Genomic DNA, 72,089 nt, shown 5'->3' on the forward strand with positions numbered 1-72,089 from the left:
AAAATAACTCCAAGAAAGGAAACTTTTATTGTTCGTAGAGGATGACATGCGGGACCCATGAGCCAACAGCTTAATCAACATTTCAAAGGCAGCATGAGATCGAAAGAAAAAGGCAAGTGACAAAATATCAGGAGCCAAAGATAATCCAAGAAAAGAAACTTTATTGAACATAGAGGATGACATGTGGCACCGACCTGCCAGCTGCGTCGTCATCGTTTCAAAGGGGGCAGGGGATCAAAAGAAAAGGCAAATAGCCAGAAATTAGGGGTAAAAAATAAATCCAACAAAGGAAACTTTTATTGTTCATAGAGGATGACATGCGGGAGCCATGATCCAGCAGCTTCCTCAACGTTTCAAAGTCGGCATGAGATCGAAAGAAAAAGGCAAGTGACCAAATATCAGGAGCCAAAAAATAATCCAAGAAAAGAAACTTTATTGTACATAGAGGATGACATGCGGGTCCTATTTTGCAGCAGCGGTCTCAACGTTTCCAAGGCGGCACAGGACAAAAGAAAAATGAAGTAGCCGTAAATCAGGGGGTGAAAAAAATCCAAGAAAAGAAAGATTTCAATTGGGCTGCATCTGTACATCTGGGCCTTCGAACTATCCTGCTGGGCCTTTTGACTCGTACAATTTCAGCCCACTCCAAAACAGGAAAGTTCGGATTTTTCTCAAAAAAAAAAAACAGGAAAGTCATATGCTTCGCAAAAACAAAAAACAAGGAGATTCAACATATAAGTTTATTGATGAAAAATAAAGATTTAATTTATTCGTTTGTAATAGCTCAGAGCGAAGTACACTGTTTATTATCTGTAAAATAATCAAGATATCACATGTTTCTTGTACGGGGAGGCTGACATCAGGGACCCATGAGCTAGCAGCGTCGTCAACGTTTCAAAGGCGGTAGGGGATCGAAAATAAAATAAAAACAAAAATCAGTTGGTAAAAAAATACAAGAAAAGAAAACATTTATCGTTCTGAGAGGATGACATGCGGGACCCATGAGGCAGCAACATCCTCAACGTTTATTGTTTATAGAGGCTGACATGTGGGACCCGTGAGCCAGCAGTGTCGACAACGTTTTAAAGGCGGCAGGAGATCGAAAGAAAAAATAAGCCAAAAATCAGTTGGTAAACAAAATCCAAGAAAAGAAATATTTACCGTTCTGAGAGGATGACATGCGGGACCCATGAGGCAGCAGCATCCTCAACGATTCCAAGGCGGCAGGGGATCAAAAGAAAAAAAAAGGAAATAGCCGGAAATTAATTAGGGGTAAAAAATAAATCCATCAAAGGAAATTTTTATTGTTCATAGAGGATGACATGTGGGACCGACCTGCCAACAGCGTCCTCATCATTTCAAAGAAGGCAGGAGATCAAAAGAAAAAGGCAAATAGCCAGAAATTAGGGGTCAAAAATAACTCCAAGAAAGGAAACTTTTATTGTTCGTAGAGGATGACATGCGGGACCCATGAGCCAGCAGCTTACTCAACGTTTCAAAGGCGGCATGAATAAATATCAGGAGCCAAAGATAATCCAAGAAAAGAAACTTTATTGTACATAGAGGATGACATGCGGGTCCCATTTAGCAGCAGCGGTCTCAACGTTTCAAATGCGGCTTGAGATCAAAAGAAAAAGAAAGTTGATTGTACATAGAGGATGACATGCGGGTCCCATGAGTCAGTAGCTTACTCAACGTTTCCATGGCTGTAGGGTATCAAAAGAAAAAGGCAAGTGACCAAAAATCAGAGGGTGAAAAATAATCCAAGAAAAGAAACTTTTATTGTACATGGAGGATGACATGCGGGTCTCATTTTGCAGCAGCGGTCCCAACGTTTCAAATACGGCTTGAGATCAAAAGAAAAAGAAAGTAGCCAGAAATTAGGGGTCAAAAAAAACTCCAAGATAGGAAAGCTTTATCGTTCATACAGGCTGACTTGTGGGACCTTTGAGCCAGAAGCTTACTCAACGTTTCAAAGGCGGCAGGGGATCAAAAGAAAAAGGCAATAGCCAAAAATCAGAGGGTAAAAAAAATCCAAGAAAATGAACTTTTATAGTACATAGAGGATGACATGCGGGTCCCATGAGCCAGCAGGTTCCTCAACGTTTCGTACGTGGCATGAGATCGAAAGAAAAAAGCAAGTGACCAAATATCAGGAGCCAAAAATAATTCAAGAAAAGAAACTTGATCATACATAGAGGATGACATGCGGGTCCCATTTAGCAGCAGCGGTATCACCGTTTGAGAGGCGGCACGAGATCGAAAGAAAAATGCAAGTGACCAAATATGATATGCCAAAAAAACTCCAAGAAAAGAAAGTTGATTGCACATAGAGGATGACATGCGGGTCCCATTTAGCAGATGCGGTATTACCGTTTGAGAGGCGGCACATGACCAAAAGAAAAAGGCAAGTGACCAAATATGAGGTGCCAAAAAAAACTCCAAGAAAAGAAAGTTGATTGCACATAGAGGATGACATGCGGGTCCCATTTAGCAGCAGCGGTCTCAACGTTTCCAAGGCGGCACGGGATCAAAAGAAAAAGGAAGTAGCCAGAAATCAGGGTGTCAAAAAAATCCAAGAATAGAAAGAATTTTGGTTCATAGAGGATGACATGCGGGACCCATGATCCTGCATCGTAAACGGCTCGATCGGAGAGCGTTGAACGAGATGGCGCGATCGAGAAAAAAACAATGCTAGAGAGGCTGCCATCTCGGCCCTACATCCCTGGGCGGTGCGGATTTGTGTTGACTCGGCTGGCGAACCCAAGAATTCGTGATGCACCACGTCCCGGGCCACCTTACGCGACGTTTTGGACGTTTTCGTCGGGCTAGGTGGCCTCAAAAACGAGAAAAAAAAAGTTTTGAAATGCACCACGGAGAGACCAAAAATCGTCGGCCATGGTGCACCAGCAACCACGGCGCGACTTCAACTTCGTCGGCCATGGCAACTTTTCTTGTAGTGTCTAGGTAGCCGTTTTTTTACATCCGGACAATGTTATTCGGTCCAGCCACGTCTCCGGCTCCTTATTTTCCCCCGGATTAGGCATTTCATCCATCCGGAGAGCCCAGGCCATCCCCGGCCTCCTGGGGTGCGCTCGGGGACTCCGGACGAGAGAAAAGCGGGGACGAGGCCGCTCTATCGGCGAGAGAACACACGAACCCCGCCACTTTGTCGACGCAAATCCACCCTCCCCTCCTGCTGCTCTGTCGCCGCCGGCACCACCCCTGGCCGGTTGTCTCAACTCCACCGTTCCTCCACCCAGCAGCCTATATTCCACCGCCCGTCGTGCCCTCTGCCTATTTTCCACCGTCGGGCAGCTCCCTCACGTCGCTCCTCGTTGACACGCCCGGCAGGTGTTCGTCCAATTGCCTGGCCGGACATGGAGTCCGACGAGGAGGAGGAGCAGATGTTCGCCGAGCTTTTTGAAGAAGAAATGGCAGCCGCCGCCCAGGACGAGGAGCACATGCTGATCCTAGCTTGCCTGTCCGGCTAGTACGCCGAGTCGGCCATTGGTCGCCGTGGTGGGTCGGCACCAGGTCGCCGGAACTGCAAGCCGAGGCAGCGAATGGAGAGCTACTGCATGCTCTACGCCAACGATCCATTGCACGGTGAGGCTGTTTTTAGGCGTTATTTCGGGATGAGCCGGAAGCTCTTCCTAAAAATTTTGTTTGCCCTTCGAGAGTACGACTCCTATTTCAGATGCAAGTTGGATTGCACCGACATGGCAAGGTTTTCCGCCCTCCAAAAGTGCATGGTGGCTATGCGGATGCTGGCATATGGAGCTCCTGGTGATTCTACCGATGACTATCTTCGGATGGCGGAGTCCACCGCCCTTGATTGTTTCTACCGGTTCTGTAGGGCGGTGATAGCAGTGTCTGTCAAAGACACTGCTAAGATCATCGCTGTCAATGAAGCTCGAGGATTTCCAGGGATGCTTGGAAGCATTGACTGCATGCATTGGAAATGGAAGAACTGTCTGTTTGCCTGGCAGGGAATGTACAAGGGTCACAAAAAAGGCTGCACTGTGATACTTCAGGCAGTGGCTACCCATGATCTCTGGATTTGGCACTCCTTCTTTGGTATGCCGGGATCCAACAACGACATCAACGTCTTGCAGTGCTCGCCGATCTTCTCCAAGCTTGTTGAGGGTCATGCTCCCCCGGTTAACTTTGTGATCAATGGCCGGTAGTACAACAAGGGATACTATCTTGCAGACGGTATCTATCCAAAGTGGACAATATTTGTGAAGACTATCTCAGGCGCCGTCCTCCCGAAGGAGGTGGAGTTTGTCAAGGAACAAAAAGGTTGCCAAAAGGACGTCGAGCATGCATTTGGTGTCCTCCAGCAGAGATTTGCTGTAGCCCGGTTCACCGCTTTGACTTGGTCCAAAGATCAGATGTGGGAGGTGATGAACTGTTGTGTGTGCTTACACAACATGATTATCGAGAATGAGCGGAAGTATCCGGTTCCTCTGAGCGAACAAGCTGCACCATATGACAGAGAGGGTCCTCTTTCACAGCCTAACCACCAGGTGCCGGCATCGTGGACTGCGTTCATCGCTATGCGTCAGAAGATTCGAGACTCCATAATGCATCAACAACTGCAAGATGATCTGGTGGAGCACATATATGGACGCTTCGAGGCAACACCAACTAGTTTCCATTTGATTTGTTTAAAAACTTGTCTTGTTCTGTTGAACTGTAACGTTTATTTGTAAAAATAAGCCAAATGTTGGCAAAACTAGTCAAATTCGCTGAATTATGCTGGAAATTTGGCATCCAGAGACGGTTTTTTTCTGAAAAACGCCAAACACCGGGTCACCGGGGAGACGGCTGGAACTTCGGCACTCCTCAGGCCAAACTTCCGTCCAATCCGGTGTTAAATAACGCCGGATTTCGGCCTGGGGAGCCCCAACTACTGGACATGCTCTTAGGTTCTGCCTATGAGCATATTTCCAGAAAAATCGTAATCATCATTATAAATTACACACTCCCTCCAATTCATCTTACTTGTTGCTGATATGAATGTATCTAAAACTAAAATGTGTCTAGAGTTTAAGGTTTAGAGTATAGGCTTTAGTAGATACTAGGAAGTTTGCAGCGCGGCGCACGCCGCGCCCGTGGGTTGAAGGATCGGCGTGCCTGTGGGTTGAAGGACCTAGGACCGTGCTGCGTGGCAATGGTGTGCAAAAAGTATTTCGCATAAAAACAGTTAGATTAATTAATTAATAGCATCAAAATATCCAATTAAGTTTCATAGTAATGTGATAAGTGTACAACAATAACAAAAAAGGATGAAGAGTAAACACGATGAAACAAATGCAATGCATGGGGTATATTCCTTTTTATTTGCATCTAAAATACACTGCCAAACTTGTGTATTATACATGTACACATATACAGGTGTTGGACCTGGGATTATGGCTGACACACCATACTCCGATTATTTCCTGTGGAAGTAGTTCGCCATGGGCAGCAATAACCAGTGTGACAGAAAGATGACGCTCAAGCACAATCATCCTCCCCACAGGGTAGCGCCTCTGTAAACCCAACCGTTCACGTCGTCACGAACCAGTGTTCAGAAATGTCAGCCGATAGCTAGTTTGCGCTCATGCATACACTCCGGCGGAGCCAATTTCTCTATCCAGAACGAAGCTGGATTGAGGTGCTCTGCCATGAGCACTACTGCGCTAGGACAGACCTGCGCGGTCTTGGAAAAGCTCCAGTTTCGTGCCACTCTGCTCTATGCCGCTCCACCATATCTCTCGATATGTTCCCAAAAATACCGCCCCACCAGGCCGGTGAATCAGGTATGACAGCTAGTTCTATATCATGGTTCTTTATAGACTCAGGGAACTTGTCATGCATGTCAGTTGAGCTCATGGTCCCCCAAGAAATTCATGCGGGGTACCAAAGGGTATTGTAACGGATTGGAGGATACAAATGCACTTCAAAGTTCAAACTTCACCGTTGTATTCTCTGGAAAATGAGATTGTCATACAACTTCCAGATATCTGTCAGAATTGCAAAAGTACATATATTGGTACGGTAGTGCATTTCAGTCTGTCCCCATTTATTGCAAATAGAGAATATCTTGAAGAAACATAACTAAAAAATTCCTGAAAACATAATTCAGAGAAGAAATGTAAGTACAAAATTACTGAGCAAAGCTGAGCATATTTCAGGAAACGTAACTACAAAATTACTGAGAAACATAATTTCCTTTGAAGTGTCTTCTGCAATGGAGGGTAAAAGAGGAGGCCGAAAGTCATCTAGCATGCCTTCCACTCTTTGCACTGCAGCAATGTGGATTATCCACTCATTATCCTACGCAAAACAATTCACGTGTTACTGTGCAAAGATATAACATGTTATATGGGATGCCCTAATAAGAAGATTCAATATGTTACAACCTCTCATAGGCTGAAGTGCAGCTTACATATATCACTATTTACATACCTTGTATTTTAGAGTTCGGAGTAGCTAACCAATTAACTTATCTGTTTGGAGTTGGAGACAAAAGAATGTTTCTTTTCTTCGAGAAAACGCAAAAGGATTTGCGTTTCACTTCATTGAAAAGGAAAACAGACTTGAAATGATATAAAATTCAAATATCGAAATGGTAAGACAAAAAAAACTCGCAGAGTAAGTTCTCACCATTAGTTTCCTCTCCAACTCGCTTTGATGTGCGGCGGCACGCCACGCCCCTTGGCTGACTGCGATGCTGGCATGTCATACATGGCATAATTGATTAGGTCGATTATACAGTTCATAGAGTAGCTTGACATAGGAAATATCAGTTTCAGACATTGTGGAACAATGTAGTCAGTATACTGATGGAAAAAAAAAGATAGCAGATGAATAGCACAGCTACCATCACTTGCTACTGAAATTAACCACATATTATTGATAGCACAAAAACAACAATTGCTATAATTTTCTTTATTGAAAAAAAGGACCGCTATTACAAAAGTTTCCAGTACAGGGTACATGACACCTGAACATCTGGAGGAAAAATTAACTACAGGAAAGAAAACTTCAGTATAAGGTATACATAAAACTTCAGCGTAAGGTATACATTACATACGTTTCATTGCACATTCTACAGATAACTCATAGACGAAAAATGGCATGAACCGTCACATGCCCGCGCTCAAATGCACCCTGGAAAGAATGCAGCAAACTACATGAAGATACACATCATATGTATATATTAGAAAACATAAGGACAGAAACAAACGAATGTGCATGTGTAGGATGCAGTAAGTATTTGTACAGATAGGAAAACACTTCCTTGGATATACAATGTACCTTGTAAGTAGTTTCAGACTTTGAGAAAACAACATAGATCTGGCCATGAGAAAAGTGTCAGGTTCCCGATATAAGAAGCTGAAAATCATTAAACATTCTCGTAAAACAATCTGTTATTGCAGGTTCAGGTTCCTCCCTATGTGCCACAAACGGTAGGGTGATTGTTAGGCATAGAACAAAGATCTTTTATTGGCATTGTTCTGCATCTATGGAAATACGGATGAGCTGCTAGTATTTCAGTGTGGGAAAGGGATCTCCCAACTCAGACAGTATATCAAATTACCTCACAGAGTGCCATTTGTTAAAATCATACAGAAGCAATTAATAGTATAGTAGCTTAATCAAATCCACTTGGCATATAATTATATATAGTCATATTACTTTAGCTTTCTGTCATTCGGCAGCTTTATGCTCATATAATATTATATTACATTTACCGTTGTACTAAAAGAACACATTGAACAATTAACTGTCAAAAAGTCTGTTGGTTTGTACTTTTTCTATGCTTCAGGGAGCACGATTGACGATGGGACATCTGGAATGTAAAGACTGATTGATGAACATCTGGAATGGAAAGATCGAACCTTTCTTCATTTGCTCTCTGAATTGATCTATGTGGTTGCTTGCCACATAGGCCTCCACTGTATTTCCCTAGAACATCGACCAAAGCTGAATTTTCAATTTATATAGAAGGCAGCTGACTTTTCTGTCAGTAACTTATACAGCAATAATTTTCTTACAGGTTTCAGAAATTTGAAGCATGTGTCCAACTTAGTATAGTTTTCCTATTCTTATAAAGATCCATTAGTTGTACATGCAAGAATGCGGTATGCTCACTTTGTAAAAGTGCCAATGTTTGGCTTGTTTGTCAAAATGGCTTGTTAAAATGGAATACTGTGTCACAGGAAAAGCCTGAGCACTTGGCTGAGTGTGTTATTTTATTTTGGCGCTATTTTCAGCCTCTGGTTTTTTATGATGATCAGCTCTAAAACTAATTTCTTCAAAAAGAGTGACAGATAAGAGTTTGGTCGCAATTTCTTCAGAACATAATTATGCAATTGTAAAGGGACGTCATGCTGATTATATAAACATATAACGCCATATGTAATACTGGATTATAAGGAATAAGGAAGTCAGGAGGAAGAAGCCATATATTGTTTGCAATATTTGAATTCCCACCGGAGAAACAATGAGTAATTTGAGCTGGTTGTGTATTTATTCATGTATAAAAGTGAGCAAACCAGAGGTCTGCTACCTGACAGTCGATAGAAGAGGCAGCATAATCTGCAAATCTACTGGGAGGACAAAAATCCAAATGAAGACCGAGACAACAATAGCAATAAGAAAGCAATGACATGCAAGTATATCCTCTCTACATTCTCCATCCATAGCCAAAGGCCACAGTGTATGCCGTACCAATGGGAGAGCTCTAAACTGATGAGCTGTGTCAGCCACTACATCCAAAATAACAAAATAAGATGCCAATAGATAGCTAATAATTGAGTGGGATCAGTGGCAGACACAAGATTTTCATCATGCCTGGGCGCACTATAAGCCCGTCCAAATTTTTACGAAAATATTCATCAAAATAGGTTGCGCCGCCGGCCGGAAGCCTGGGCGCATGCCCGGGGCTTTAGGGGCGGTTGATTCCGCCTATGAGTGGGATACTGGTCATTCATTCTCGTTAATTAAATAAATAAACTAAAAGGGATATTGGGCAGTTCATTCTCCCAACACTCCTACCATTAGTGGTTCTTGCATTGTTGGCGCTGCGGAGAATTCACCAATTTGAGATGTGCTTCTGGTACTACATACTGATGCCTTTTTAATTTGTATAGCTATAACTAACAAACCAAGAACCACTAAAAATAAACAACAACCAATCACTGATAGAGCAGTTGTGAAGGATCAATGAAATCAATTTAGAAAGAGGAGCAACAATGGGAAGGAAAGGGAACCATCATTAGCATCAGCGAGCGCCAAGTTGCCAGCCCTGGTGTGGCTGAGGGTGTTCGGGGCTGTAGGAGCTCCAGAGAGCCAACAATGGCCTGAGCAGCAGGCTCAAGGTCAGCGAGGAAGGCTTTGGATCGTTCTACAGCGCCTCCTTCCGCTCAGCCGGCAGCAGCCAGATCGTCGACGGCATCAAGCTCCTCAACCAGCGCAACCTGCAGTTTAAGAATCAATCGCAGATCTATATTTTCAGACAATTCTTGGTTTTTCATTGAAAGAAATCGAGATTCATGAAGAATATCTGTATAACAACATAGAAAATTCACCGGGACTGGGAGATCCGCCCAGCATAAACAGCCACAGAACTAAGACTATAAAATCAGGAAAATCGAGGATAACAGCAAATCGAAGGTAGAACAACACAGATCAATCAAAAATTCTATAATACCAGCTGCAGGATTGGGAACGGCAAAAATGTAATCAAGCATCCCGGCATGCCTGGAGTGAGGCGGTTCCGGAGGCCACCCCGACCCGGACGGCCTTCACCAGCGAAGAGGAATCACGCGAACCCGATCCTGACTGCCTTCACCACTTCCCCCTCCTGCACCACGCCCCCACCACCCCACTCTTCAACCTCGCTACACACTCCAGCAGCACTACCATCGCTGCCGCCGCCGCCGATTCTCGCTTCCTCTCCTGCTCCATGCCCACTTGTCGGCGACGTCCTGCTCGATCGGAAGGTCACGGCGGTGGAGGTGGTGGTGCGGCGGCGTTTTCGAGTCTTCATGTGGGAAGCCTTGGCCTCCCCGGCGGGACGACGGATGCGTCGACACCTGCTACGCCGCTGGTGGGCGTTGTGGAGGTGGATTGGTCGAGAACCCGCAGATGAAGACATGGAGAGACATCCGAGAAAGAAACCGGACAAACCAGAAATATCTTGATTTAATCAAAGCGGTGAGGAGCCGGGTAAGAACCGGAATACCGGAAGTTTATCGAGCCCAGCGATGCACAAAATGGGAAGCAACCGGATACGATAACAGAGGTTACCGGGAGCCTGCCGGTTACCGGGAGCCTGCCGGTTACCTAAGATTTAGCACGCAAAGAAAAAAGGCAAGAAAAGTAAGCTGCCCCAAACTAACTTCCTGTCTACAGTGAAAATTGCAACCGTGTCAAAATTTTGTTGGTTGAAATGCTACCATGAATAGTGCCCAAAACTCTAAAATTTCAGCAGATGAGGTTAACTTTTATATAGGTAATAATAGGCTGCTATCAAAGGTAAGTATCAAAGGTAAGGTAGATTTATTTTAACAAGGTCAAAGCTAGTAGTAGGAGTATATCATATTTATTTCAGCTACGTGCCTACATGTCGTAATATCTCCGCAGCGGTGGATTGCCTAGCCAACTATATTGGCCCTTGAGGCTGACAGCGTCCAGAAGGACCTCCAAAAACTAAAGCCACAAGCTGGTCAACCATGGAGATGGAGAGGCCGCACGGCAACCAAACCACAGATAGCAACACCACAACTGCTCTGCTCCGTGGCTCGCGCTCTCCTCCCAAAATCCTAGCCTCTGCCGTGCCATGGAGCCACCGCCTGCGCCACCGCCGGCGCTGCTGGACGAACTCCTTGAGGAGGTCTTCTTCCGCCTACCACCGGACGAGCCAGCGCACCTTGTCCGCGCCTCCCTCGTCTGCAGGCCATGGCGCCGCATCATCGCCGACCGCGGCTTCCGTCGCAGCTACGGAGAGTTCCACCGAACGCCTCTCCTGTTGGGATTCTTCGCAAACCTTGCAAGGAAACCACAGAGCCAAGCCGTCTTTGTCCCCACCTCCACCTTCTGCCCTGCTGAGGCCAACCGGCCTCAATGGATTGTCATTGACTGCCGCCACGGCCGCGCCCTCTTCGCCCCATATCACTGGAAAACCCGTGGGGCCGCTAGCTTTGACCTCGTCGTCTGGGATCCTATGACGGGCGACTGGCATCCCGTGCCCTTGCCCGAGTCACTGGACTTGAGCGTGGGCTTCAGTGCGGCGGTGCTCTGCACTGCAGGAAGCTGCGACCACCGCGGCTGCCAAGGAGGGCCATTCTGCGTCGCCGTTGCGTTTTCTAGACGGCAGGTGAACAGAGCGTCCGCCTGCCTGTACTCATCGGAGACTGGCGAGTGGAGCGAGCTCACCTCTGTTCATCACGCCAATGCCCTTGTCAAGAATACGCCTAGCATCCTCGTGGGGGATGAGCTCTACTTCAGCTGCACTACAAGACACATATTCAAATACCAGCTAAATCCCCTCTGCTTGTCACTATTAGAACTGCCCATGGCCTCACAGGACAATGGGAGACTCATCACAATGGACCACGGCGGGCTGGGGTACGCTGGCATCGACGGCACGGACTTGATCCTGTTTTCAGGGGAGACCGGCGCCGGAGGAGAAACCGTGGGATGGGCACAACACAGGGTGATCGACCTCAACTCGCTGCTCCCTGACGGTGCCCTCTCGGATCCAGAATTCGCTGGTGGTAGGCTGCTCAACCCACGTGTGAATGGCTTTGCGGAGGGCACCCAAGTGATTTTCATCGGCACTAGTGTTTGTGTCTACATGGTCGAGCTCGACTCTGGGCGAGTGACAAAGGTGCTTGATCACGATGCGGATGTGGTTCCCTACATGAGCTTCTGCATTGGGGTGTGCTCCGGTGTCCCCCCCTGGTGAACGACGTTCAGGTGGGATACCCGTTCGAGACGGTGGGGCCGTATTAGTTGCGTATAATTATACTCCACGTCATTTTCCACATAGATGATCGGATGCCACGTAGATATTGTACGTATCTTAGGTGGAGACGGTTTCCGCCGGCCCCACGTCATTAGAATCGGAGTTGGACCCGAAAATTACGTCGATCAGGTGGAGTTGATGCCGGCGATAGGCGGTGGTTACGGGGAAAATATTTGAATCCTTGCGTGTGCGCCATTGCTGGTTCTCCTTAGGGTTTGAAAGGTTCTATCGGGAGGGAGACGGCAGGGACGACGACGTTGGGAACGGCAAGGCGTAGCTGTTTCGTTCGTGTGCGCCATAGCTCATCCTCGTTAGGGTTTGGAAGGTTCTGTCCATCGGGAGGGAGACGGCAGGGAGGACGACGTTGGGGCGGCAAGGCGTAGCGCACGGCGACGAGGAGTCTGGGCAAGGTCGGACGTGGAGGCGGGAGGCGGATCCGGCGACGAGGAGTCTGGGGCAAGGTCGGACGTGGAGGCGGGAAGCGGATCCTGCGACGAGGAGGCTGTGCAAGGTCGGACGTGGAGGCGGGAGGTGGATCCGGCGACGAGGAGGCTGGGCAAGGATCGCACGCGGGTTGTTCCTGCTGCTACAGTGCGGCGTTAGGGTTTGGCGGATCATTGTTGGTTCGTGGTAGGTAAAGTAATTGCATGTTCATGATTTGGTTGATGTTAGGGTTTGGGTTTCGAGCTCCTTTTTTGAGATGTATTTATTTTGGTTGTTACTTTGAACAGGCGATGGACGTTTCAGATTTGAGTGCAAGTTCAATGGAGTACGAAAGCGGAAATACAGATGAAGAGGAATTCAATATTTCGCTCGCCAACTATAATGCACCTCGTGAAGATGAACAAAGTTTGGGAGACGATGATGTCGACGAAAGTGTGAGTGAAACGGAAGTACTAGTTTTATTTAGTACTTGCATGTAAGTAGTTAAATACTGATTGTGCTTATTTTTGCTAATAGATGGATGCAGATGGTGTTGATGTAGAAGATGATAATGTAGAGCAAGAAGAAGATGTTGACACTGATAATGTGAGTTTGTAGTAATAATTGTGTGATTGCATAAAAATATGGAATGTCTGCTAATGTGAATTGATGTTGACATGGTTTAAAATGAATTAGATTCAGAGTGATGTTCTGGAGGAGGCAAGCGATGACGAGAGATTGGACTGTGGTTTTGTTGATGAGGTATGCATTTTAATTTTATTAGGTGATATGTATGTTTAATTTATATTTAATAACTGAACAATGCATTTTATATAGTCGTGACATGGCCGTTAATATTTCTTGTTTGGTCAGGTCTTAGTTGGCGATAATTCTTCTTACGACTATTACGGTGATTCAGACTTGGAGACTATAGAAGAACCTGTTAGAAGAAGACATGTAAGATTTATGAATTTATTCGTTGTATGACTCGCGGCCATGGCGTTAAAAAAATTGTTTTAAATGTTATCCAATTGTGCATGCAGGTGAAATCAGTTCGTAAGAAAAAGAATGGATCAGAGGATGAAGATGAGAGTGATACAGAAGAAAAGAGAAAGTTTTACTGGGAAGTAATGGAGAAGACCTTTGTGTCTGAGGCAGCTGCTTATACTTTTTATAATGGATATGCTCGACAAGAGGGATTCAGTGTAAGAAAGTTCAAGTTCAAAGAGACTAAGGGTGCTAACAAAATAGTTCGCAGAAGGCGGTTTGTGTGTTCTCGGGAAGGAAAACGTAACAGCAAGTTTCTGACTATGGACAACCGCACTCGTAGGTTGCGACCTTTGTCACGTTGCAATTGTAAAGCGGAGTTGGATGTGAAGCTTGATAGAGGTTCGGGGGTTTGGCGAGTTGCAAAATTTGTTTACAAGCACAGTCATAAGTGTGCAGAACCGAGCGAGAGCCCATTTTTATGGTCACATAGGAGGATAAAAGATTTCCATAAAGCGGAGATATTAGCATTGGCAGCAGCTGGGGTTAGGAAGCATGTGATCATGGATACCTTCCTCGAGCAAGTATGGTCGGTACACCACCTGTTGGGTTTACGAGGAAGGACTTGTACAACATGTGCTGCAGGGAGAAGAGAAAGTTACTTGCAGGTGGTGATGCTAGCTCAGCCATTGCCATGATGGAGAACCGGAGGAAGAAGTTTGCTGATTTTTTTTTTGAGTACGACGTTGATAGTAAAGGTCGTTTGAAAAGCTTGTTCCGGTGTGATGCTCAGTCCCGGCAGGATTACAATGATTTTGGAGACGTACTTGTGTTCGATAGTACATATAAGATGAACCGATATGGTATGCCATTTGTTCCGTTTGTTGGAATTAACAATCACCGGAGGACGACAGTTTTTGCATGTGCCATCTTATCAGATGAGAAGGAAAGCACGTATGTATGGTTACTGAAGACTTTTTTGAAAGCTATGTTGCAGCAGAAACCCAAGTCAATAATCACCGATGCCGATAGTGCGATGATTAGAGCTATTCGAAGTGTGTTTCCGGAGCAGTCGCACCGTATTTGTTCATGGCACATTGAAAAGAACATGGCTCGGCACCTAAGTTTCAAGTCGTTGAGTGAGTTTCGGGCTCTGTTGTATTACACGACCACACCGGATATATTCGAGGAAAGATGGCACGCTTTTATCCGGAAATGGCAGACGGAGAAAACACGGACGTGGCTGAAAAGAATGTACAAGAAGAGGAGATTATGGGCAGCGGCGTACCTATCTGAGGGGTTCTGGCTTGGTATGAAAAGCAATCAGCGAAGTGAAAGTCTTAACTCATGTCTTCACCTACACCTAGACTACGGTATGACACTAGTGGATTTGATTTTGCACTACGAGAATGCTATAGTGCGCATTAGAGAGACGGAGGCAAAAGATGACCGCATCAGTTCACGGACATCACCTGTACCAGTAACCAATTTGAGGAGAATTGAGAGAGCTGCTGCAAAGGTATTCACTCCGGCAAACTTTTATATATTGCAGCAAGAGATATATAAAATAGAAGGCATTGAGGTTATAGATCGAGTATAAGGGAACGGAAGGTGAGATGCAGTTTGTTGTTGCTTGGAAAAAGAGAAAGCATGCAAAGTTTTATGTTGACTATAAACCGGCCAACTCGGATAAATTAGTAGAGTGCAGCTGTCGAAGGATGATCCGGAGGGGACTTCCTTGCAAGCATATTCTGCATGTACTTGATGTGCTGGATTTGGATGAAATACCGGGTTGTTTAGTTCTTCTGCGATTCTCTAAACAAGCTAGGGGGTGGCTTGCCAGCGAGGCGCACGAGCGATCTACATGATTGGGGTTTTCCCGTAGCGGAGGAGCGACAAAGATTTACGGAGTTGAATGTGTTACAAGCTGAAGCATTGCAAGTTGCATACAAAGATCCACCTGTTGTTCGAGCGGACCAAGGCATTTTATGCTGACATTATTTCAAACAAGATGGAGTATGATAATGTACCCAACCGTCCCACAAACTCACTGAATACTAATGTAAATGAATTGGGTGACCCTGCTCAAGTTGCTCCTCGAGGTGCGCCTAAGAAACGAAAGCGTAGAGATGATGGACAAGGACCCGTGACAATGAATGGAAGGCCATTATCGTATGACGAGCGGGGTAGGGGGATTCGATGTACCAGATGCAAAAAGGCTGGACACACCAAACGTAGCTTGAAGTGTGACCTGAATCCTAGGTGAGTATAAATTTTTCGTGGCGATCAAATATTTATGCATCATTTTATACTTTAGTTATTTACTTTATCATCTGTATTGTTAATTGCAGGCATGTTGCGCATATGTTAGGAGGTCAGGATGATGAATGACTTATTTTGAAGGACGAACTTGGCACGACATTATGAAGATTCAGTTGGCATGCCGATATGTTTTATGTAGTCATTGGCTATATGAAGCTGTAGTCATTGCTCATTATGTGTTGTATTTGAATATTTTTGATGATACTGATATTTTGATGGTGCTATTACTACATTATTTGATGCTGATGATATTTCACAATTTTGATGCATACAAAATGTTGGCAGACCATGGGTTTTAAAGGAGATAATTACAAAAACCCACGACAATTGCGGCTAGTGTTTAAAAAAAGCACCGCCTTTCATATTTTGGACAGAAAACCAAAAGTTTGATCTAACAGCGTGACAGATACCCACCAATTCGCGAAATGAGCTCGGTTTAGCGGTTTAAGCATCAAACTGACAGGTGGGGTCCGTAGTCAAGCTGACGTGGCAACGGAGATAGGTCAAAACGACCCGGCCGGCCCGTTCGTTGGGTCATTCTGTTCTTTTCTCCCCTTCTCCCGTCCGCCGCCGTCGCACGTCCGCCGCCGCAGGAACGCCGCCGCCGCCATGCCGTCGTGGAACGACGGTGAGAGCAGCAGCCAAGACAGTCTGCTCTCTGAGTTCGCACATGGAGCCGATCTGAGCCCAACGTCTCGGGTACGTGTTGAGCTAGGGTTAGGGTTTGGTAAAATTTGGGAATTAGTTGATTTACTCTGTTGTATTCGAAATGGTTGCATTTTATCTTGTGATTTAGGTCCCAGAGACCATGTATGACCCGGATTACGCCGGTGTTCATGTTGGGCCGGAGCGCTGCCACCATCACTTGCCGTGCCACAAGTATGTGGCATTCGAGGGGACGAACACGGGCCGGAGGTTCTTGGGCTGTGGATGCAAGGTAGGAACATGTCTTCAATATCTTGTGCATTTACAAATCCTTGTGCATTTAGAAAATGTTGTGACAGTTCTTGTGTTGTGCATGGATGTAGCAATAGAAAACCTTGTGTCATATTTAGCACCATATTTTTGAGCCACATTGTTTCATGAACACTTGTACTAAATTTTGGAATAAAAATAATTTTCAGGAAAATATTTGTGAGACAGTATTTTGGGTGGATCACGAGTGGCCACAATCTCTCAAACATGCATTGCTCCAGTTGTGGCATTCATTTGAGGACGAAAAGGAAACCAGAATCTCTGGTAATGTAGAGTATGCTACGCCAATTACCAGCTAGTGCTTGAGAAGAGGGAGTTGGAAAAGAAAAACCTTGAACTGCATAAACAACTTGGTAACTCCGAGTAGTGATCAAGAAGCAATGGTTCCAAAATCTGCTGCTGAACTTGAGAAGGTTATGAAGGAGAAGGCGAGCTGCAGATTGCCACTCTAAAGGAGGAGAAGAAGAAGCTGGAGTATTACGTTGCAGATCTCTTCAATATTAGAGATAGAAACACGAAGAAGATGAAGGCCATACAAGAGATTTGTGCAAGTTGGGAGTGAAGCATGCCAGGTATGTTGATGTAATAAATGTAGTAGATGTTCTATCTACGATATTTGTGTAACTCGAACCAAGTACTATGTATATGTTGTATCACCTTGTGTGGAGAGATCTACTGTGTGGACCAAGTACTAAGTGTTGTTCTATGAAATAAGCTGTTGTGTTGGTTACTCCTTATGAAATGCATGGTTTAGTAGCTACATTGTTTGCCAATGTGTTATAATGGATTGAATATGTAGCAGCATGTACATTACAATAGCTAGTGTGTCAAAAATATGAAAGATGGTGGTTTTTTGAAACCGTAGCCACAATTTTGGTGGCTTTTTGTACTTGGGCGCAAGGCCAGGCTGAATTACAGATGGTCTGTCCATGCTACTATGGTTGATGCATTGTCATGTAAGTGCTGTTGAAATTTTGGTAACAAAATTTTTTGTGTAACACTAGTAGCTTAATATATAGATCAATCACACTAGTAGATCAATCATAGTAGTAGCTTAATATATAGATGAATACTTAAAATCACACAATCACAGTACTTGCCAACCGTATTTAAATGTCATACATATAGATTCACGAAGCCGAGATTGACACAAGTTGGGAAACCTTCTACGGGACTAAAACCCAACCTATGATCACAGCAGCTTTATCTACTTAGTAAATCTCTTGGAGATCCGGACAACCTTCGATTTCACCGTCTCTAACAGATTTGAAGTTGCTAGAACTATTTGTGCGTTAATGAGGTTCCTTGATCCGTTTATCATCTCCTGCAAACAATAGGCATCGGTTATTCATTTTATGTACCACGGAACAAAGGTGTTTGGTCAGCATGTAGAATATCAGTACTTGTGATATTTCTTTATTCCATTTATCTCCATCCCAATGTTCCATGCATTGAAGAACAAATAAGCCACATGAATTGCTGCACAATTAATTCGGTTCATTGAGTTAGTACATGCAATAGTAGCGTAATAAGAATTTAGTTGTAGTTTGCATGTACTGACCCATCTTTTTGCTGCGGCATATCGTATGATTTTATGTTCCAAGATATCACATCAGGGAAAAATCCATATGTAGATTTGTTGTACTCTTGGATGTCAGCAGAAATTTGTTGTCTCTATACAAATATAGATAATTAGATGTTTGTGTACGCATGCAATTTGAAGACACTATGTAGTAGAAGAAACGATGCAGAGCCACGACGGTGTCTATGGTCACACTTAATGGAAATAATGAGTCAAGAACTTGGAATTCTTGCTTGGGTGTGTGCATGATCACGGTAGTCCGGTGATTGTTCGATATGTTAAGCTGGAAAATATGCCTGTGTCACAGGAAAAATTGTGAGTACATGCAACGTAAATTAGTATTACTACTAAATTTTGTCATATTGATGGAATACTTTACCTTCTCCCGCCTAAAATATTCGTCGATAACTCGTTGAATGGTTCCAGTTCTTACAGCTAGGTGATCATTGTTCTTATTATTTTTTTTTGTTTTGTGGCCCTTGCGATGTGCTTCTAGCAGGAATGATGACCTCCACGCTGCACATAAGTACCGATCATCCCCAACACGACGAGACAAATCTCCAATGTAAGCATCGATAACCTGAAAAACAAAGGTTTGCTCTAGTTAACACACAAACATACATGTGCATAATTCATACATTAAAAGTATGTGCACAGTTGAATCGTCAGCAATATACTTACATCATCTGTACACCATTTATGGTCTAGAACCACTTTAAGCCGTTGTGATGTCAACGTGACGCCAATATCATTTTTGTAGATAATTTTTTTCCCATTTACCTCACTCTTGCAACATAGTTGAACAAAAATCTCTGCTCTTTGCAATGTGTTCCGCTGTTAAGGCAGTAGAGTCTTGCGGAATTTCAACTTCATTGCTTGACGGAGTAGCTGTACACAAAAAATGCATTGTGTTTAGTATCACATTAGTAATCAAAAATTTAAGTACATATATTCCGTTGCGTACCTATTGCGGGAGTTGGCTTTTTTCGAGGTTGTCGTTTCGTTCGATTCTCAATGATATAAGGATATCTGCAGTTTAAGAGGGAGCTTTCGCTTCCTCTTTCCATGTACATCTTCATTCTTGCCGGTTGCCTTGTTGACGCTTTTTGATCCTTCTGAGGCAGCCTCTTTGTGTTCGTCTTCTTTGTTCATATTTTTGAGGGCAGGTTCAAAAATATTTGATGGCACCTCCGATGAAGAGGCCTCCTTAAAATCTTCAGGAAGGTGCCATGGATTGTCTGGCGTGCCATCCCCTAAGAAGTCACACTTGGTCCTTGCAGGTGTTATGTAATCCTCTTCTTTATTGTCCTCTTTCGACACCTACGGAAAGGAAACATACAAGCACGTGAGGCAGGTGAAAGCATGTTAATCTGCATTATTCACAATAGTGGAAGCATGTTAATCTGCATTATTTGTTGTGAAACTAACCTTGTCAACATCTTCTTTAGGTAATGACACACTCCGGGTGTCACTTTTTTTGTCGTAAACAAATTCTTTCCGTTCGGGTACTCCGTTGAGGTAAGATCCGCAGCCTTCGTCATAACATGATGCGATCCGAAAGTGTTTCCGCGGATGGCTTGTACCTAACACCTGATTTGTTTAATAATTTGACAACATCCTGCAACAAGGAAACAAATTTTAGGATGTCAATAATAATTAAATACATGGTGAACTTTGTTGTTCATAATTATTTCGGCCTAATCACCTTCGCGCATCTCTCTCGGTAGTTCTTCCATCATATCCCTCTTAAAATCCTGCATCATCCTCTTCATGGTGGTTTCCATCTTTATTTCCCACGACGGGCCGGGTTTTCTCGAGCTACTAGCCTTCCCAGTGCTCCTTCCATTGCCCTTTCCATTGCTCCTTCCAGTACCCGGTTTTTTAATTTCTGCACCCATGTTTTTGTTTGCATCTGTTTTGTTCCTATATTCCTCTGTGATGTTATCTTCAATCTAAAATTAAGAAATTTAATATGTCAGTACGATAGTTGACAGTACATAGTTATATGCAAAACAACTAGAATAAATGAAATGGCCGGTACATGTATGCTTACCTTAAGGATACCTTTGCCCCGGCCATTTTCTTGATCATAGCTATCTCTCAAGGCTACAGCAGCTTCTGTCCAGTTGATCATAAGTGGGCGTGAAGAGATGCGAGCATATAGTGCTATCTCATCAAGAGGTTGCACTTTCTCCCAATACAAGTACTACATGTAAAAAAAATATAAACAATAGTTAGTATATGTTGCAACAAATACAAAAAAAAACTTTAAAGGACATGTACCTCTAAAATTGCAACATTGCCTTTCGGCCACTGCCTAACATATATTCCTCTCCGGCAAGGGCTGATCTGGTCGATGACATATGCAAGTGTGAATTGGTTCCAATTCAAGTTGTGTAACTTGTACATTGTTTCCACAAATGCATAGAACGGCTTGTAAACCGTAGCTGTCGAAGTAGGAGCTAGAACAAGCCCTATAAGAATTAAGACAGCTCTTCGAAGGAAGTCGTCATTTGTGGCTTTTGATGTAATGATTTCATTAATCATATCTTTCATGACTAAATTGCCAGTTTTTTACTAAGAAATCTAGTAGGTATGTTTGTTTTCCATTCTTCTCCTTCCTCTTCCAAAATATCAGCGAGACGACAAGCCTTCATCCTGTAATCCTAGCAAGCATTCCACATCCTCATTTGTTGCCGATATTTCACCCACCCTAGGTTCAATGATGAACCTACCCTTTTCCTCGTCATAAACTCTGCATCATGTATTTGACCAATAGTGGCCGTATCTTTACGGATGGAATTTGCATCATGCATCGGCCAACGGCACAAGTGCGTAATTTGTCTCGTTGCTCGTCGGTCATTGCTGCAACGACTTTACGCCACCTAATTATGTCACAGAAAATCTCCCCATCCGGGTCTTGCATCCTGGTTTCCAATTGAACAACATGAAATTAATACGAGGTACGAAATAAAATTGAACAACTGCATCACATGAAACTAGGCGATACACTATACCCTCGGGTTTAATTACGTAATAACAGATTTCAACATCATGTGACAGCAGATTCGAACTTCACGTGATAACAGATTTGAACTTCATGTCATATCATATATGAACTTCCTGTGAAAACACATCTGTACTTCGTCTGCTAACATGTATGAACTTCATGTGATAACAATGATGTATTCCGTCTGCTAACATATATGAAGTGCAAGCTAGCAATATGAATCAAGTCGTAAGTACCTGAGGCTGGGTAAATACAAATAAATTAACACCTCAGTTACATAGACAAACATGCATTATTTCGTGGAGATACATGACTATCGGGATCGTTCATTTGTGTTGCATGTGATGAGGACTATCTATACCGCATGTGGTGAGGAAATTAGGGTTGAGGGAGGAGGATGCGACCGTGAGAGAGAGTATGGTCGCGTCACAGATGATGGTGGCCGCGGCATACCTGCGTTTGTCGAGGCAGAGACGGTGGCTGCCCTAGATACGAGGATGCACAGACGACGGTGGCCGCCACAGAGATGTGCGTCCACGGTGGCCGCAGCAGACACCCACGGTGGCCGCGGGAGAGATCTTTATGTCGATGCACAGACGACGGTGGCCGCCACAGAGATGTGCGTCCCAGGGTCGGTGATGTGCGGGGTGCCGGACGGTGGTTCAGCTCGGGGGCGGCGGAGGGTGGTTCAGGTGGGGGGCGGCGGACGTGGGAAGATGGAGGTTGAGAACTAGGTCAACGATTCCACGACCGGCACTATTTCTACCCAATCACCCCGCACTACTCGCACGTCATGTACCAGTCAACGCATTCATGAATCATTAAATGGGCCGAAAGCCCATTAAGTTGTCCCAACTCATAATAATGCAATTAAAGTCCCATATTTGTAATTATTATTTTCAATGAAAAGTTTCAAATTGCATTCTGGTTTTTACTTCCAAATTTTATTTCATGCACATTACATCTATGTCTGTAAACTAAGATCTATCAAATATGAAGAAAGTTACCCCCTCTTTTCGTCCGAAAACCCCTCTCTCGACACATCTACACCATGGGGCCACCATGGTGCCAAGTCCAAAAAATCAAAACCCATAGCAAACAAGGTTTCACATCACAAGGTTCACAAGTGTGCCAAATCTTGCCCCAATCCATGGTGGTTTGCTCAGTTTTTGGCCATTCCCCCTCTTTTCGTCCGAAAACCCCTCTCGACACATCTACACCATGGGGCCACCATGGTGCCAAGTCCAAAAAATCAAAACCCATAGCAAACAAGGTTTCACATCACAAGGTTCACAAGTGTGCCAAATCTTGCCCCAATCCATGGTGGTTTCCTCAGTTTTTGGCCATTCCCCCCTCTTTTCGTCCGAAAACCCCTCTCTCGACACATCTACACCATGGGGCCACCATGGTGCCAAGTCCAAAAAATCAAAACCCATAGCAAACAAGGTTTCAAATCACAAGGTTCACAAGTGTGCCAAATCTTGCCCCAATCCATGGTGGTTTCCTCAGTTTTTGGCCATTTCCCCTCTTTCGTCCGGAAACACCTCCCTCGACACATCTACACCATGGGGCCACCAAGGTGCCAAGTCCAAAAAATCAAAACCCATAGCAAACAAGGTTTCACATCACAAGGTGGTCAAGTGTGCCAAATCTTGCCCCAATCCATGGTGGTTTCCTCAGTTTTTGGCCATTCCCCCCTCTTTTCGTCCGAAAACCCCTGTCTCGACACATCTACACCATGGGGCCACCATGGTGCCAAGTCCAAAAAATCAAAACCCATAGCAAACAAGGTTTCACATCACAAGGTGGTCAAGTGTGCCAAATCTTGCCCCAATCCATGGTGGTTTGCTCAGTTTTTGGCCATTCCCCCCTCTTTTCGTCCGAAAACCCCTCTCTCGACACATCTACACCATGGGGCCACCATGGGGCCACCATGCTGCCAAGTCCAAAAAATCAAAACCCATAGGAAACAAGGTTTCACATCACAAGGTGGTCAAGTGTTCCAAATCTTGCCCCATTCCATGGTGGTTTCCTCAGTTTTTGGCCATTCCCCCTCTTTTCGTCCGAAAACCCCTCTCTCGACACATCTACACCATGGGGCCACCATGGTGCCAAGTCCAAAAAATCAAAACCCATAGCAAACAAGGTTTCACATCACAAGGTGGTCAAGTGTGCCAAATCTTGCCCCAATCCATGGTGGTTTCCTCAGTTTTTGGCCATTCCCCCCTCTTTTCGTCCGAAAACCCCTCTCTCGACACATCTACACCATGGGGCCACCATGGTGCCAAGTCCAAAAAATCAAAACCCATAGCAAACAAGGTTTCAAATCACAAGGTTCATAAGTGTGCCAAATCTTTCCCCAATCCATGGTGGTTTCCTCAGTTTTTGGCCATTCCCCCCTCTTTTCGTCCGAAAACCCCTCTCTCGACACATCTACACCATGGGGCCACCATGGTGCCAAGTCCAAAAAATCAAAACCCATAGCAAACAAGGTTTCAAATCACAAGGTTCACAAGTGTGCCAAATCTTGCCCCAATCCATGGTGGTTTCCTCAGTTTTTGGCCATTCCCCCCTCTTTTCGTCCGAAAACACCTCCCTCGACACATCTACACCATGGGGCCACCATGGTGCCAAGTCCAAAAAATCAAAACCCATAGCAAACAAGGTTTCACATCACAAGGTTCACAAGTGTGCCAAATCTTGCCCCAATCCATGGTGGTTTCCTAAGTTTTTGGCCATTCCCCCCTCTTTTCGTCCGAAAACCCCTGTCTCGACACATCTACACCATGGGGCCACCATGGTGCCAAGTCCAAAAATCAAAACCCATAGCAAACAAGGTTTCACATCACAAGGTTCACAAGTGTGCCAAATCTTGCCCCAATCCATGGTGGTTTCCTCAGTTTTTGGCCATTCCCCCCTCTTTTCGTCCGAAAACCCCTCTCTCGACACATCTACACCATGGGGCCACCATGGTGCCAAGTCCAAAAAATCAAAACCCATAGCAAACAAGGTTTCAAATCACAAGGTTCACAAGTGTGCCAAATATTGCCCCAATCCATGGTGGTTTCCTCAGTTTTTGGCCATTTCCCCCTCTTTTCGTCCGGAAACACCTCCCTCGACACATCTACACCATGGGGCCACCAAGGTGCCAAGTCCAAAAAATCAAAACCCATAGCAAACAAGGTTTCACATCACAAGGTGGTCAAGTGTTCCAAATCTTGCCCCAATCCATGGTGGTTTCCTCGGTTTTGGCCATTCCCCCTCTTTTCGTCCGAAAACCCCTGTCTCGACACATCTACACCATGGGGCCACCATGGTGCCAAGTCCAAAAATCAAAACCCATAGCAAACAAGGTTTCACATCACAAGGTGGTCAAGTGTGCCAAATCTTGCCCCAATCCATGGTGGTTTGCTCAGTTTTTGGCCATTCCCCCCTCTTTTCGTCCGAAAACCCCTCTCTCGACACATCTACACCATGGGGCCACCATGCTGCCAACTCCAAAAAATCAAAACCCATAGGAAACAAGGTTTCACATCACAAGGTGGTCAAGTGTTCCAAATCTTGCCCCATTCCATGGTGGTTTCCTCAGTTTTTGGCCATTCCCCCCTCTTTTCGTCCGAAAACCCCTCTCTCGACACATCTACACCATGGGGCCACCATGGTGCCAAGTCCAAAAAATCAAAACCCATAGCAAACAAGGTTTCACATCACAAGGTGGTCAAGTGTGCCAAATCTTGCCCCAATCCATGGTGGTTTCCTCAGTTTTTGGCCATTCCCCCCTCTTTTCGTCCGAAAACCCCTCTCTCGACACATCTACACCATGGGGCCACCATGGTGCCAAGTCCAAAAATCAAAACCCATAGCAAACAAGGTTTCAAATCACAAGGTGGTCAAGTGTGCCAAATCTTGCCCCAATCCATGGTGGTTTCCTCAGTTTTTGGCCATTCCCCCCTCTTTTCGTCCGAAAACCCCTCTCTCGACACATCTACACCATGGGGCCACCATGGTGCCAAGTCCAAAAATCAAAACCCATAGCAAACAAGGTTTCACATCACAAGGTTCACAAGTGTGCCAAATCTTGCCCCAATCCATGGTGGTTTGCTCAGTTTTTGGCCATTCCCCCCTCTTTTCGTCCGAAAACCCCTGTCTCGACACATCTACACCATGGGGCCACCATGGTGCCAAGTCCAAAAATCAAAACCCATAGCAAACAAGGTTTCAAATCACAAGGTGGTCAAGTGTGCCAAATCTTGCCCCAATCCATGGTGGTTTGCTCAGTTTTGGCCATTCCCCCTCTTTTCGTCCGAAAACCCCTGTCTCGACACATCTACACCATGGGGCCACCATGCTGCCAAGTCCAAAAATCAAAACCCATAGGAAACAAGGTTTCACATCACAAGGTGGTCAAGTGTTCCAAATCTTGGCCCATTCCATGGTGGTTTTGGTCACTTTTTGGTCATTTCCCCCTCTTTTCCACCGAAAACCCCAGCGTTGACACATCCCCACCATGTTAGCAACCACAAAATATCAAACCCCATGCCATGTAAAGTTGTATTCTATTACAAACAATTATATCAATTCTTGTTCTTTCAATAATTATGATAAAAAGATAATTCTACAAATAATAAGTATAAACATACTAGGTTTCGTGTGTACGGCCACTTTCAGGCCCACTCAAGAACATGACATCAAGCCCATGCCGACTACTTTCCTCCTAAATAATCAATGTGTTGCTTCTACTTTCGACTAAGTAAAGTACATTTATTACAAAATTTCCAAATTCAAACCCAAACAACACAAGAACATGGTACATTTAACCAAACCATCTCATCTCAACCAAGATCTCATGCTACTAAGTTTGCACGTGCAATGCTTGTCTCGGCTAATGTGGACACAATAAATTGATAAATTAATAACTATCAAAGTTCTTTTCATACAAACATCATGTAAATTATGATCTCCACCGTCGTAACATAGGCAATGAGCAAGATAAAGACATGAACAAGTTGGATGTTTCCTGTAATTACGACCTACTTTTGAGATGATGGCAACCATCAGCATGCAATGTGCACATACATGCAAACACCATCACTCCAAATCATAGGCAGAACTAACCATCATCACCTAAATAATAATTCATCACAGAACATAGTTTCACACACATTAATTAATTAAGACCATCACTATACTAGATGGTCTGACAACATCACATTAAGTAGTTCATCACAGAAGCAGATGTTCAACACCAAATCAAACATTGTTCAAGACACCTTACAGCACAAGTTCAAACATCATTAACCAAAAGCAAAGGTAGCACATCTTCCATAGCATGCATCATCAGCAGTCCACAGGAACTAGTCAGCATCCTCCATAGCAAGCACCATCAGCAGCCCTTGATGCTCTGCCCTTATCTGCTTCGAGGTGCCAGTATGGGCTAGCTCCTCGCAGTGCTGCCTCAGGTTTCGAAGCATGCCACCCTTAGGCTTCATCTTGTGCCATGGACGAAGTACTTCCCCTCTTCTTGAAAGGGAGGTCCCCGAGCATCCAGCTTCTGCAGTAGCTTCCTCTTGAAGGAACCTATGTTCCTGCTGTCCACAGACTCGGCTGAATCCTGGGAGTCATACTGGAGAACAACAAAGTGTCAAAAAAGTTACAATTACAGATACAAAGCAAACACAATGAAATACATGCAAGGGTAGATTAAAAAGCTGTAAAGCTCACCTCAAGGGAGCCATCTGACTCCTCCAACTCCGCATATGGATCAGGGACAGGTGGAGCAGCCAATCGTCGGAGCGAGGCGAGACTCGGAGCGAGGCACCTCCTGGATTGGAGGAGGGACAGGTACTTCCTCCTGGATTGGAGGAGGGACATGTACTTCCTCCTGTATTGGAGGAGGGACAGGTTCTAGCTCCTCCTGGATTGGAGGAGGCACAGGCTCCTCCTCCTCGCGCTTCCGCTTCCTCGACCCTTCACCAACCTGCAAACAAAATACATAAGTCCTCACTTCCTAGCCTTGACAAATAAGAAAGGAACAACCCCCAACAGTGGTAAAATTTGCTACAGAGTTGCATCACTTTGGCAATCATAACTTTGCAAACATGTATCCTCATACAAGCAAGTTATGTATCACTAATTTTGCTAATTTCAAGCTATTTGTACCAGGCAACATATCAATATCAACCTATAAAATGTAGTTACTCGATATCAACCTTTAAAATGTAGTTGACAAAGCATTGAAGAGATCAATTTAATTTTTCTCGTCTCAATAATTGTCGAGTCTACTAAATTTTAAGTTAATTCTTATGTCACCAAATGTTACTTGTAACCCACATTGCAACTCATAACTAGCATAAATCAGGAAACAAATCAACATTTCTGCTATTTTTCTCACTTACAACCCATATTGCAATTCATATCCAGCATCAATCACGAATCAATACAACGGGCTAGGTTATTTATTGCATTCACAACCCAATATAAACCTACAAAAATCTCTGTTCAAACAAAAATTCGATCATAGGTACCAACTATTTCTTTCTTACACATTAACCAGGCATAGAAAGATATCTCTATTCCTATTCATACTTTTAGCAGCAAAAGAACTACGCCCAAGATCCATCGATGTCCAAGCAATTAAAAAACATACAAAATCATTCGTTCTTCCTAGGTCTTTTTCATCTCCAAGGCACTCCCCCATGCATCTGTGCACCCATTCTAGCCTGGTAGACCCGCTTAATCGAAAGCAAAAAGAAGGGACAGAAGAACTTACCTCCATCTGCATGTCCGCCTGCACCTCACTTACGTCGCCGGCAGCCGGCGCAGCCACCAGATCCGCCACCGTCTTCACCGCCGCCGAGGATGAAGCCTCCTCCACAAGATCCGCCGCCACCTTCACGGCTGCGGCAGCATCACCGCTTGCAGATTCGCCCGCATCCACATCGGCCGTTGCCGCCACCACCGTGCCGACGACCACCGACCCGATGACGGAGGACTCCACGGCGGTGGTCCTCGCAGCGACCGCCGACCCTCCAGCACCGCTTTCCCCTCGAACCGCCTGCGCCGACGGATCAACTTCCACCACGGCCACCGTCTTCACATCGTCCGCGGCAGCTCCCCCTGCTTCCATCGCGTACGGATCTACTGGATCGCAGATAATACCTAAACTACAGGCGGGCGGAGTGAGGGAGAGGGAGGCGGGTTTTTTGGCGGAGTGAGGGAGAGGGAGAAGATGGGGAACGGGGGGAAATGGCAGCGGGCGTGCCAGACGGAACCTTTTATAATCACCGACGATTCCGCTCCCTCGCCACGTCTGACTACACGTCACCGACGCCTCCTCTCCCTTGCCACGTTGCTCGCCACGTCTTTCCCGTATACGTACAGAATACCGTACAAATGAATCCTGCGCGGCCCGCTATACACAACGCCGAAGGGGTATCGGGTAATCTTGACCGTCCTTGTGTTTTTCACCTGAACGTCGTTCGCCAAGGGGGGGGACACCGGAGCACAGGCGTTCTGCATTCCAGTCTTTTCAGGTATCATACTACTATGTTCTTATGACCCTGTACATTTTTTTGGCTATGATCCGCCGATTATACTTGGCACTTCACAATGTAACCATGTACACCTATAAGAAAGCAAGGTGTTATTATGGACTGCAAATCCATCTTTCTTAATGGTTCTGTGCATGTGTGGATTTGGCTGGTGCTGTTTGGCGTGAAAAACGATTAACAGCATAGCTGATTTTATTTTCTGAATTCTTGCAGCCATGGAAGCAGCTTCTTCAAGCCGGCGAAAATTGAGTTGGTATTTCAAGTGTATGCCAAACTCTAGACGCTGAAGGGCTTCTGGACCAACAACGGAGGTGGTGATAGTAGTGTGAGATCGATATGGCACAGATGTGGCTTGAATCTGTGAGTTTACTGCTCATATTAGTCTTGATTTTTATGAAACTTTGCTTACCAGGTTGTATTATTTGTGAGCTTGCTCGCTGGTGTCAGTTCTATAAGTGCTGGCTTGTGTATAACTATGTAGCTCGAATTAACTGGAAATCTGGGAATTAGTTCTTCCTCTTTACTAAATAATTTATGCTCATGAAAATGAGCCCCTAGATTTAAGAGAAACGCACTGGCATAATCTCCTAAGCACTGAGACGGTGCTACCGAATTTAGTTTTCGTGCCTTGAAAAATGGCTGCATTTAACTTCACTTGTCCATTTATCACCATGCCCCTCCAGAGAATTCGTAGCATTTTTGGGAACTTATATAATTAGATTGTTATTCTCCCAAAAAGTATATTTCTAACATCAACATCTGCATAAGCTACTACAAAACAAAAGAAAATTGTACTACTTAACCATGGATCTTCAGAGTTTGTAATCATAGAACCATCTACATAATCGCTACAGATCAGTTACAGATTCAGGGACTTCTAATTCATTAGTTTCACATTCTCTTCTCTTCCTTTTCTAAAATGAATCAATGGTTTTTTCCTTGACCATCGTTACTTCCTACCTACAGAGTGAAACAACAATCTGTAACCAACAATTTCAATATCCTAAAAAATCGATGACCTAGCTATAGTTATCCCCCAATTCTAAGATGCATGAATCAGAACTTAAAAAAGCGAGAAGTAGAATTGGAACCATAGAAGGAAAAGAGAAAATTACCAGCAGGAAAACTAGAAAACAGGGAGAGGGTTGGCCTTGCCGGACGGCCGTCCGGACAAAGGGTAGCTTGCAATATATGGGGGCGGTCGGGCGGAGCCAGTTCGAGCTGCGAGTCCGTGCTGCCAGATGCTTTGAAGGCCCATTAGCCTGTGAGCTTCGAACGCGTTAGATAGATACAAATCCTCTGTCTGTCTGTGACAGCCGACGGCGACTGACCGTGCGACGGTGTCGGCGGGGGCGTGACCGGCCTTCGGTGACGCTGGCTTACGGCAGCGGTCTGCCGGAGATTTTCTCGTCTATTCCTGGCCGTGCGCGTGGAGCAGCTGGTCCCCGTCCCCTAAAGGGATTTGGGCCACCCAAATAAAATTTTATTTCCAGCCGAGTGCGCCCCAAAACCTCCTTTCGTTCAGCGCGGTCCGATAAGATGTCTAGCATCCCGAGTCCATCCCGCTACACAGGGGATGCTCCGAGCACGCCGGACACAACAAAAAGCGAGGCGGAGAGTGGCGAGACTGACGCGTCAGCGGCACATAAAAATTCGCCCCCCTCTCCAGCCAAATCGTGCCTCTCCCACCACATCACGTCTCTCCCGCCTCGCATTTCTGCCCTCCCAACAGGTTTCATCGCCTATCCCGTCGATTCATTTCTTCCTCCTGCCGTCGCTACTCTGTCCCACCCACCGCCGCTACCCTCTCCCCATCCATGGCGCCGCCGATAGGCCCCCAAAAAATGGCCAAGAAAGCGGCCACCAAGCCGCCGGGCAATGAGACGAAAGGGCCGAAGGCACCCTTCACAAAGCCGCGGAAGGCGCCTGCTGTGAAGAACTAGTCGGAAGGCTGGACCGAGGATCAGTGGCAGCAAGACTGCCTGCGCCGCAAGCTATCGACGGCGGAGCGGAAGGGGCGGAGGGCGGCGCAGCTGGAGAAGAAGACAGTGGCGGCGCGCGCGCACCAGCATGCGTTGGCCGCGTGTATCGCGGCCAGCAACGCGAGCCCATGGAGTATGTCGGCGCCAGCGTACATTCCGGGAGTGTTGTCCCCGTCCACATCCAAACTTGTCGTCGCGGTACGAGGATACGCTGCCGCATGGCGGCTTCAACCCCAATGTCGTGTTCGATTCCCCGGCGTACGACCAAGCGCCCCAGCGCGAGACAGGCCCCCGTGCGGACGACGCCCCGTTCACTGGCCACAGGGGCCCGCTCAGATTCGCGAGCGCTGGTGGTGAGGAGGAGGGGGAGGGCGGGGAGGGGGTGGAGGACAACGACGACGAGGACGAAGAGGGCGGCGACGAAGAGGACGACGAGGACGCGGGTGCCGTGGAGGATGCAGATGATCTCGTGGAGGTTGACGCGACCGCTGTCAGGAAGAAGAGGAAGAAGAAGACCTCGGGCACATGAGGCCCCAAGTGGACGGTTCTGGAGGATGAATGTCTCTTGGAGTCGTGGTCGACGGTGAGCCATGACTCCATCATTGGCTCCAACCAAAAGTACGAGAAGTATTGGGCAAGGATCAAGGCGGAGTTCCATAAGCGCAAACTAGTCAACAACGATTACCGCAAAGTGACAATGAAGAGGAGCCAAAAGGCAATGTCGACGTGATGGGCCATCATCCAGACGTCGGTGAACATGTTCCATTGTAGCATAACGAGGCCGAGACCAGAGGCGACATCGGCAACGACATCAGCGGCGTGGTACGCCTCTTTCTACGATAATTATTAGCGCCTAGTTTTTGTTCGACGATCTGATTGCGCTTCCTTCGATTAGTTCGACAAGGCCATGGTGATGTATCGAAAGCACTCGAAAGGGCATAAGTCTTTCGCGCTGATGCATTGCCATAGCAAGCTCAAAACGAACGAAAATGGCGGTTGACGCGCCATTCATTTTCGAAGGGAAAGATGCCATTGATATGGATGCGTCGCTCGCAACATCGGCAAGGCGCCCTATCGGCAACAAGGCTGCCAAGGCCGCTTTGGCCGATGCTGCATCGACCGAGAAGACGCATGCATCGATCACGCCGAAGTCTCCTCGACCCTGCTCTTCCGCGACAAAAAGACCGACGAAAGGTGGGCGGCGCTGCTCAAGAGGCAAGAGGAGAAGATGGAGCTCAAGAAACGCAAGGAGAACATATCCGTGCTGACAGCGCCGACTGCTGGAATGTCTCCCCGGACGCGGGTGGCGCATAACTTATTCAAAGGCCAGATCCTCGATGACATCGAACCCAAAATGGCGGCGGTCGAGGCAGCGGCAGCAACCCCACCCCCGGAGCAAGAGCCGGCACCAGCAGACACGTCTGCTAGTACACCTGCGTCAGCGGCATCGGCGTCTGCCTCGGCGTCGGCGACGGAGCATGCACACCGGGCAGATCTCGAGGAGGTCATCGTGATCGACGGGCCTACGTCGACTCAGGGTGCGCCATCGGCGTCACCCAAACCCTTCTTCTAATTTGCGTCTTATTATTAGCTTGCACCACCGGTCTGTAATATGATCTCGCTCCTAGTACTTTGATCGTGGCTACTCTGACCGCGGCGACTTTGGCGGGAACGTTCTCTTTTGAATGTAAACTATTTGAGTTTATGTTTGGGGGTAGTGTTTGGGAGACGCGGCTGAGGAGCGACGTCCCCTAAATGTAGCACGAAGGAAACATATCCCCCAAACGTTCGATCCGGTGTTGTTTGGGGGACACGGCTCGAGATGCTCTCAGCGGGGCCTATCCATTCTATGATGCACTGTCCGAAATAATTCGTGCGGACAAACCGACTCACCAGGTTCACCGACGTGACCAAAACGAACCGACTCACATAGCTCGATGCATCCATTTATCAAGTTTGGGGAAGGATGGATCGATCGGAAAATGCGCCCGTCCTCCCGTGTCATCCCGTGTGGGCTAAGGGCCTGCATGGCAGCGACTCAACAGATTTTTCTTCTAGCTATCAATGGAACATAATGAGTCGTGTCATTGGGTGCGCTGGCCTGATTTATGTCCAGGACACGACCTAAACGAAAAGAATTGGATCATTTGCATCGTCGCGCTGGAGATATCCTTACGAGCTGGAACACGGGTAGTACATTTCCGCTAGGGGAGTACACAGTACTCCGAACCCACTTCATCTGGGCGTTCTACTACCTCTATTCATTATTAATCAACCCGAGATATGTAGGTGCTTATGCTACTTTCTCTACACAATTCACGTCAATTTAATCCGAACGGAAAGTATATAATAGCTGGTAGCAGTGTTGATATAGCACTATTGGAGGCGCCAGCGCTACATATTTTTTTCTTTATAGAAAGAGTAAACTGTACGGGCGGTCTATATCCTTTTCCCGCACCTTCACTTAAGTCTCTATTCTTTGAAATTGAACATATAAGAGCATCTCCAGTCGCGTCCCTCAAAAAACGTCCGGCACAAATGATTTGGGGCACGTTTAGGACCGCGCCGGACAAAAAGAAATCAAAAATCTGTACAGAAAAGAGACCCTTTCCAGCCGCGTCCCTCAAACAGCGTCCGGATGCATGCATTTTAATAAAAGGGACCACCCCATGTGGGAAAAATAGGTGAGAGAAAGTGTGGGGAAAGAGAATGGCATGTAGGGACTAGGGGCTGCATGCATGCATATGGACTCTCATTTTGTGTCCGGCGTCCCCGGTAGAGACTCTATGTATAGAGTCTCTACCGGGGACGCCGGACACAAAATGAGACGCTATTTAGCTTTGGGGGACACGACTGGGACGCGATTTTCTCCATTTCTTGTCCGCCGTCCCCCAAACGCCGTTTGGGGGACGTGACTGGAGATGCTCTAAGTCCTAAATCCTCCATATGTGATTCATGTAAGGTTCTAAATCAGTCTGACCAATGTTGACCGGTGCCAGATCTACATCAGACTCACGAGGCGTGCATGCTGGACATACAATTTTGCAAAAAGATCCCCCCGAGTCTTCCATGAGCGCTTGGCCCAAATTTGAAGTCCAGAGCGCCCCATGCTCGGCATCGTCGTTCTCCCCGTTGCGGGAGGGTCTCCACCACTGTCATTGAGTTTGTCTTCTTCAATTCCGGTGGATCACTGCATGTCTGCATCGTGTTGATCTCTATGAGCAAGAGCACGCTCCTAGCAAGCGCGGACCCTAGAGGCACGGCGATGACCGCGTGCGCCCCTCCTGCTCCCTGGTCACCCAGCCTAGCCCGCCGCCGCCAAGGGAGGAGGGGCAAGTTCCTCGCACCGGTGGGACCTGCACCAGGGTAGGACGAGTCACTAGCTGGCTGCCGCCGCTAGGGGAGGGGTTCCTGCTTGTTGTCGAGCTGCCTGGTCCAACCGGACCAGTGCCATGGGAGGACGGGCCGCTGGACCATTCCCGGCCTTGGACTCGTTGGCGAGCGGCACCCTCCTTCTTTTATCCTTTAAAAAAAATAGTACATAGGGAATACAACCTATGGGTCCTTTTCGCAGCATGGACAGTTCCCCTTGTGGGCCCTACCGTCGACGTGGCAGTGGTCAAAGTGCCACGTCCACATGTCAAAGTGGTCGGAGCAAAATAGGACCTCACATGAATCACTTGTGAAAGTTTTAGGACTTAGATGTTCAATTTCAAAGAATAGGCACTTAAGTGAAGATGCGGGTAAAGAAAAGGGACCGCCCATGCAGTTCACTCTTATACAACTGTCATTCCACACTGGCGAACCTAATACATACATATAAATTAAATTTTTTATACAAGAATTTAAATAAATTGCATTTGAAGTTGTCCAAGAATTCTTCCACAAATACGCAACTAGATCATTATGAAGTTGAGTATGAACCAGTGCATCTTGAATTTCTTAATGCATGGCGAGGAAAGTAGCAACTGAGCCACTAAGTAATCAAGTTGGGAAGGAGGTCCCTGATGATCAAATGAATGGTCATCATCCAGTGATTCTTCTCACTCACTCTCGATGGTCACACAATTGTTTATCACCTCCCACATCTGAGACTCTAACCAGGTCATACCAAGGTACCGAACAACGGCAAAACACTGCTAGCGCACACCAAAAACCCACTTGACATCTTCTGGCGTGCCTCCTGGCACTGAGAAAAATAAGCTCCCTTCTCTGTAGCGGGGTTGGAGATTATCTTCACAAATATCATATGTGTGGCCATTAATCTCATAGTTGATAGGCCAAACAACAACAGGACATAAGAAACACCGGCATCATCAAAGGTAGTATCGTATTCATTTTAACTACATGTAGGAGTATTGACCTATTCTTGTTCCTTGGTACCGGCATCTATGTTGAAGTATGGTATTTGCTCTGACGCCTCCTTCGCGCATCTGGTGGAATGGATTTAGGCTTGTTTTACAGTACCTTTTACTTCTCCTTAGATGAGAGAGGTATGATTTGAAGCAAACGGTCAGGATTAACCGCGATAGATTAGGCCCAGCAGCCCGACAAGTCTAAATAATTGGGAAAAAAATCACTTTAGCAGTATTGGACCCTGGCCCAGCAATTGGAAGCGACACATACGGCACACCAACGAGCGCCGCCGCCGCCGCCACATCCACAGGCGACTCCGCCGCCACATCCACCGGCGACTCCGCCGCCTCCACGTCGTACAAAGCCTCATCCACTCCGCCTCCATGTTCACCAGCGACCGACGCTGCCGCCACATTGAGCAGGTTAGTGTACAAGGTCACATGATCTGATCTGATAAGAAGGGCAGAGCTGATCGTAAAAAAGCACAACTCAACTCCCTCCTGCCTAATTCTTCTGGCGATGAAACTTCGTGATTCTCGAATCAGGAAGAGCAGCCATAATCGCACAAACATCTTTGAAGATTCCACGAGATAGTAGTTGTCGTTCTGTACAATGGAATCTAACATGTATCTAGTGCAAAGAAACCTGGAAAGTAGTACGAGCTTTAGGTTGAAAGTAATGACACTGAGAGTGCTATACGCAGTTAATAAAGTCATGCATCGTTGTCGCTTCTTCGCTATCAAGTTGGACATATTTGATTTGATTTGATTTATGCTCAGGCCATTACCCTGCCTGCGTTGCATGGTTCTACACTGGTGGAGTACTATGATCACCAGTCAGATTCAGGTTCAAGAGTTGACAGCTATGCAAAGCAGTTCATTCCATCCGACAGTAACCCCAAAAAAGACTAGGATACACTGTGTAGAAGAGGCAGTAAATTACAGGCAGCCACCAGCTAATTGGAATCTATTGGTGTTATTTTCTGAGCAAACAATCTGGCATTTTGTGTGCCGTTAGTGAAATTCTGCATGCTGCCTATTTTCTGTATAAGCTACTGAACCGGCATACATACGCCGCCATATGCAGATGTGGGGTACTGGAAATAAGAATGTGTACTATGGTAATTTTACTAGGCAAGTAGAATTGTTTTGCCAATGAAGAAACAAGGTATTTTACTGATACATTTGTATTGTTTTTTTTTTTGAAACTGGAAAAGCTTTTCCATTACTCAACATGCACAGCAATATCGCTGGCAACAACAACCTGGGAAAATTGTATTGTTGAGTGAAGTAAATTATAAATATTGTTTTTGTAAGACATGATTTACTAGACTAGTACCATGAATCTTATTTTTATGATGGTGGTTTTCAGACATGGATTGTCAAAGTCCTGGTGGAGAGGAGCCTGAAGAGTATCGCTTCGTGGTTAGAAAGACCTTAAGTGAGGACAAAGGATATCAGTTCTATAAAGAGGAGGTCAAAGATTTTAGTGTTAGAAAAGAGGAGGTCAAATATTTGCCAGGCACACGAACTCAGGTTCAGGCTGACTTGCAAGAGTTGTTAAAACCGAATCTAACATGTATCCTACTTTTATGTTGAACTAGTTGTTGAATGTACTTGCAGGAGTGATTCTACTCTTTTTTGCATAATGTACTTGGTACCTCTTTGTTGTCAAACAGTTCAAAATATAATATTTCAGTCTGTTCAACATCATACAATTGCATGAGGTCCAGCCACGTAGAAGTTGAGAGTATATCTTCTATTCATGGTGATGCTACTGTCATGTCGTCAGTTTCGCCCATTTGGCTATTTTTCGGTGGCAAACTAGGGAAAATTGGTTGTGCACATTAAGAATGTGTGAACGTATCTGTTAAGCTCTTGGTGTGGCAGGCTCTTGAGTTTGAATTTCGCAGGAGAGGTATCATCAGGAATGCCACTTTGTTGCAGCACACCATGTATACACCAATCGGCCAATTACAAAAAATTGTGTTCCATCTGAATTTGTTACTTAAAACAATACAACATGTTTAGTACATCGTAATGTTAAATTCGTTTGAAATACTTCGACATTGAGGAATTAGTTTACTCTGCACTTTACCTATTCGCATCTTTGTCATATGAATTTTCCGATTCTTTGTCATGAAATAGTATGAAGCTGTCCAATATGATGGCATCACGACTGTTTAATAGAAATACACCAAGGGCCCTCGAAGGATTACTTCACTTGGCAACGGTTCAATAGTAGGACAAAGAGTATCCAATGTGTTTACTGAATAACCAGATTTCTGTATCAAACAAGATACCTAGCTAAGCTGCCAAATTTCTGAAACAAACCGAATGACAATTAATTCAACAGAAGTAGTACCTAGCTGGATAAAAAACAACTAGTACCAAACATTACAAACTGAATTAAACACCAGAAAGAAGTTGATCATAGCAAACTCCAATCATCCCTGGCCATGAAGACCAGGACATGTGCCATCAATCTTGCCGCGTCAGGTCTTAAGCATGTGCTTGCGGCTCATGTCTTCATTCTCGTCAGGGTAGAAACTTGTAGATATATAAAATAAATTCATTTATGTATAGAAATTCTTAGAAATATGTCAGGCATTAGCGTCAGTTCTGTGCAGCTTGTGAGGAAGATAAACTAAAGAGGGAAACTAAAACCTTTGCAATAATATGAAGCCCTGAGCAGTTAATATAACAATAAGATCATATGGTGTGATCAGTAGGCTGGTTTCAACTAACTCCAGTGGTTTACTCCAACTAGTTAATTACTACATTTAGGTCAGGATGGGATTTGGTTAACCATTTACTTTTTAGATTCGAACCTATTTAACCATTTACCAAAAGTGTTCTTAGGTTAACCACCTGGCCCATTGGGCTATTTTTTAGGGTAGGTTAACCTAACCAATGGTTAAACGGGAACCAAATCCCATTTCTATATTTAGGCCAGTTAAGTATACTATGTTGTTCATAACATCCTCACAAATTCACGAATGCTGTATCAAAACCGATACCAATGTTGTGTATGGACATGTGTGTCTATAGTTTTACACAAGTTATTCTTTAGTCTTGTTCCTAGTGTGAGGTTTAAACTCTCTGTTGAGTACATTCGTAGTTTTACTTGTACCACACCGTAACACATGCACAGAGCGTCATTTAAAAGCATGTAACAAATCAATAAAGCAAAAATACTACTTTGAAACTACAATTCGGTAATAAAAACTGAAGCCCCAACATGTAAAAATATATGAAGCTAATGGTACCAACCCTTGATGCTCTGGTCATAGAGGATGATCACAAATCAAAAGGAGCCTAGATAAAATGGATAGATGCTTAGTTGCTTACAAGGTTGTAGGTTGTGGGCTCGACGTAAGGGGGGACCCCTCCTCCCTGGCGTGCAGCGGCGCGCCGCAGCACATGCACGAGGTGACGCCGCAGGGCCACGACGTGGAGCACCGGGAAAGGCCGATGCCGGAGAAGGCGACACGCCAGCAACGCCTTTGACCACCGAAACAAGTGCCGGCGACGCCTCCCATCGTCTCCTTCAATTTCGCCTCCCAAAGCCACTTCGTCGGCTCCTAGCATCTCATGCTCCACCGCCGAGCTGGAACAGGCCGCGTGTCGCAATGACCGCCAGGCCTCGCTCCCGGAATAGCCTTGGCGAGCGACCTTGAAATGCAGTTATATATGTATCTACTCTTCTATAGTTTTCGTGCATGAAACCATTTTTACTAAATGAAAGAAAAATATAGCCTGAAGTTTTACATAAAGAGGAGAAGGGCGAATCCAGCGGGCAGGCCTCAGACTGAGCTAGCAAGCTCGAGTGTTGCACACTCGTGAATTTTGGTACTTCATTAGAAGGAATTACAAGGATTGTTGTTACTATGACTGGGTTTAACCGACGCAACTGAGAATGCTACAACATCTAACTGATTATTCAATCAACGTTACTCGTTCATCCATGCGTACTTCAGAAGAATAGATTCTCTTGCAAATCAACATACTTTGCCACTCCAGAATTCTCGATCTACTCACCGAAGACGAGTCGTACTGACACGTTACCCAGAAATTCAGATCGAGTCCACTTCGACCCGGATCAGAGCAGAGCACGACGTCACCGATGATCTTGGATCGGCTGAGCTAGCGGCCAAGGGCGCGCAGCCGGGACAGGTAAGTGGTGTGGAAGGGGGCAGCGGAGGGGCGGTAGTGGAGATCTCGCCAAGCATGCTGGCGGTAGGGGCCGCGGCGGATGTGCCGCCGGAATTGCGGAAGCCGACGATCGGCGGCGACACCCTACCAGCGAACTCCAAGAAGAACGAGGGTTAGAACGTTCCGTCCCCTTCCCCCGTACGGCCGTACCTAACGATTGCACATGGTCCGGGGCCTGTCTATTGGGCCAGGGCCTTCTACTGGGCCGAGGCCTTGCTACGGTTTTTTCTTGTTTTGTGCGAAATTGGCACCGGTATGATACATACCGGTCATGTTTTTTGGAGAGGTATGCAAAATTTTAGACCTTTGGATGGACAAAAATGGATGGCTATTATTTACTTGGGGGTACCACAAAAGAACTCTGGATTTATGGCTGTGGGGAAACATTTTTCAGTACACAAAAACAATAACAGAACATAATGTTTCATATGGCAGAAAAATGTTTCCATCAGACGAAGAAACATTTTATTGAACGGGAAAGAATGTCTCCACCGCACTAGAAATGTTCTAGCTTACACAAAATATCTTCAGGCATAAAAAATTGTTCGATCACCAGGAATCAAATGCAAAGTAGTTTACATTTTTTGCTAGTTACAAAATTGTTAGTTCGAAACAAATCGTGTTTGGCACCATTTGTTTTCTAACACATGTTGTATTAGTTTTACAATTTTTCTGCTCAACATGTTTTTTCAAAGTATATTCATTGCTACATGCAAAAATATTCATCGGTAAATATCTTCCAAATTTATCGATGTCGTACACACCCACACAAGCAAACCAGGTTGGCCGACACTTTTGGCGATAATTTTTAGAAATAAGAACAGTGACCATCATACATAGTACCCGAGGTCTTTTTCCACAATCCAAACATAAGGGTCATCAAAGAATGGTTTTACATCAGGTGTTAGGTAAGCCGTGTGCATCTATTGATGCAGAGGCTGGGGCTATGCTCATTTATCTAAAAAAAACATCAGGTGTTAGGTAGAGTACATTTTTTGGGAAAATCGCAATTATGATCTTCATTTCAGCTACACTAGGTTGCACACCCCTTTTCTACTCCATGAGGTACCTTCTATGGTGTATATGTCTAAGATACCATGACACTAACTAATTTGGTTTAACTTTATTTGATGTGCCTTGATAATGGTAGAATTAAACTTGAGACGTGGAGAATCTACAGGCATATATCACAGAGCCAAATCTTGTGAACTTGAAAAACTAGATACCCGACTGAGTAACAAATATACAATAGAGCAATTTGAACTTTTGAAGGTGAGGTTATACTTGCGTCTTCCATTTTCCCCTTTTGTAGAGTGATTCTGTCTGGCTCAATTTGAAGGTGCTCAACGAGGGTGATGTCTTTCTATTTCCAGTCAGACTAATTCGCTTCCAATTCAACCCCAACCCCTAGAAACCAGCATCGATAATTGTTGCACTTAGCAGTCATAACCCTAGGGCTATCACCATTTCTAACGCCGAGTGTGGGTCAAAACCAATGCTCTCAGATGATGTTCTCGACAAGGACTTCTTGGTGGATAAGAATACCGTGGCCTTCCTTCAATCTCAGTTTTGAGCACACAACCACAATTAGTTTAACATTGCATTGACTATGCGGAAAATAGTTTCATATAGTTTGATATTACTCTATCACATATAGCTAGCTAGCAATACTTAAGAGACTAGTAAAGTTGTAGGTGCCACCCACGTATATATCAGCAAATTATTGGACAAGTCAAATATTATCATTACAAAATCAAAAATTTCAAAATATAACAAAATGACCATACTTATATATAAATTTTGCACTTGCATTGCATGTATCGACCAATGAACAAAATTTTATCATAAATATATATTATTCAGTTTCATGTTAATATTGATGTCGACAAATATCACTCTATGCAACAAATGTGCAAACACATATTTCAAGCACATATCCAAACAATGATACAAGACATGAAAAAACCTGGTTGCTATCAACAAAGATCACACATGGTACTGCATAAAGTTTACAATATTATCACACCTCTAAGAAGGCATCATCTTAACAAAATCGTCCAGGGAGGCTTTCCAGGTTTTCTTCGGCATTGGTTCAGTATGAGTTTGTTTCTGAAAAGAATAAATTTCTATTCATCGGGATGTCTTTCCACTGGTTGGCATATCTATTAACAGTTTGTTGTGTGCAAAAAATGCCCTAACTAGTGGTGTTATGTCCTTTCTGTAGTTAAATATGGAGGAGGTATGCTTCTGCTCAAAATGCCTGACAGCTCATTAACCTTGTTCATAGTTCAATGGCAAAACAAGGTTTCGTTTGAGTTGCTCAGTTTTCTTTATGTCCTGTGGATACTAGATAATTTTTGTTTCATTTTCACACATGCATTTCTGTGTCTGTGTCTCTTCATACATACAATTGTCGTTACTTCTGTGGGTAGTTTGTTTCTTAAGAGTATAGCATTTGGATCTATATGCTAGAGAGATGCTTTCTATGTTGGAGCACCACAGTGAGATATCATACTGATTATATCTGAGAGCCGCCAATGTTTTTCTTTCCACATACAGTTCCTCTACTCTTTGCTCCCGTTCGTCCTCTGTTAATTGTAATCCAGGCTAAAGGCTTTATCTTCTTAATGCCTTGTTTTATTAGTGTTATCATATGTTCCCCCATGTTTGAGTTATTCTTACTGTGATGTATATCTCTCTGTCAGGTGCTTAGACTGGTGTCCCAGTGCGGGAATGCTTTTATTGATCATTTAGCTTACAAGGCGCAAATACACTTGTAAGGGGCAAATAACCTTGAAAAATATAAATGGTTTCACCGGTAGCTCAATTCAGGACACTAAGTTAGGTTTCGCACGTGACAAGGTTAGTCATAGCGAAAAACAGCTTTTCCTAAGTGCTAATGTATGTCTCTTTTTGTTAAAGAGAGCATTGGAAGATCTTCATCAGAAGGATTTATTCCCTTGCAACCCAAAGTCTCTCATTAAAAGGTCCGTTCCCGTGATGTACTACTTTCTGTGGTTCAGTATGTGGTAATCATATACTGTAACTTTCCTTGCTAGTTTCATTGTGTATATATTGGATTATTGGCTCACGGATTACATTGTGTTTATGATATGATCTGAAACTTGAATTGGTTGAATCTTACAGATAAGGAAAGATGAGGCGTCAGTTGCACCGAAAGTGGAGTGCTGTAGATATTTTCCAGTTACCTTCTTAACTTGGCATAATTGGTACCGGTTTGGTGGTAATTACCGTTCGTTCACTTTATCTTCATACGGTGCTTTTCTCTGTACGTTGGTTCGATGAAGAACAGAGAAAAATTGACTAAAATAAATATAACATAAAGAATGTCGTAATTAAATACCAAACAAATAAACTCTGTTTAGTAGCAAGGCCCCAACACTTTCCAAGTTTACCTTTGACAAATAATGTCATACAGGAAGCCTTTTCATCTTTTAAAAAAAGTAGCTCTAGCACATCCTGCATTGCATAACGAGTAGACAGAGGTGAAAATTAAGTTACTGCTTAAACGTGCCAGAGGTGCTAGTAACATGTGCCTGCCCTTTTCTGATTACCTCGTAGTGATGGATGGCTAACTGGCCAGCCGTGTGCTAGCTAGGATTAACAGGCTATTAGCTAGTTGTAATTAATTGTTTGGCTTGTTCTTTTGTTGTGGTTCATCTCCTCTCCTCGGGAACAATGGGAACCGGCCAAGAAGACAGTAGCGGCTTCTGCGAGGGCCGTGGGATCTGGGTCACTATTTGGTAAGCCAAGTAACCTTTTTCCATCTATAGATATAGAAGGACTAGGTCCTATTTCCAATAAAGTGCAATTCTCAGCCTCCGGCTTCCCCAAGGAGATACCCTCTTCCGCCTCCAGATCTGCAAATCATGGTGACACTCTCTCCAGATCTGCAAGTCATGGCGACGCTCTCTCCAGATCTGCCGGACGAACTTGTCCATGAGATCCTCTTCCGCCTCCCGCCAGATGAGCCCGCGTGCCTTTTCCGTCTCTCCGGACTCTCCAATCCCTGGCGCAGTCTCCTCTCCGATCCTGATTTCCACCACAACTACCGCAAGTTCAATCGGTCGCCTCCTATGCTCGGCTTCATCTACAACAGTGAGGTGAGCTCTGTCACTCACTTTGTCCCCACCACAGGGCCCTGCCCCCCATGCACTTTTGACCCCCAGCCGGCTGACTCCATTGTGTGCGATTGCCGCCACGGCCGTGTCCTCCTCGACAACGGTGAGGTGTCCATGGAGCTTGTGGTCTGGGACCCCATGACGGGCCGCCGAAAAGACCTGAGCGACCCCTGCAGGTCCTTGTTCTATCTCGGGACCGCGGTGCTATGTGCTGTGTACGACTGCGACCATGCCACTTGCCACGATGGCCCTTTCCATGTTGTTTTTGTCGGTATTGATGCAGAGGCGGGGAGCGCAACCGCCTACAAGTACTCGTCGGAGACGGGTGAGTGGAGCACGCCGACGTCTGAGCTTGCCCTCTTCGACGAGCATGACATTGTCGTGGAGCCTGACCACTTCGACGAGCTTGGCCCCGTTGACGACGGTGCTGCGTTGCACAGTGTGCTCGTTGAAGACTCCCTCCACTTCCTCCTTATGTCTGGGCCACAAGGCTCTCGAATTCTCAAGTACGACGTAGGAAGGCATTTCCTCTCGGTGATCGTCCTGCCGGCGGCTGTTCATTACCGGAGCACCATTCTCATGGCAACAGATGATGGAAGGCTGGGAGTCGCCCACCTGGACAGGCTTATCCTTCACCTGTGGTCAAGGGAGGTGGGTCCTGACGGAGTTGCAGCATGGGCGGAATATAGTGTCATCGGCCTCATGCCGTTTCTCCCCATTGGAGATCCTGCGATCAAAGTGGAGTTGATTGGCTCTGTGGAGGGTGCCAGTATCATCTTCGCCACCACAGCTCTTGGCGTCTATGCTATTGATCTCAAGTTGCTGCGGTCAAGAAAGTTGTGTGAAGAACAAGCAATTCGACCGTTCTTCCCCTTCATGAGCTTCTACTATCCAGGTATTGTTGCTGTAATCCTTGATCTGCAACGTCTAGTTAGACGTTCTTTTGCTACATAATCTAGCATTCTAACTAGTATCCCGTTTTCTCCTTTGATTCATTTTATTATGGTCTAATCTTAGACCAATGCACCAAAACATTGGGAGCCACACTAACAAAACTTGTTCAGTTTCTGCAGAATGGCAAACTGGAACAAGTTTTCTGGCACGAGCATCGGTTGTTGCGCGTCACTGATGATGTGTTGGACAGACCCCTGTGGTGTGTCTCACCAATAAGATCGATAATATCATAGTCAATTAAGGGTTTGTGACGTTGTAATGAACTATTTCAGTACTAGGTGTTTTGGTGGCACTTTGTTGATTTCTCATGCTGTTTGCTTTTGTGAGTAACGTTATTTAATTAAGTTCCATAATTTTGTCAACTGTGTCGGTACGCGGGTGTGTGCCTGTGAACTTGCTATATGCTTTCAGTTAGTTGATGAAGTTGGTGGCTTTGTCTTTTTGGGTTCGTTTTGAGCTATTGTGTTGTTTGGGTTCTTTCCGTTTTGGAAAGTAAAAGACTAAAAGGTATGATATATTCTAATATTCTATCTTATCAGGTATTCATAACGTGTTCTAGTGGCAAATTTCACAGTGATCTATCCATTCACTTGAGTCTTCTGCTGTTGGTATGGTTTGGAGCCTTAAAGTGTTTTTATAAGTTGTGTAAACAGCAACATATCTAATATGTGTTTAGCGTAATGTCTTGTTTGAGAAGATGTTCGTTTCATGCTTGGCGTGGCCAATATGAAGTTGGATGAATGTATACGATAAGTTTAGTCGAGTACAACAAAACCTCAAGAAATGTCGAACGGGTTTGGAGCTGACATGGGCAAGCTATGTGAGCTGCTTGTCTGCGTGAAGGTAATAATTTCAAGTGCTTGCCCTGCAAAATATGTGACCGCGTGCAAGAATTCAGGCTTGTGCCGTATCCTGTACAACTTAACTGGGCTCAAGGTTTTCAACATCCAGCTGCCTAGTCTTTGCACCGCTATCTTCGATGCGGCCAGCAGCTACGCGGTGGGCAATGGTGAGCGGGCTTGTTTCTGACTAGTGGTTAGATGGGACCAAGGTCGCGGAGTTTGTGCCAAATGTGGCTAGGATGCTAGCGAAGAGGTCCATTACTTGCACCGTAAAGGAGAGCCTATCAGGAGTTCAGGACAATGTTTGAGACTGTGGAGTGTGGACCGGACATGGACGAGGAGGCCCTCCCTGGGTGTCCTTGCTGCGGCGAGGAAGGGCACATTGCCTCCCAGTGTGTCAACGACACGTTGTGCGTCCGCTGCTGCGGCTCTCAGCACACCAGCAGCCTGGCATATGCCATTTGTACATGTTTCATCCATGCCATCAACTTCACTGGAGAGAAATATTCTTCAGTTCATTGTTTTCTGACAATAAAAATATTTCCAGTGGCATTTTCAAAGCCATTTGGCAGTTTAATAATTTCAGCCTAACCTCTTCCAACAGTAGAGTACGCCATCTTTGCTTGCATTTCAAGAACAAGTGATGGGTCAGAATTGGTATTGGGGTCAGAAAATCTATGGATTAATATGTGGTTACAGTGGCAAAAATAGGTTATTTGTAAGTGGTGTCATCCAGTTCAACTTATAATGTCAGGAGTCATGCACAATCATATATATGTGGCACCTCATACATATATCGGATGCCATCCGCTCGCCTCACGCTCGCACGCCGTCCACATCAGAATGACACATGCAAGGTATATGGAACCCAAAGTACCAAGATCCTCTTACTGAACCCACCATCGGAAGTCTAAAAAAATCTATGAATGCATGAGATTTGTTACGGTAATTAGCTATAAGCTACCAGACTATGAATGAACTGATGTTAAATACAACATAAACTTGAAACCAGTAAATCCAATGATGCTAGTAAAGATTATAACTACCTAACAACAAATATCAGAATATGTATGTCATTTATCCAAATAGTAGTTCTCAGTTACAAGGAGTCAGCCAAGCACCAAGATATTCTTCCTGAACACACACTACAAAAGTCAAGAAATAAGTACTGTATTTGGTATTTTACCTGCACGCACCTCTCAGAAATAAGCATTAGTATATATTAATTAACCTAAACCAGCAAGCCCTGTTGCAATCTGAGAGAAGACACATGTACTCTAAGCTTGCTTATAAGTAGTGGACATAAGCTAAACTTTTCGAATGTAGATAAGTGGAAAGTATTCAATGCTGATTTAGAGAGCAATGATGTGAACTAAGTATATGAGTAGTCAAATCAAAGCTAGTTGTTTCAATACATACCTTAGTACTGATAAAACTATGCTAGCTGAACAAGCAGGCATACAACATTATCATCTTACATATCGCATAATTTTGAAAACCTCACAAATTCCAATAACTTATGTTCTGAATAATAATACTCCCTCCGACCCGAATTAGTGGACGTGATGTCCTTTTTATAAAACACACCTTCCAATTTTCCCGACAAACAACCGAGGTCGTCTCTATCCCTAACACTCGTCTGGTCGCCCCCCTTTCCCCGCTACTCCACCGCCGGCGGCCACGCCTTGCCCGCGCCGCCTGCTCCGCCCCTCCCTCGCCGGCCGCCTTCCTTCCTCATCGTCTCCCCGCCTTCCTTCCTCTGCCTTCGACCAACCAGAACCCAACGAGGAGGGAGCAAAGATGAAAGTGATCCCTTTTGCCCCCAAGCGTCTAATTTTGCCGGCTCCTGCGGCGGTGCTCGTAGTCGGCGGGGTGAATCCAGCGGATTCCTCGCGTCCTCTTGCGCCGCCACACGCACCGCCTGTCGGATCTCCCCTACAACCTTCTCCACCTGGCGTGGGCGCGCGGCTGCGCGTGCGCGCGTGGCGAGGCGGTGCTGCAGCTTGGTGCGGGAGGCACGGTCGTTCAGATTTCAGAGCATATTTACCTTGGTTGTTGCAGAGGCTGGAGGGGAGTGGATTGGGGTGGCGGGTCAGCAGCTGCACGAGGGCCTGAGCTGATCGATGTGTGCCTGCCCTGGAGGAGTGGATCCGGGCGGCGGGGATGGGCCGGGAGGACCGAAGGCGGCGTCGACCGGGAGGCTTGGTCGGGCGGCTACCGGAGAAGAGGGAGGTGGTGCTGCAGCTTGGTGCGGGAGGCACCTCGGCGGCCAGAGCCTGGGAGGTGCTGCTGCAGCTTGGTGCGGGGGGCTCTGCTTCTGCCCCTGCAGTCACCGGCCAAAGTGAGTTGCCATTAGCTTGTTTAACTGCGAAAATTACTGAGCCTTTGCTTTGTTTCATAAGAAGTAATGTGGCTCTAAATTTAGCTGCAAGAATGTGTGTCATACTCCGTAACTGAATTTTCATGTGGATCAGAGTGAGCTTTCCTTCCTCCAGTTCATCCCAGGCTTTAAATTTAGTTGCAACAATGTGTTTCATAGCTGCTGTTGATGTTGACCGTTGCTTGCGTCGTTAATCTGTTTGAATGACATGGTTGCTTTCTGGTTTGGTTGGAAAACTGAGTTGTTGCTCCATTGCAGTTTAAGGAGATAGCTCAGGTTTTTCGATAGAGTTTGTCGATAGTCTGCTTCCTTGTGTAACCTTGCATATAGTACAGCCTTGTGTTACGTCTCATTGGTTTCTCTCAGTGTATTGTTGTCCTATTGAGTACGGTAATATTCATCTCAGTTTTTATTTCTTTTGACTTATGGCTTGTGGTTTAAACTAGTCTTCTACCCAGCTTGTCCGAAATTCAGCAGACTAAATTTTTAGTTTTAATTTTTCAGACTGCATAAGGTTAATTTTGTTTGAAACATAAAGAGAAAGAATTGTCATGTTGTTGATTTGAAGGCTTTCTTGGAAAGAGTTGCTGCAAAGAAATCAGAACAATATGCAGGTGGTGTTATTCCAAGAACAGGGACAAGCCATCAAGCGTCCGGAAAGTTAACCTCTAATTTGTAAGCTGTCCCACTAGCTTTCCATTCTTGTCTTGATTATTTAGATGTTGCTCCTTTGACATGTTGAACAATTGGTAGTGATCAATGATATTGTGCTTAAACTGTGCATATATTATACAGTTAGAACTGTATGATGCTCCTATAATCAATTATGCATGCTAGTATATTCCATCAATCTATTACTCCTTGTCTCTGTCATTGCAATCTACCAGTATATGCCATCAAGTACATATATGAACAGTAGTAAACACAGTTGTAGAATAATGACTTACAGACAACACAATTATATACAGCCATCTTATCCTTTACATTTTTTGCAATATACCATGCTTCTACTTTACATTTGTTTGCTCCTTGTTCAATATACCCTGCTTCTCCTCAATTCAATTGTACAGTACTCCATGCCAGCTATTTTAGGACTGTTTGTTTGGGTCCTCCTTATACGAGTTTCTCTTGTATTGAAGCTTGGAATTCTCCTATTTTGGTTTCCCGGATGAGGTTAATTTTCTGTGTCTCGACTCGACGCCTTTGACGGACAAGGCTTGATGGGTCATTCAACCATGTGTCATATGTATTTCCTGGGATAATTATGTGATCATCCACAATTACTTGGGGGCCAGTCCTGCGTGCTTTTCTCTTTGATGCTTTGGCTGGTTGTTTTGCCTCGATCTTCTTATCCTGCTTAGGCTTCTCTTCTTCTATTCTTGGCTGTATTGCAGCTTCAAATTTTCCTATTTGTGTTTCCCGGATGAGGTCAAGTTTCTGTAAATAGTAGACATAAAATTCTGTGAGTAAGATGCATCAGTTTAGACCTATCTTAATACAGATAATTACAAGCAATAGGACATTGACATACAGTCTTGACTCGACGCGATGGTCGGATAATGCTTGATGGTTCCTTCAACCATGTGCTATATTCTTTTGCTGCGATAATGGTGTCATCGTCCACAATTAATTGGGATCTTCCTTTTCTCTTTGATGCTTTCTTTGCTTGTGTAGCCTTGATCTGTTTCTCCTCTTCCTCCTTTAGTTGCTTCTCATATTCCTCTATCAACTTTAAGGTTTCTTCATATAGTTCGCTATCAACCTCTAGTGTGTCAGGCAAGTTTCCCTCCTTTATCATTTTGTCCTTGCCCATGTGAATTAGCTTGTATGTATTTCCACCCTGGTTTTTCATAATCTGCACAAGGACAGACTGCAAGGTAACATACACTTTGGCAAGTGTATTCACGTCATATGCATCGTAAGCTTGTTCTACTGATTCTATCAGTTCTTTGAGAGTATTAGGTGCACTCTGGATTGAACTGAAGAAGCAGAGATCCAGAACATTCACATCCGGGGAGTTAGGAGGTTGAAAAGTAAACCTAATATCCAATCCTGAAGCTTTTACGGCGGCTTGAATAATAGGATCATCAGGCGGAACATGTGTTCTTGCATTGTCCTGTTGTATCCATATGGTTCCCACGTCTCCATCGTCGGGCCATACTTCAACAATTGCTGGAATCACCTTCTCACAGAGGTATTCCCGCATCACGTCTCTAGTAACATTGAGATTCTTTAGCATCAAATCGCCTTTTGTCTGATACTTTGAGTTGTACTTGGCCACATCCTCTATGACAAAAGCCCAAATTCCGACCTTTCCGTCAAATGTCATATTACCTTGTGCATCAAATCTTGGTCTTGCAACCAGAGTTAGGAACATCACCTTACTGATATTGTTATGGTTATGGATAGTGCGAACTAGATCCGGTTCTTCTGGAGTTAGGTAATATGTTCGATTACGCTTTGTCATATCAAACCATTTTTCATCCATATGCATTATGTTCCCCATCATTTTGAAGATAACCTTTGCATCTGTTATTGATGGTTCATCTATCATTGAGATGCAATATAGAAGTCTTCTTAGTCTATTTTCCAAAGATAGATATGGCTTCAGACTATTAGTATGGCGCCTTAAATCGCCCCATGCCAACCGTATTTGTAGTGCTTGTAATAGTATGGTTCAGTAGTGATTCTTCTCCATATGAGCTGCTTGTAATAGTTAAGATTGGATAGTATGATTAAATTGTGTGGTGTTTTTATTTAAGTTTTTCTGTATTAGTAATAATATGAGTTTGGCAATTTACTACACTCATGCGCACCTTTTCTCGCTTGTTTCACCAAGATCTGGAAACCAATAAGTTAATGAATAAATCAATTAAAGAGGTCATTTTTTGGGAAGAAATGTGCTTTTTGGAGGCAATAAGTACCTTCCAAACATTAACCAATCAGTTGGGGTGCGAGTGAAAGGTCAAATTCATGAATAGACATTCACAAAACCTTTAACGATCAATGGTACGGTCATCCCCGCATGTACCGGATGACCGCACATATGTTGGTGGATTTGTCTTATCAAATACTTTCACGTCGTTGATACGTGCATTTTGAATCATCATAATAACAATATTTATCACTAGCTTTAATTGTTATTTGCACTGTTCTTACATTATTTTTGCATTATTAGATGATTTATAGGACTTTCCAACAAAGTCTCTTGTTTTGCTATTTAATTTCTAGCAGGAATAAAAGCTCTTTTTTTGTATTTTAATGTTTCAGGGGCCCTCTAGCACTTGGATGACACGATGGGAGCCACGAGGCCTAAAAGAGGCCAGGTGGCGCGGTTAGAAGGTAGGACCATGCCACCTGGGCCATCTCGGCCTCCGAGCATCGCATCGGCCTCCCTTTTTAGTACCTCTCTGCCTCGCGAAAAACCCTATGCCATATTTTCCTAAAAAAATTGGAGGCGGTGGCGGAGGTGGAAATATTCTTCCGCCTTGGGAGAGGCCAGATCATGTTGTCCCGCGGTCGCTGCCAAGTGGAAAACCACCGCCATCGTCGTCACCAAGTCCTCCTTGGCATAGGGGGTCTACATCACCAACACCACCATCAACACCATCTCCATCAATATCAATGTCAACCCCTCGTAATTTGTGATAGATCGAACTGCGGATATTGTTTAAGTGTTGTGTGCATGATTGTGCTTGGCTACTTGTCATTATTTTATGGAGAAGTTATATTTTTAGATTGTGCTGTAATACACATGCCACTGATCATCATCAAGTTGCAACGTTGTGAGTAGTTCCCCATATTCCTGAGTGGATATGATGAATTGGTTATGATTTCTATATGAGTATTTGGTTGATTTTTAATCTTTTATGTGGTTCTGTGATGGTGATATGCGAACATCGGTTGCATATTACTTCACCTTTATGGACTCATAGGGCTGCATTGTGGTGTAATGAGAGAGTAGAGAGGGACTGAGACGACAGAAACTAGCTCCTGAGGCTTTATGAGGGTTCTTGATCAGGGGCCATAGAACTTTATGCAATAGTTGGACATTTGTATCTTAATTAATCCTTTATTTTCGCATGTATGTGGCCTTAGGACCAGTCATTAGGGGTTTAATTGCGCATGTATATGACTGCACCTATTTTAGGCTCTGTCCAACGATAAAACTCAACAAGATGCTTATATATCATACTCTTTTAGAAATCTTTATGCCAAGTTAATCCATTCCGCCCTCAGAAACATTTGTCACATATAAGTACACACTTGATCTTGTACTCTTGCAACTAGACGATTGGGCTTTCTCTCAAAAGAGCATTTACATTCTTATAATTTACAATCTTGTTATTCAAATTACCTGCAATTTACTTTCCTGCAAACTATAAACCAAAAACTCAAAATCATTGCATCTTTCATTATTTTCTTTTTGAATTTGCTAACCCATACCTTCAACTTCTCGTGGGTTTGACAACCTTTTCTATTTCGGAAGGTACTACAGTTGATCTCCTCCACTTGGGAGTCGCCATAGAACAGAAAAATCAGAATTACGTAGCCGCCACTGAACAGAAAAATCCCACCTCCGAAAGGGGTCTGGAGGGGAAACTCACGGAGGGAATCCATCGCCGCCGCTACTTGGATCTTGGAATCATCATCATCATCATCATCGTCGTCGTCGTCGTCATCGTCGTCTTCATCATCGTCGTCATCATCATCATCACCACCACCACCACCACTACCACCACCATCGACATCTGTTTTCATCTCGTTGTAATCCCAAACCGTGTTCAGGCTTTACAAGTGTACTTGTTTGATCCCTTGTACTCCGTTCATATAATCATGATGATGTTGTTTGCCTCCATGTGCCAGTAGTTCCATTTGTTCTTTTTTTTTGAAGCATATACAGTAGGGAAGGCCCCTACTGCTTCATTTTTCATTATATATCAGAAACCAGATATTTACAAATGAGGACAGGGGCTCCTCAAGAAACAAAGAAGAAAAAGAAGAAAAAGTAAAATCAAAAGAAAAGCAAGTCTTTTACAAACTGTCAACCCATTGTTGCATACCCTCCTTCAGACTCGGCTTTGCTCTATGCATAACAAGAGCAAAATATTCTTTGAACATAGCAAAACATGTCTGTTGGCTTCTGTCTTCATTGTCAAAAATAATTCTGTTTCTATGATTCCATAGACTCCAAGCCCCTATGATGAGAATTTCCTTGAAACATATACCACCATGTCTTTGCTTCCCATCTTTGAGCATATCAACAAGGGGTAGGTTAGTATTCCATTCATATCCAAGTCTCCACCGAAGTTCCGACTAAAATCACACGCAAAGAAGAGATGTAGAAGAGATTCATTGGGCTCATCATCACATATCACACAGCAACTGTCTTCTACATAAAAGTGCTTTCTAGTCATAAGGTCTTTGGTGTTTAGTCTGTCCAGAAGTAGCAACCAAAAGAAAAATTTCTGTTTGGATAAGCAACATGATTTCCAGATCCACTTGAAAGGACTAGAGGCCTGAGGGAACTCTGATATACTTTCATAAACCTTTTTGGTGCTGTACTTTCCTCCTCCTCCCCATGAAAGATTCCAAATATCATTGCCTAGATTCATATTTATTGATTCCATTGCAGAAATTAGTTCATGACCTTGATTATGAGCAATAGTGGATAAGGGCAAGTGGAACATATCAAAGAAATCTGATTCAATGTAGCCCTTTGCATGGCTAATAGATAAATCTGTATTTTTGGCAAAAGAGTGTAGCTGTGGGTATTTCAGTTTCGGACATTCATCTAACCACTTGTCCTTCCATAAGAGAGTAGAGTTTCCAGACTTAACTTGTGGTGCAGCAACTGATTTGAACAAATCAATTAATTCTGTGCAATCCCTCCACAAGAAAGAGCCCTTAGTACTTTTTTCTTGTGGTATTCTTCCATCACTGTAATATGCTTCCCACAGCAAATTGACCCAGGGGATATCTTTTTTGTTGAAAAATTTAAACAGAAATTTTATGAGTAGAGCTTGATTCTGCTTTCTTAGATTCAACATTCCAAGTCCTCCACTTTTCTTTGGCCTACAAACAAGATCCCATTTTGCCAGACATTTCCCTCTCTTGTGAATGTCTTTATCATTCCATAGAAAAGTTCTACAGGATTTTTCCACATGATCAATGATAGTATAGTGCAGCTTGATAGTACACATTGCAAAGATGGGCATAGAAGATATAACAGATTTGATAACCTCCAATCTGCTAGCATATGACTGACAATCTTGCAATACCTGCAAGTCTTTTATCCGCTCTTTCAGTTATATATACCATGTTTTCAATCTTAGGTTTTGTAGTTCCCATAGGGAGTCCTAGGTATGTGAATGGCAAGCTTTCTGTCCTGCAACCCAAAATGTCTGCCAATTCTTTACACCTTGCAGCTGTGATATTTATAGGAACAAGAGAGCTTTTATGGTAATTGACTCTAAGTCCAGTTGAGACTGTGAATTTATCCAGAATTTCCTTTATCTTATTTAGCTGAATTGTATCGAGTCTGGGAGAATGAGCAAGTGTATCATCAGCATACTTGTAAAATAGGAAAGCCTTGTCCATATGAATTATTAACTGGTAACTGAATCTCATCACTATTCCAGGCATTATTGATAACAATCGCAATAACTCGAGCGACTAGGACAAACGAGAATAGGTGACGGGGGTCCCCTTGTCTAACTCCTCTCATGCATTTTATTGATTTACCTGGAACCCCATTTAAAATAATAGAAGTAGTTGCTGAGCCAAGGATACTTTCTATCCAAGATATGAACTTGTCCCCAAATCTTAGATATCTGAGCATATGTATGATAGCATTATATTCTACTTTATCAAATGCCTTTTCAAAATCCACTTTGAAGATAACAATTTCTTTATTTGATTTGTGACAGATATCCAAATATTCATATGCCCAGGCAAGACAGTCTTGTATGTTTCTGCTCTTAATAAATCCATACTGATTTCTGTGTATGAGAGGAATAATTACTTTCTGCAACCTATTTGCAAGGAGTTTTGTGAGCACTTTTAGAGCCATACTGACTAAAGAAATTGGCCTGAAATCAGAAACAGTCTCTGGACAATCAATTTTGGGAATGAGAGTTATATATGCAGTATTTATGCTTTGAATATCCAGACTCCCATTGTGAAAAGCCTCACACAGTTTATAGAAATCATCCTTAATAGTATCCCAGCATTTTTTCATAAACAAGCCATTAAACCCATCAGGTCCAGGCGATTTGTCACTTGGCATGTGCTGTATTATATCATCAATTTCTTCATGAGTGAAAGGTCTCTCCAACTCAGTAAGATCAATATTGTGATTACTAGTACCAATCTCAAATTGCATATTAGTCTGAGCCGATAAGCCAAGCCTTTCTTTATAAGATTCCCATAACAAAGCAGCTTTATGTGCATGCTCAGTAATAATTCTTCCATCTTCAGTTGTAATACTAGCAATATAATTATGCCTACAATTCCTTGTTGCTATAGCATGAAAGAACTTTGTATTTTCATCACCTAGCTTTGCCCATTTGATGTTTGCTCTCCTTTTCCAATATTTTCTTTTAGCCTCCAAGAGATTGAGTGTATGCTTCTTGAGGGCCTCCCTGAAATTTCTTTCTATGACAGAAAGAGCTCTTTGATCCTCTAACCCATCAAAAACTGCAACCACATAACAACAATTTTCAATAAGTTTATTTAGCTGAGATAAGCTCTTACTCCACTTCTTTAATCCATGCCTCAAATTCTTGAATTTTGCAGTAATATCTTGTGCAGAATTTTTATATACTCCTTTATTATGCCAGTTTGACACCACAGTATTATTAAAATCCTCAAAATCTGTCCAGAATTCCTCAAATCTGAAAATTCTGGCAACTGGAATATTTGACCCAATCTTAATCTGGATAGGAATGTGATCAGAGGATAGTTTAGCTAGGGGAATAGCCATAGTATCAGGATACTTTGATGTCCATTCTGCTGATGTAAAAATCCAATCAATTCTCTCTAGTAGTGGATTGTCTTGCATATTGCTCCAGGAGAAAGACCTCCCTTTTAAAGGTATTTCTTCTAAATCAAAATGTTGAATGATACTATTAAAAAGAAGCATATGATTATGATCCCCTCCTGGTCTATTTCTATTACTGGGGCTTCTCATTAAATTAAAATCACCAGTAAACATCCACATATTATGCTCATCAGGATCAAGAGAAAGCAACCAGTTAGTAAATAAGATTCTACCTTCAAGATCTTGGTAGGCCCATATACATTGGTTATTGTCCATTCTTCATTGTTCATGTTACATTTGAATTTGACTGTGATTTCAAATTGGTGCTGATGAACCACAGTACCAGAAAAGAGTGAACCAGTCCAAATAATAATAAGCCCTCCTGAACTTCCAATTGAGGGTACAAAAGCAAATTGATTGAATTTTCTAGGACAAAATTTCCTCAGATATGCATGATCAAAGTGCTCTTTTTTTGTTTCCTGGAGACATATGATATTGCAGCTGCTTTCATCAATTTTTTTATTTAAATCATCCCATCTTACTTGACTATTAATCCCTCTCAGATTCCAATTCAAAATGCACCAATTTCTATTCATTAAAACAATAGTGAGCATTATGAGAAGCCTTGTATGAATACAATACACAGGCTTTGATTTTAACAGACTGAATGGAGAGTCTGAAAAGAATAATGAGATCAACTCCTTTATATTTTCCAATCTTTATCTGGCAGTGTGTATTTGTCATTTGAGCAGTGATAGGAATCATCAGGATAAACACAAGATTAGAACAGCAACACCAATACACATAGCAAATCAAAACATCACTAGAAGGGGAAATAGTTCTGCTGAATAACATCACTGGAATTGTACTGCTAAAATGAAAAACAACTCGATAATAACTAGGGATAACTAGACAGTTGGGAGGTGGTCTGTCTACAACCAACAAATCCTCAAATTCAGACACTATCATTGGAACTGTCATACATGAGAGCTCCATCAGAGACCATCTGAGATGGCATCTGGCAAAGACCTGTACCAATAGCTTGCACAGTCTTAAGTGGTAGATGAGGAGGTGGGGGAGCATCATGATCCATTGCAACTGCTTCAAACTTAGGTGCCAGATCCAGGGGAATCAGGGTCTCATCTTCTAGCTCTTCAACTTGTGCTTCATCATGCTCTGACAGAGGAATGAAGCCTGCAGCAGCAGCACTAGCAACATCTCTGTATCCTCCATTCAGTTTGGCAATTCTTTCACTTCTGCGCACAAGACTGACCTCTGTGACAGTTTTCTTCTTCCTCTTACTCTTGGGAAAATCAGCAGGCTTGGTGATCTCCAACACATCATCATCATCAGACAACTCCACAACTTCCCTTGGGTGAGAGGACTGACTGGCTGCAGGGGCAACAGAATTAACTAGAAGGAAGCATTTTTTTATCATGACATTGTTTTCCTCAACATCTACTATCTTGCATGAAGCATTGATAATATTAGTATCACCAAGTTTAGGCAGTAGCTCATTGGCATTGACCACAAGGTTGGCAATCAGACCTTTCAGTGCTGCAATGTTGTTAGATATCAGATTTTGGACATCAACTGGTTCAGGCTGGTTGAGATCAGGAAGATCTGCAGCAACATTTTCGTGGTGCACAAGCTCATCATTGTCCTGCATCTCATGCATCATCTCCTGGTGCACTTGCTGATGCTGGTTCTGCTGCTGCTGATTTTGCTGCTGAGCATTGGCAGCATGACCATGCCCATGTCCTCCCATCCAGATATCATCAAACCCCAAAGGCATAGGATGAGGATTGATATCACCTGGAGGGATTGGATCTTCATCACCTCCAAGAGCACCAAGCATAGTACTAGATATAATGTAAGTAGGGCAAGTCCATGAATCACCATGACCATGATCTGAGCTATTCTGCATCACAACAATACTGAGCGGCAGGGTATCTATGTTGTAGGGTCTAATCTTAACCAAGATTCTAGCTTTGTTTGACATATCCTTATTCCAGACAACAAATCTACCATATGGCACCATGGTTTTGATAATAGTTTCTAACTCCCAGCACTCTTGAGGGTAATTAAGCAGCATCAGCCAACATTCATGGGAGAAGACTGCATCTCTATGATTGTTACCTCTGTTTTGCTCCACGAAGCGAAGAACAACGTCACCAATGAAGTGCGGACTCAGGTTGATAGCTGCATCTCTCTCAACAACACTGACAAACTGAACAAGAGCCGCCCCCTGCCCGCAACGCGAGATGTCACGGATTCTCCATCCTCTTCCTTCCGCGAAGTGCTCGATAGTTGCAGCAGAAGCCTGGAACTCATGCGCATCTGCAACAGGAGCTAGCAGAGCAATGGCCCAATCATCACAGATCACAGGCAACTCACCACCAAGAACAACGTAGCTCCTCTTCACACGATGGGGGCCTGGTGGGAGGATGTCAAAACCAGGAGGAAGGTGGGGGTAGGGGTCCGCGGGGAAGTTCGCCATTGGATCGCTAGGCGAGTTCACGGTGGCGGCGGAAGAGGTGGCAGATGTGGAATACGAGTCGCCGGGGTTACTTTGGTCATTTATGATTGGAACAACGTTGCGATTTTTGACCTTATACGAGAGGATTCTGGGTTTGTTACGCCTAGATAAGCATTGTTTGGAGATATGGCCGTAATTGTAACAAACTTTGCATCTGATCTCATTAGTGCAATCCTTAATCATATGACCAGGTGCCAGGCATTAAAAACAGTGAAAAATACCAGAATTAAACCCCTCATAATTAAGCACATGACGATGCAATGAATTACCTTGAGGTAAAGAACTCATAGCCGGAGCAAACAATGGGCTCCGAGTTGGGCTCCCACGTTGGGCTGCCAAGAGTTGATCAGAAAGAGGCTGATTTGAAATCGGACTGGCTTCATTAACGGACTTCAGTTGATTATGCGATGAACTTCTCCGATCATGCTCAGTGGACTTCCCAAAAGATCCAGATTCCTCAACAAAACTGCATATAGTATTAGAAAGAGGAGATCCAGATGGACTCAGAGATTTATGTCGATCAGCAGATGAAAGATCTACTGCCTGAGAATTTAAACGTCTCCACTGTAAAATAGGTTTATTCTTGATAGGCAATGATCTTTTACGGGAGACAATGTGCCACTCCCGATCTGATTCTTTGATCCAAGCAGATTCCTCACGAACCCAATTAGGACCACCAGCACCCCAGAGATGAAAATAGCATTTGAAATGATCACATTCATAAGAGAATTTCCTCTGAATAAGAAAACCAACAGCTTTTGAACTAACCGAGAAACGAAATACTCTTCCAGATAGATGTGTCACACCAAGCGAATCATAAGCGCCACCCAAGCAGGCCGAGAGGGCAAGACTGACATTGATCGGAGATAAACGAAAGACAGATCTTCCAAAGGAGACCACCAGATGAAAACAAGAATTGGATGATACCGGGTTCACCGGCGTGGAGAATAGTTCACGAACCTTGGCCCGGATGGCATGCCCAGGAGAGAAATCCAGGATGTGAACAATAGAGTGTGGATCTCCATAGGGATCCGATCCATGCACCATCATGATCTTCAAACTTCAGATCTGGAATCGCCATGGTGATCGCCCAAGGGAGCCGTTGGAGGAGGTGGGAGGAGCCATTTTTCAATAAAATACGCATCAATAACCTCTGCGACTCCTTGTCCCACGTGTGTAAAGGTGACAGTGTTCCATTTGTTCTTGGGGAGCTGGAGGAACTATATATATCATGAATGAAATAATAAGGTTGTGATGTCTTCAGTTATAACATGTTGTATTAGTTTTCTTTTATGATGTTGTGCAAATTTGGCCGCACAATAGTTTACCTCTTGGGGACGCTGGAGGAAAGCATCGTTGTAGATAGTTGGTGGTTTGTGGGTGGGATTGAGAGAAACCCATCACATCTCATCAACTACTATTAATGAGGGGATATGGAGATCCTAGAACTAAAAGCATAACGATGGGGAGACTCTTAATCACTGGTGCCTCCGGGAACATGCTATTATAGGGGTGGTGGTGGTTATGAGGGGTACATAGCACAACACGAGTGGTACACCTATATGTGACTCCTCCCATACAAATAGGTTACAAAAACATTATAAATCATAATCATGTTTTACAACTATGCTAGTGGTGAATCCGCAAGTCCATAAGAACTCTTTACCCTTATTGCCGTTTCTAGTACTGAACCATCGTTTGCTTTGCTCGCTCTAATTTTTTTACTTTATTATTACTTTCTTCACATTAGTTATTACTTTGTTCTCACAAACAACCAATAATTTTACACTCTTGCTTTGGACTAAAGATAACATGCAGGTACAAACAAGAAAAGGTAGCAAAAGACATTAAACCGTAACAATTCAGCTCTCCATGGACTAGCTACTTCTATTTTTACCCTAGGAGACATCAGCAGTCCACCTCTAGCCCACGGGCTAGCTCTCGATAGGTCGATGCTCGCATGTCGCCGCCCATTGAAGCTTTCCTAGAGAGCTGGAGCAGGTGAAGAGAAAGTGTCAATAGGAGGAGAAAAAACACGATTATTGCACTCATTTGTGGTTGGGCACACCTCTCGGCGAGATGGGCTTGACCAGTCTCCCGGGACATATGCATTGTAGAAGTCGCTAGGATTCACAACATAGAATTATGTGAATCTATCCATCTACCGTGGAATTAAGTTGTGTCGGGCTTGCTAGCCACCTACTACGGCACCACTAAGTGTTGGTATCGATTCGTCCATGATGTACATCTGTCTGCCAGCCGGCCTTGATAGCCGTGAGAAATGGTGATTCACCGGGCAAAAAACTTTTGCAGGCTACTAAGCCTTTTTCCATCCAAAAATTTCTTGGTATGGGGGATTTTTTTGTACCGATAGGACTAAAATTCACATACATCGATTTTTGTCATCTTTGACAACAATAGCGGTGTTGTGGGTATATGATGACGCGTAAAGCACACGCCCGTTAGGAACCCCAAGTGGAAGGTGTGATGCGTACAGCAGCAAGTTTCCCTCAGTAAGAAACCAAGGTTTATCGAACCAGTAGGAGTCAAGAAGCACGTCGAAGGTTGATGGCGGCGGGATGTAGTGCGGCGCAACACCGGGGATTCCGGCGCCAACGTGGAACCTGCACAACACAACCAAAGTACTTTGCCCCAACGAAACAGATGAGGTTGTCAATCTCACCGGCTTTACGTAACAAAGGATTAGATGTATAGTGTGGATGATGATTGTTTGCGGAAAACAAGTAGAACAAGTATTGCAGTAGATTGTATTCGATGTAAAAGAATGGACCGGGGTCCACAGTTCACTAGAGGTGTCTCTCCCATAAGATAAATAGCATGTTGGGTGAACAAATTACGGTTGGGCAATTGACAAATAGAGAGGGCATGACCATGCACATACATGATATGATGAGTATTATGAGATTTAATTGGGCATTACGACAAAGTACATAGACCGCTATCCGAGCATGCATCTATGCCTAAAAAGTCCACCTTCGAGGTTATCATCCGAACCCCTTCCAGTATTAAGTTGCAAACAACAGACAATTGCATTAAGTATGGTGCGTAATGTAATCAATAACTACATCCTCGGACATAGCATCAATGTTTTATCCTAGTGGCAACAGCACATCCACAACCTTAGAACTTTCTGTCATTGTCCCAAATTTAATGGAGGCATGAACCCACTATCGAGCATAAATACTCCCTCTTGGAGTTAAGAGTAAAAACTTGGCCAGAGCCTCTACTAATAACGGAGAGCATGCAAGATCATAAACAACACATAGGTAATAGATTGATAATCAACATAACATAGTATTCTCTATCCATCGGATCCCAACAAACACAACATATAGCATTACGTGATAGATGATCTTGATCATGTTAGGCAGCTCACAAGATCCGACAATGAAGCACATAAGGAGAAGACGACCATCTAGCTACTGCTATGGACCCATAGTCTAGGGGTGAACTACTCACTCATCACTCCGGAGGTGACCATGGCGGTGAAGAGTCCGCCGGGAGATGATTCCCCTCTCCGGCAGGGTGCCGGAGGCGATCTCCTGAATCCCCCGAGATGGGATTGGCGGCGGCGGCGGCTCCGGGAAGGTTTTCCGTATCGTGGCTCTCGGTGCTCGGGGGTTTCGCGACGAAGACTATATGTAGGCGGAATGGCAGGTAAAGGGGCGTCACGAGGGGCCCACACAACAGGCCGGCGCGGCCGGGGCTTGGGCCGCGCCGCCCGGTGTCCGGCCACCTCGTGGCCCCACTTCGACTCTCCCTCGGACTTCGGAAGCTTCGTGCAAAAATAGGCCCCCGGGCGTTGATTTCGTCCAATTCCGAGAATATTTCCTTACCAGGATTTCTGAAACCAAAAACAGCGAGAAAACAAAGAATCGGCTCTTCGGCATCTCGTTAATAGGTTAGTGCCGGAAAATGCATAAATATGACATAAAGTATGCATAAAACATGTAGATATCATCAATAATGTGGCATGGAACATAAGAAATTATCGATACGCCGGAGATGTATCAACATCCCCAAGCTTAGTTCTCGCTCGTCCCGAGCGAGTAAACGATAACAAAGATAATTTCCGGAGTGACATGCCATCATAACCTTGATCATACTATTGTAAGCATATGTAATGAATGCAGCGATCAAAACAATGGTAATGACATGAGTAAACAAATGAATCATAAAGCAAAGACTTTTCATGAATAGTACTTTCAAGACAAGCATCAATAAGTCTTGCATAAGAGTTAACTCATAAAGCAATAAATCAAAGTAAAGGTATTGAAGCAACACAAAGGAAGATTAAGTTTCAGCGGTTGCTTTCAACTTATAACATGTATATCTCATGGATATTGTCAATGTAACGTAATATAACAAGTGCAATATGCAAGTATGTAGGAATCAATGCACAGTTCACACAAGTGTTTGCTTCTTGAGGTGGAGAGAGATAGGTGAACTGACTCAACATAAAAGTAAAAGAAAGGCCCTTCGCGAGAGGGAAGCATTGATTGCTATATTTGTGCTAGAGCTTTGGTTTTGAAAACAAGAAACAATTTTGTCAACGGTAGTAATAAAGCATATGTGTTATGTAAATTATATCTTACAAGTTGCAAGCCTCATGCATAGTATACTAATAGTGCCCGCACCTTGTCCTAATTCGCTTGGATTACCGGGATTGTCATCCCAATACACATGTTTTAACCAAGTGTCACAAAGTGGTACCTCCATGCCGCCTGTACAAAGGTCTAAGGAGAAAACTCGCATTGGATTTCTCGCTTTTGATTATTCTCAACTTAGACATCCATACCGGGACAACATAGACAACAGATAATAGACTCCTCTTTAATGCATAAGCATGTAGCAAAAATCAATGTTCTCATATGAGATTGAGGATATATGTCCAAAACTGAAACTTCCACCATGGATCATGGCTTTAGTTAGCGGCCCAATGTTCTTCTCTAACATTATGCATGCTCTAACCATTAAATGAGTGGTAAATCTCCCTTACTTCGGACAAGACGAACATGCATAGCAACTCACATGATATTCAACAAAGAGTAGTTGATGGCGTCCCCAGGAACATGGTTATCGCACAACAAGCAACTTAATAAGAGATAAAGTGCATAAGTACATATTCAATACCACAATAGTTTTTAAGATATTTGTCCCATGAGCTATATATTGCAAAGGTAAAGAATGGAAATTTTAAAGGTAGCACTCAAGCAATTTACTTTGGAATGGCGGAGAAATACCATGTAGTAGGTAGGTATGGTGGACACAAATGGCATAGTGGTTGGCTCAAGGATTTTGGATGCATGAGAAGTAATCCCTCTCGATACAAAGTTTAGGCTAGCAAGGTTATTTGAAACAAACACAAGGATGAACCGGTGCAGCAAAACTCACATAAAAGACATATTGTAAACATTATAAGACTCTACACCGTCTTCCTTGTTGTTCAAACTCAATACTAGAAATTATCTAGACTTTAGAGAGACCAATTATGCAAACCAAATTTAGCAAGCTCTAGGTGTTTCTTCATTAATAGGTGCAAAGTATATGATGCAAGAGCTTAAACATGAGCACAACAATTGCCAAGTATCAAATTATCCAAGACATTTTAGAATTACTACATGTAGCATTTCCCGATTCCAACCATATAACAATTTAACGAAGAAGATTCAACCTTCGCCATGAATACTATGAGTAAAGCCTAAGGACATATTTGTCCATATGCAACAACAGAGCGTGTCTCTCTCCCACACAATGAATGCTAGGATCCATTTTATTCAAACAAAACAAAAACAAAAACAAACCGACGCTCCAAGCAAAGCACATAAAATGTGATGGAATAAAAATATAGTTTCGGGGAGGAACCTGATAATCTTGTCGATGAAGAAGGGGATGCCTTGGGCATCCCCAAGCTTAGACGCTTGAGTCTTCTTAAAATATGCAGGGGTGAACCACCGGGGCATCCCCAAGCTTAGAGCTTTCACTCTCCTTGATCATATTGTATCATCTCCCTCTCTTGATCCTTGAAAACTTCCTCCACACCAAACTCAAAACAACTCATTAGAGGGTTAGTGCACAATTAAAATTTACATGTTCAGAGGTGACATAATCATTCTTAACACTTCTGGACATTGCACAAAGCTACCGAAAGTCAATGGAATAGAAAAATCCATCAAGCATAGCAAAACAGGCAATGCGAAATAAAAGGCAGAATCTGTCAAAACGAACGAGTTCGTAAAGACGAATTTTATTGAGGCACCAGACTTGCTCGGATGAAAATTCTCAAATTGAATGAAAGTTGCGTACATATCCGAGGATCACTCACGTAAATTGGCATAATTTTCTGAGTTACCTACAGAGAATTAGGCCCAGATTCGTGACAAGCAAAGAAATCTGTTTCTCGCGAGTAATCCAAATCTAGTATGAACCTTACTATCAACGACTTTACTTGGCACAACAATGCACAAAACTAAGATAAGGAGAGGTTGCTACAGTAGTAAACAACTTCCAAGACTCAAATATAAAATAAAAGTACTGTAGTAAAAACATGGGTTGTCTCCCATAAGCGCTTTTCTTTAACGCCTTTCAGCTAGGCGCAGAAAGTGTGTATCAAGTATTATCAAGAGACGAAGCATCGACATTACCTTGGGCTTTACCCTTACCTTTCTTGTTCTTTTTCTTAATCTTTGATTTAGGGAATATATGCCTACCCCCGGGTGTAGAGGTGAATTTTAGGGTGCCTTCTCCCATATCTATGACTGCTCCCAATAGTTTCAGCAGGGATCTTCCGAGTGTGATTTGTCCCGTTCCTGCACATTCAATAACAAGATAATCAATGGATATTGTTCTCCCAAGAATGGTTGTATGCACACCCGCAGCTATTCCTTTAGGAATTATAACAGAGTTATCAATAAGAATTATTCCTTCTCCCCCTTCAACGAATCCCCAAAGTTTCAAAGATTCATGAATACTCTTAGGCATTAGGCAAAATTCAGACATAACATCACAATTGGCATGAAGAGTTTGGTCACCGATAACAATTTTAATAGTAGGATCCCATAATGAAGGTTCAGAGTTCACTAAAACTTGATCAAGATGGTTACGAACATATCTATAATTATCATTCAAGCGAGATGCACTTGTCTCAAGAGTGTTTAATCTATTATAAATGCTAATAAGGGCTGAATCAAAGTTATTAGCTGAATCATGTGATGCAACCAACTTCTTTATGGCATTAAAAGTTTGATCCCCATTGCAATGAAGGAAATCTCCTCCCACTACAGCATCCAAGGCATATCTATAGCGAATCATAAGACCAAAATAAAAATTACTAAGGAGCAAACTTAGAGTCATTTGAGGTTCAGCTTTACGACAAGAAGTAAAAATTCTAGACCAAGCATCTTTAAAACTCTCCTGATCCCCTTGTTTAAAAGTGAAGACTAATTCCTCAGGTGAAGAAGTAACAGGTGCAGAGCTAGACATGGTAACAAAAGTAAAATGCTAGTAACTAATTTTTTTTGTGTTCTTGATATAGAGTGCAAGACAGTAAGTAAAGTAAAGCTAGCAACTATTTTTTTTGTGTTTTGATATAATGCAGCAAACAAAGTAGTAAATAAAATAAAGCAAGACAAAAACAAAGTAAAGAGATTGGATTGTGGAGACTCCCCTTGCAGCGTGTCTTGATCTCCCCGGCAACGGCGCCGTAAATTTAGCTTGATGACGCGTAAAGCACACGCCCGTTGGGAACCCCAAGTGGAAGGTGTGATGCATACAACAGCAAGTTTCCCTCGGCAAGAAACCAAGGTTTATCGAACCGAGTAGGGAGTCAAGAAGCACGTCGAAGGTTGATGGCGGCGGGATGTAGTGCGGCGCAACACCAGGGATTCCGGCGCCAACGTGGAACCCGCACAACACAACCAAAGTACTTTGCCCCAACGAAACAGATGAGGTTGTCAATCTCACCGGCTTGCTGTAACAAAGGATTAGATGTATAGTGTGGATGATGATTGTTTGCGGAAAACAGTAGAACAAGTACTGCAAGTAGATTGTATTCGATGTAAAAGAATGGACCGGGGTCCACAGCTCACTAGAGGTGTCTCTCCCATAAGATAAATAGCATGTTGGGTGAACAAATTACAGTTGGGCAATTGACAAATAGAGAGGGCATGACCATGCACATACATGATATGATGAGTATTATGAGATTTAATTGGGCATTACGACAAAGTACATAGACCGATATCCAGCATGCATCTATGGCTAAAAAGTCCACCTTCAGGTTATCATCCGAACCCCTTCCAGTATTAAGTTGCAAACAACAGACAATTGCATTAAGTATGGTGCGTAATGTAATCAATAACTACATCCTCGGACATACCATCAATGTTTTATCCCTAGTGGCAACAGCACATCCACAACCTTAGAACTTTCTGTCACTCGTCCCGCATTTAATGGAGGCATGAACCCACTATCGAGCATAAATACTCCCTCTTGGAGTTAAGAGTAAAAACTTGGCCAGAGCCTCTACTAATAACGGAGAGCATGCAAGATCATAAACAACACATAGGTAATAGATTAATAATCAACATAACATAGTATTCTCTATCCATCGGATCCCAACAAACACAACATATAGCATTACAGATAGATGATCTTGATCATGTTAGGTAGCCCACAAGATCCGACAATGAAGCACATAAGGAGAAGACGACCATCTAGCTACTGCTATGGACCCATAGTCCAGGGGTGAACTACTCACTCATCACTCCGGAGGCGACCATGGTGGTGAAGAGTCCTCCGGGAGATGATTCCCTCTCCGGCGGGGTGCCGGAGGCGATCTCCCGAATCCCCCGAGATGGGATTGGCGGCGGCGGCGTCTCCGGAAGGTTTTCCGTATCGTGGCTCTCGGTGCTCGGGGGTTTCGCGACGAAGACTATATGTAGGCGGAAGGGCAGGTAAAGGGGCGTCACGAGGGGCCCACACAACGAGGCCGGCGCGGCCGGGGCTTGGGCCGCGCCGCCTCGGTGTCTGGCCACCTCGTGGCCCCACTTCGACTCTCCCTCGGACTTCTGGAAGCTTCGTGCAAAAATAGGCCCCTGGGCGTTGATTTCGTCCAATTCCGAGAATATTTCCTTACTAGGATTTCTTAAACCAAAAACAGCGAAAACAAGAATCGGCTCTTCGGCATCTCGTTAATAGGTTAGTGCCGGAAAATGCATAAATATGACATAAAGTATGCATAAAACATGTAGATATCATCAATAATGTGGCATGGAACATAAGAAATTATCGATACGCCGGAGACGTAGCAGTATACTTCATGGGTGTACCATCGATAGTGCCTAGATCCGGCAAGCCCGGGTGGCCCACAGATGGTGATGTGGCATGTGGCCCATCGGGCGGCCCAGTTGCTGTTGGTCATGAAGGATGAAGTCCAGCCCAGGATCAGGGAGCCGGATCCTAACCAACCTACGAAGGAGGCCGGATCTGTGGAGGCCCATGAGGAACCCGGATCCAGTACGACATAGATGGAAGGCAGATCTTTGACGTACACAACAAGACATGTACCCTAGATCTGTGCGCCTTTATAAGCCGGATCCTGGGAGCCCTAGAGGCACAACCACAACTCATTGTAACAACGCGAAAGCGCCCATATAATTCCAGATAAGCAACAGTAGGCCCTGTCTTCGAGCAGGTGTTCCGAAGCTGGGTAAATCGCGTACCACCATCCCGAGGACTCTCCACCCTATGGCCCCTAATTCCCCCCCCTCGTGAGGATCCCTCCTCCAGGGTACCGTTGAATAGGCAACGATAGTTGGCGCCCACCGTGGGGCCTGCGGCGTCAGGAGGCCGGAACCGGGAGGGTTCCGCCATGGGAAGGTACGACGAATCCATCGCTGTGGGGCGTGTCCTTTACGCCGGAAACTTTCCAATCGTTCCGCAGGACGAGTGCTGGATTCCGCCTAGGACCAACCCCATCAAGCTCTCCATCGTCCCAATTGGCAGCATTCATGTCTTCATCGGCGAAACCGTTGATTCTGACGGAAACGCCCTGGTAAGTAACGCTGACGCGACCGCCGCTGAGCAGGACGCAGTCGCGAAGATCCGATCTGAGATGCTGGAACTTCCTATGGAAGATTCCGCCTTAGATCTGGAAAGTTCAAAACCCACCCAATCCGCCCCTGAGCAGGAAACAACGGTGGAAGACCAATGCAGATCCGCCTGGGTCTCCCAGGTGTTAGAGAAGCAAAGGTGTCACTTCGTGCACGTCCTCGCACATACCGCTCTTCCTCAGGAAGAAGTCGAACCCATGCAGGATGAGGCTGCCGGAACCGGCGACGCCCGGAACAGCGAGGAGGCTGCCGGAGATAGCAGCCGCACCGGATCAGCAAGAGGATGCCTGAGACGTAGAAGAATCAATCCTGGGCAACCTAAGTCCAACTTCCGACGATGCTTCGTCCATGAACACGGAGGAATTCAATAAGGCTTTGAAGGAGTTAGAGGGCGAAGAGGAAGCTGAGGCGGAATCTACCCCACCTAAGCAGGTCCTAGCGACCATAGCTGGGTTAGGCGAGGACGCTGACGAAGAAGAGACTCCCACCAGCGTAGCCCTCCTGAAAGCGTCCAATTCGGATACTCCGCCATCGCGACCTCGTCGCCGTGCCGCATCGGAATCCGGAGAAGACAACTTCTCTGGGGACAAGGATTACCTGACCCCGGAAGAACTCGTGGAGCAAGCAGGCATAGGAGCCTTAATTCACACAGAAGTCCTCAACAAGCCTATAACTCCGGATGAAGCCGCAGATCCAGTAGCCCTAGAAGCTACAAGAAAGGAGATGCTGGCTACCGCCAAGAGAATTTCAACCACCGCAGCGGCGATGCTCGAAGAAAGGCAAGAAGCTCAAGAAGTAATGGATGGTTTCCTCCAAAGAGAGCGCGAAGCTGTTGACTCTTTGCAGAAGGCCAAAAAACTTCGAGAGCATTGGGAGTCTATGATGAAGGACGCTCACAAGGAAGCAGACAAGATCCGGCGGGACGCCATTTGCCCCCGCAAGATCACCTTTGCAACTCCCTCTAATCAGCAGCCGCTCACAACTCCGAAGGAGAACATGCAGAAGGCTGCGGAGCTTTTGAACAAGAAGAATGAGGAAATCGACATCAACCACCTCCGCACGCTCGTCGCTTCGGCGGTACGGCAGCAAAGCAAGGCAGACACTTTGTGCAAGCTGGAATCTAACCCAGATTTATGCATATCCACTGCGCAAAGGACGCCTCCGAAGCAAACACCGCGATGATGAATCGCGCACCGGGTCCTCGGAGCGCAGGAGGAAAACCAGAGAACACCCAAATCCGATCCCAATTCCGTCAAAGACACCTCCGTCAGACCCGAAGAAGGGAAAGGATGCGATGTACACTGGCAGGGACAAGTACCGGAATCCTTCACCCCCACCCAATGTGTACCTGCGTCCTCCACATCCTCGCCGCCGTAGTCTAGCCGGAAACGCCAGACCCCACGGGCCTGGTGGAATCAACATCTGCGACAACATGGTCCCTCAGAGGAACAGGAACAGGGAGCGCACGCCGGAACCCCGCCGGAGCAGGAACGAGGAACGTGACCCGGAGCCTCGTAGAAGCCGGAATGATGAAGGCGACCATCACCATGGTGAAGGTAGCCATCGGAGCCGGAGTCAGCATCGCGAAGGGCGAGGAGAATCTGAAGGCGGAAGCAAGAGGTCGAACAGGCCCCCTCGCAGGTCTCCCTCCCCACCACCTAGCGGTGGAGGCGGAGGTGGAGGCGGAGGCCGAAGGTCTCGCTCGCTCTCAAAATCCCCCCCCCCGCAATGGCTCGCGTGACGCGCGGGAACGTCTTAACGAATACAGATCTGACTACATCGGCCCAAAGTGCTTTGGCAGGATGATCCGAGAGGAACCAAAGCCAAGGATGAACCTCAAGCTACCCGGAAACCTGAAGCATTATGATGGCAGCGAAAGGCCGGATACCCGGATCGAGGATTACTATAATGCAGTAACCTTCACCGGAGGAACCCCTAACATAGCCTGCCGCATGCTCCAGCTGTACCTTGTAGGTCCAGCCCGGATCTGTCTCAGCGACCTCGAGAAGAATTCCATCTTTTGCTGGTTCGACCTGAAGAACGCCTTCGAGAAGCACTTCAGGGGCACCTACAAAAGACCTGCCACGACAAGCGACCTACATGCATGTATCCAGAAGAAGGGTGAAACATCAAGGAGCTTCCTCACCCGGTGGTTAGCAACCAGGAACGAGTGCAAAAACGTTGATAATCGCATAGCCATGCACGCCTTCATAGGTGGATTGCAGAGGGGAGGACTGCTACGGCACAAGCTCACTTGCTTGGTCAATGCGAACAAGCTGACTTTGGATGACATGATCACCATCGGCAGCGATCACACCGCTGCCGATGACGACGCAGGCGGAGATCTCGCAGCCACAGCCATACCCCTGCATCAGCATAAGAAGAACCGTGATAACGGCAGCAGCAGCGGCAGCAAGCGGAAAAATCCCCCTGATGACCAAAGAAGTGGTGGATCCGACTTGATCGCCATGGCCTTCCAGCGAGGAGGTCAAGGAGGCGGAAGAGGCCGCGGCCGCGGAGGCGGAGCTGGCATGGGCCAGCAGCGTGGTGATGAGGTCACCGCTGCCGAACCCACGCTCCCCAAACTTATGAAGAGTACAGAGACATGTCTTGCTTAGCCCACATTGATCCGGCTACCGGCAAGTCCTCTCACACTAATCGCAACTACAAGTGGGTCAATGACCTCAAAACTGACCCGGAAGCAGGATACAAGCGAGCCCGCAAGCACCGCCCACGCGGCAAAAGGAGGCAAGGGCAAAAACAAGGACAAGGAGGAAGATAGTTCCGAGGCGATGGATGAGGACGACACTTCGCCGGATCCCAAGGATGGTTCCGCAGCTAACAAGTCCAACCCCTTCGTGAAAAAGAGTGCGGGTGCATATCACACCTTCCTCGGAACTCCAACAGTCTGCGCTAGCAAATCAGCTCTCCGGATCCTGAACGCCATAGTTCCGGCTGTGCCGTAGTATGTCAGGTGGTCGGAAACTCCGTGTATGTTTGATAGGCAGGATCATCCTACCATCATCCCGAAAGAGTGCTATGCCTTGGTCGTAAGTCCCCGCATCGATGGGTATGATTTCTCCAAGTGCCTTATGGATGGCGGAGCCGCCTTGAACATCATGAACCTGGAGACTCTGGAGAGGATGAACCTTACCAAGGAACAGCTCAAACACAGCACCACTGAATTTCATGGTGTGGTTCCGGGTAAAAAGGCGAACTCCCTTGGCAGCATTAGACTTCCCGTGGCCTTCGGCGATTTTAACAATTTCCGCGAAGAGATGATCACGTTCGAGGTCGTGCCCTTCAAGAGCTCCTACCACGTCATCTTCGGCAGGCCCACCTATCACAAGTTTCACGCAAGAGCGTGCTACATCTACAACAAGCTCGAGATTTCGGATCCCAATGGTATGATTACCATATCCGGAGACTACAAGAAAGCTCACGAGTGCGAGTTAGGCGAAGCCGCCTTCGCAGAATCTGTGATATCTGGAGAGGATCTGCAAGGCTACAGAGCCGCGGTGGATCCAAAAGAGATGCACACCACCAAGAAGCAGATCTCCGAACAGAAAACTTTGTTCAAGGCCGCGATAGAGACCAAGAAAATCGACTTCAAAGAAGGAGATAGTTCT

General features: G+C 44.8%; 1 protein-coding gene and 1 long non-coding RNA gene across 2 annotated transcripts; both read left to right on the top strand.

Annotated features, from left to right (window-relative positions):
• The first annotated feature begins 11,585 nt into the window (after nucleotides 1–11,585).
• LOC124683418 lies at nucleotides 11,586–29,329 on the top strand. Its single transcript, XM_047217931.1, has 3 exons — nucleotides 11,586–11,929; nucleotides 28,838–28,859; nucleotides 29,091–29,329. The coding sequence occupies exons 1-3, from the start codon at nucleotides 11,609–11,611 to the stop codon at nucleotides 29,162–29,164; spliced, it is 417 nt and encodes a 138-aa protein (XP_047073887.1). The 5' UTR covers nucleotides 11,586–11,608; the 3' UTR covers nucleotides 29,165–29,329.
• On the top strand, nucleotides 12,844–13,174 carry LOC124683419. Its single transcript, XR_006996684.1, has 3 exons — nucleotides 12,844–12,906; nucleotides 12,989–13,057; nucleotides 13,148–13,174. It is a non-coding gene; the product is annotated as an uncharacterized LOC124683419 (long non-coding RNA).
• Nucleotides 29,330–72,089: the final 42,760 nt, after the last annotated feature.

This window comes from Lolium rigidum, chromosome 1, assembly GCF_022539505.1.
Source record: "Lolium rigidum isolate FL_2022 chromosome 1, APGP_CSIRO_Lrig_0.1, whole genome shotgun sequence".
NCBI lineage: Eukaryota > Viridiplantae > Streptophyta > Magnoliopsida > Poales > Poaceae > Lolium > Lolium rigidum.

Coding starts and splice junctions, on each gene's coding strand:
- LOC124683418 (XM_047217931.1), top strand. CDS start 11,609: ATGGACCACGGCGGGCTGGGGTACGCTGGCATCGACGGCACGGACTTG. Junction 11,930..28,837: donor ATGTGGTTCCCTACATGAGC/TTCTGCATTGGG, acceptor GGAGCACAGGCG/TTCTGCATTCCAGTCTTTTC. Junction 28,860..29,090: donor CTGCATTCCAGTCTTTTCAG/GTATCATACTAC, acceptor GAATTCTTGCAG/CCATGGAAGCAGCTTCTTCA.